This window comes from Brachypodium distachyon, chromosome 3 (genome assembly GCF_000005505.3).
Source record: "Brachypodium distachyon strain Bd21 chromosome 3, Brachypodium_distachyon_v3.0, whole genome shotgun sequence".
In the NCBI taxonomy this organism is placed as follows: domain Eukaryota; kingdom Viridiplantae; phylum Streptophyta; class Magnoliopsida; order Poales; family Poaceae; genus Brachypodium; species Brachypodium distachyon.
Window position 1 is genome coordinate 31,337,268 of NC_016133.3, and position 70,169 is coordinate 31,407,436.

At 51.2% G+C, this 70,169-nt stretch overlaps 6 protein-coding genes across 9 annotated transcripts; 2 read left to right on the forward strand and 4 right to left on the reverse strand.

Moving 5' to 3' along the window:
- The first annotated feature begins 12,176 nt into the window (after nt 1-12,176).
- Nucleotides 12,177-14,047, forward strand: LOC104584169 (translation initiation factor IF-2-like). Its single transcript, XM_010238325.1, has 3 exons — nt 12,177-12,486; nt 12,660-12,958; nt 13,970-14,047. Exons 1-3 carry the CDS (start codon nt 12,177-12,179, stop codon nt 14,045-14,047), a joined length of 687 nt encoding a protein of 228 aa, XP_010236627.1.
- A 9,539-nt stretch (nt 14,048-23,586) lies between these two features.
- On the reverse strand, nt 23,587-31,479 carry LOC100843366 (DNA ligase 1). Of its 4 annotated transcripts, none has more exons than XM_014901755.2 (18): nt 30,267-31,479; nt 30,056-30,172; nt 29,724-29,825; nt 29,522-29,635; nt 28,441-28,671; nt 28,255-28,349; nt 27,989-28,076; nt 27,693-27,824; nt 27,220-27,332; nt 26,649-26,750; nt 26,399-26,460; nt 25,747-25,818; nt 25,598-25,671; nt 25,446-25,502; nt 24,628-24,705; nt 24,466-24,543; nt 24,277-24,387; nt 23,587-24,190 (listed from the first exon to the last, which is right to left on the reverse strand). In XM_014901755.2, exons 1-17 carry the CDS (start codon nt 31,431-31,433, stop codon nt 24,313-24,315), a joined length of 2,757 nt encoding a protein of 918 aa, XP_014757241.1. In that variant the 5' UTR covers nt 31,434-31,479; the 3' UTR covers nt 23,587-24,190; nt 24,277-24,312. The 4 variants fall into 4 exon arrangements, with proteins under 4 accessions (XP_014757241.1, XP_003571920.1, XP_010234852.1 ...); XM_003571872.4 differs by having other exon boundaries at nt 23,587-24,187; nt 30,267-31,478; XM_010236550.3 differs by having other exon boundaries at nt 23,718-24,187; nt 24,303-24,387.
- A 4,371-nt stretch (nt 31,480-35,850) lies between these two features.
- On the reverse strand, nt 35,851-36,668 carry LOC100843673 (putative ripening-related protein 6). The gene has a single exon (XM_003571873.3). It carries the CDS (start codon nt 36,639-36,641, stop codon nt 36,105-36,107), a length of 537 nt encoding a protein of 178 aa, XP_003571921.1. The 5' UTR covers nt 36,642-36,668; the 3' UTR covers nt 35,851-36,104.
- A 3,448-nt stretch (nt 36,669-40,116) lies between these two features.
- On the forward strand, nt 40,117-41,054 carry LOC100843980 (putative ripening-related protein 6). The gene has a single exon (XM_003571874.2). It carries the CDS (start codon nt 40,178-40,180, stop codon nt 40,712-40,714), a length of 537 nt encoding a protein of 178 aa, XP_003571922.1. The 5' UTR covers nt 40,117-40,177; the 3' UTR covers nt 40,715-41,054.
- Nucleotides 41,055-42,231: 1,177 nt separating this feature from the next.
- LOC100844284 (putative ripening-related protein 6) lies at nt 42,232-42,660 on the reverse strand. Its single transcript, XM_003571875.1, has one exon. The coding sequence runs from the start codon at nt 42,658-42,660 to the stop codon at nt 42,232-42,234; it is 429 nt and encodes a 142-aa protein (XP_003571923.1).
- Nucleotides 42,661-48,337: 5,677 nt separating this feature from the next.
- Nucleotides 48,338-49,056, reverse strand: LOC100844586 (putative ripening-related protein 6). The gene has a single exon (XM_003571876.2). The coding sequence runs from the start codon at nt 48,990-48,992 to the stop codon at nt 48,549-48,551; it is 444 nt and encodes a 147-aa protein (XP_003571924.1). The 5' UTR covers nt 48,993-49,056; the 3' UTR covers nt 48,338-48,548.
- Between the last annotated feature and the right edge of the window lie 21,113 nt (nt 49,057-70,169).

The following is a 70,169-nucleotide window of genomic DNA, read 5'->3' on the forward strand; positions in this document are numbered from 1 at the left end:
CTGGAAGTTGTCCTTATTAAATTATGTCCTGGATGTGCAGTTGGTTTTGATACTGTGAACTATAACACTGATCAAGGTGCCTGCAATGATAATTTTTGGGAAGTTCGATTATGACATTTTTGAGAATGAGATTCTGCTCGGCCCAAGGACTCTTGAAGCTCGCCCTCGTCTTCGTGGTTATCACTAGGGGGTCCTTGTTTTGGCTGATTCGTGTATGCCCTGTCTGAAAATCTGTAATGCATTTGCGCTTTCTGTCAGAGTACTCCTTAACGTTTTCATTTCCACATAAACCCCGATTACGGGTATCTGTACGAACAGGCCTTGCTTCATCTTGTTTAATGGAGCGGGGCAAAAGGCCTTATTTTGTTCTTCCGAAAAGGGCAAAAAAAAAACTCTTGATCTTTTAAAAAAAGCAGAGACGTATAAAGCCGTAACAAATTGTTCTAAATAATGAAAGAAACATGCTGCTGGTCATGAATAATCCTAGTTATTGGGAAAGCATCGAGGAAACTATAATACCACTATTTATCGCTCTACACATACAAAAGCCAGCTAGCTAGGGAAGAAACCAACCAGGCTTAGTCGAGAATTCATTGGCCGGAGACCTGTAGATGCACTCCAGCTTGTCGTCTTTCATGTCGTAGCAGTATGTTGCAGTGGTGGGAACCTCGAACCGGCCAAGAACACAATAGATCCGAGTTCCGCTACCAGTGCCGTTGTCGCTAAAGGTGGCGTGATGTCCGTCTATGAACAGGTCGTAGTTGCCACCAATGTTATCACACGTTACTTTGCGCCACGCAATTTCGCCGTCCTCGGACCTTGACCTGACCTCAAAGACGTCTACGCCCTTCAATTCGGACGACTTAGTACCGCTGGTCCTGACAAGAATCAGCTTGCTTGGCAGCGCAACAAGATTCAAGTAATGGAATTCATCCAGGTTACGACGAGGGAAGTCCACATAGGAGGAGACTGGCGAGGTCGGTCGTGGTTGTGGCACACCGATCCGGTGGAGGAGCTTTTGTGTGTGGGCGTCAAACACATTGGTGACACCGTAGTCGCTTTCCAAGCAATACATCTTGCCTCCCGAGTAGGCGAAGTCAGCATTGTCATAGGAGGAATATGAACCTACCATCTCTGTCCAGGCCGCCGCATGTTTAGGCTGCCAGGAAACTATACGATCCCCCAGCAACCACCTGTGGCACATCATGATGATAAGGCCGTCCGTGCTTCCTGGTGGAGTGCCGGGTGGGAGATGGAGAACGAAGCGGAAGGAATCCGAGAATTTGAGGTAGGATCGGAAGAACACTGTGTATCTGCGGTGACAGATCCTGATCTTGTGCTCCGGATCAGTCCAGTTATAAAGGCCGCGGGCGCTTTGCTCGTCGGTATAATGCTTGTACCTCACATGCGTGATGTCGTCGGACCTGGCGCTGCCGCTGCCGCTGCCGTGGCGGTAGGAGTTGATCTTGGGCAGCGTGACCGTGGTTCGTGTGGCCAGGTGCGAGAGGCGGCAGGATGCGTCGCGGGCATCGACGATGACAGACCAGCCGTGCGTCAAGGGGAAGACGAACGCGTGCTCTGAACCGGCACGGGGAGGAGCGCCGCTGTCCTGAGAGGCCGGAAGCAGGAGGCGAGGCGCTTGCCCTACCGCCGCGCGCCATGTCCGGCACACGGAGCGGAACACGGTGAGTCCGGTCAAGGTGTCGCGGGATCTCTGGGCGATGGGCTCCAAAAGATCGTACGGGAGCTTCAGCCAGTCGGGTCGACGTTCGTTGTCAGCCGCCATTGGGGGTTTCTGAGACGGGGAAGAGAGGAAGTTAGTTATTCGATCCGCATGATATCCTGCCGTTATTGGGGACAGGAAAACGTGTCCCGATCCAGTACGTGAGGCGCTTGCCGTTAAAGAGATTATATCCTGCACCGCAAGAAGCAAGTATACCTTTTCCCTGACACGTGGTGGAAAGCATGTTTTTTTACAGTACCTATAAAAGCATGTTAATTGTGAGAAACCGCCACGCTTCTAAAATAATGCTCCCTCACTTACTTCTTACTCCCTCCGTTTCATAATTCTTGTCGAAATATTACATGTATCTAAACGCTTTTTAACAATATACACATCTATTTTTGAGCAAATTTGAGACAAGAATTATGGAACGGAGATAGTATTTTAGAAGGCACATTTCCAAAATCCTCGAGTGTCGATATACACTTTATTTTTCTTCCACCAACTCCTCTCATTTTCTTAAGTTTCCCCATTTTTTTTGCTAAAATAATACTCCCTCACTTACGCCTTAATTAGAAGGCAGATCTCAAACCATCTAACATAATATGTTTTCTTAAGTTTCTCAGTGGCCAAAGCATGAAACAAAAGAAAGTTAATACATGAGAATTAATTCCAAATTTTTGTTATATTCCTCCGTCCAACAAAGGATGTTTCAACTTTGACTAAATTTGAATGCATCTATACACTAAGTCATGTCTATATATATCTAAATTTTGGCAAACTTGAGACATTTTTTGTTGGACGGAGGGAGTATCTTTCTGGGTTATATGTCCACCACCTGCGATACATGAGAATCTGAACTGCCTTGTTGTGTTCTTGGTTCGGTCAGGTTGTCTGTCACGCGGGGACTCTCTAAGGGCATGTACAATAGTCTAGACAACTCCTGTCTATAGTACTCATCCAGATCATCTACAAAGAGTAGTAAAGTTAGCTTCTATGTTAGTTCCGTTTATACCCCTAAGGTACTCCCCACATCTCCAAAAATTACGCATGTGTCATACTGTAATGTATTGAGGTAGCAATATTCTATGCATCGACGGCTAGTTAGTGTCGACCGTACGTGGAGATCTGAGTCAGGTGGAGAATACATCGACGACTACTAACTCGATCCTCCTGATGGCTCAGTCGACGTACGGCGACGAAGCATCCCTACTACATCTTCTACACCAGAGACACACACCGCGGGAGACGATACTATGCTCGGGATTGGAACCTCCGGGATGCTACAGGATGATCTATGCTCCTAGCAGCCTCGGAGCTACAACATTGGAATCTGGCGACTTGTCCTCCTTGAGTTACAGGCACGATGGGTGTCTCGCCACTCGCGTTGATACATCACTAATCACACAACCCAACAATTCTCACAACAAGCCAACATCACAATTCACACAAACAATATGATATATAGAAGTAAGCTGTCAAAAGAAAAGAAAAAATGTATACAAGCCACACAACAAATGCTCACCCGTTCCAACACCGACGAAGCAACAACGCCACCAGTCCCCTAAAATAATTACTTTTCCCCATGAAATTTGTGATATTATTGTTCCACGATGTTAAGCATTCAAAATAAAGAATTTACAAAAAAAAAGATCATTCTTTTCTAAATTTTTTAATTAATTATATATTTCAATTTTAAAGGCTATCAATGGCGGGTTTTGGAGGTAAAAACCGTCACTGATAGCAATGGCCACTGATATGGAGTCATCACTGGCGGGATTTTGAGAAACCGCAATTGATGGGTGGTGTTTGGGTTTTTTGGATTTCTAGAGGCGGGGTTTTAGAACCCGCCACTAAAAGGGGTTGCCTATAGCCAGTTTTATATATACTAGTGTGTCCTCTTTCAATTACGGACACGATGGTTGCCTCGCCACTTGCGATTCACACAATAGTAAGATGTATACAAGCAAGCTGTCAAAAGGAGAGAAAAGTGTAGACAAATAACACAAAAAATGCTCACCCATTCCAACACTGACGAAGCAATAACTCCACCTGTCCCTAAACTAGAAGCATGGCTTCTGAATGTCGCTGCAGAGAACCTCTCGTCGAACTCCTCAATGTCACCCTGGCGGCAGCCTAACGGGTGTCATTGCCATTGTGAGCAGCGAGACGACAAGAGGGAGGAGGTTGTCATCCATACAGCTGCGGCGCCTGCGTGTTGATCGAGGACGATGATGCTCGGGTAGTTTGCCTTTGATCGCGCCGCACAAACAGTCCCCAGCTTCAGTTTCTTCCCCACCGCCAACTTTTCTAGCAAAGTAGAAGAGAACACGAGGGCTCCATCTCCTTGGTTCTTCTGCTTGTCCATGGCATGCGGTGAGACGAGAGCTTGACATTAGGGAGGGGGAGCAATTAAGGGCGGCGAAGGTGGTGGAGCTGCATTTTGGGGCGGGCGACGGGACTGGCTGCGGCTAATTCGTAGCATCGGCTCCGTCGAATCAAGTTGCTTGGTGAGTCGGGGACTTAGGTAGAGTGGGGGTTGTCTTAGGCCAAGCTCCGCTGGAGTGGGGCGCCAATAGTACTTGATGCTGGGCTGGACACTTAGGCCACTGAATCTCCGGATGGCACCCGTACCCGTCGACCCGACCCTCAGCCGCTACCCGTACCCATACCCGTAGACGGGTATGAAAATTTACCATATGAAAGATCGGTATGGTCGACTAGAGGGGGGTGAATAGGCGATTCTTTTTCTTTTCTTGAAAGATCCAAACACTTAATCCTAGAGTTACTAGATTCCGTAAAGAGAATGAAACCCTAGTATGAAGTGCAATAGCCGAAGCAAAGGATTGACAATGAAGTAAAACAAGTAAGTAAAGGGACAAGAATGATATCACACGGGAGCCGAAGATTTACTCCGGAGTTCCACCTTTTGAGGAGGTGTACGTCTCCGTTTGGAGAAGTGCTCTACCACAAAAGTAGAGACGCCACAAAGGCTCACTCTATTCTCCTCTCACAACACCACAAAGGCGAGGTAAGCTCCACTAATGGCTTCCTTGAAGACGAACACCGAACCTTTACGAACAAGGAGAAGGACACAAATCGACAATCAAATTGGAGGCTCCTTTCCGAATCCTCAAGCACCTCTTCACAAGATTGGAGGCCTTGAAGAGACACCTTCCGGATAGGGATCTCAAAATCCCAAGAGTAACAAAATCCACCAAGGAAAACGAGGGGAATCAACTTTTGATTTGGTGAAACCCTAAATCGAGCTCTTTTCAACCCTTCCTCAAAGTATTAGCTAGGGGGATGCACTAGGGAGAGAGATCTCGAGATTTGAAGCTTATGGAGGTGAAGAACACTTAGAAATGTCGGGGTTAGAACCGTTGGGGACGAAAAGCTCCTTTTATAGAAGTTCCCGATTTCTGCCCGTTATGTGCAATTTCTACACGGAGCGGTACTACCGCTAGTCCAAGCGTTCCGGTACCGTGCCAGTACCTCTATATGACAGTAGCGTTTTGCTACCCCATAGCGCTGGTGCGGTAACGGGACGGTACTACCGTGGCCGGTACTACCGGTCTAGGCTAACTGGTACTGCCGCTCTGGACAGAAAACAGAAAACAGGCAGAACCCTTTGGTTCACAAATAGGTTTTAGTTAATCTTCACCGGTGGAATTGAGGCTACTTGGTAGGTGTAATTTGGTGGTTGTGTGTACGTGAAATTGATTCACCCAAGCCTTCCCAAATGGACTACCTCTTTCTAGTACGGATTTCCTACGACTCAATATAAATAAAAAACCATAAATCCTTCCACGCTTTTTTTCTTCTGAGGGCAACAAACCACTTTGCTTGATTCTATATAATTTCTGAAAACACTTACCATACGATTAGTCCAGTCATTAACAACAAAACTCATTAAGGATCGAAATGGCCTTTCACCATACCCGCCACCCGTCACGGGTATGGGTAACCCGCGGGTATTTTTACCCGCCTCGCTTAGAAACAGCATAAGCGCAATTTCAACAGCATAACAGCAGAATAACAACATCGTAAACAACATCAGTAACAGCATCGTAAACAACAGCACTAACAACGGCAAAAACAAATGGTTCATGCCATCATGGGCTCATTCCACACAGGACACAGCAGCACTTTTTAGCATAGCAAACGCAAAAGAAATTATTCAATCGGCGGATTCTTCAGCATCTTAATAGCCGATCTCCAAAGCCTTCTAAATAGATGTCCATCTTGCCGGAGCGTGGTGGAGGACTCGAGGAGGCGGACTGGTGGAGACGGCGGCACGCGAGGCCGCGGGCTCGTGGAGGCGGCGGAGCGCGGGGAGGCGGGCTGGTGGAGACGGCGGCACGCGAGGCCGCGGGCTCGTGGAGGAGGCGGCGCGCGAGTATGGATGCGGGGGACGCTGGGCGTGGGGTGGTGGGCCGGTGGATGAGGCCGGAGGCAGCGCTCGGACAGGGATAGGGACGGGAGGAATGAAATTAGGGTTAGGTCTTGGAATCCGAAGTATATATACGATGAGTGGAATTAGATGTTCGATTGGGCCTGCAAGATTCAATGGGCCTCTTGCGCTCTTGTACTGAGCTAGGTGCGGGTAGACGGGCACACGGGTTCGGGTACGCCAATGCCGTACCCGTATCCGCCGGTATAAGATTTTATCATTTACATACCTGCGGGTTCATTTTTTTGGGTATCTGCTTCGCAGATTTCATGAGGTCATCAATGACAAACTGAGCGCAGTTATACCGGCAAATATTATCGACATCGGCCACCGCTCTGATGTACCGTGTAGAAATGTTGTTAGCCAACGACTGTGGCGCCAGGAATTTGGTGATAACATAAAGAATGAATGCTGCCTTGAATGATCTCTGATCATTACATGAAAGAGGGCTTGCGTGTTTTTTGGTTAATATTTCCTCAAGAAATTGCACGGTGATTTCTGAGAAATATGAAACACCAAAAATTGCACATAGTATTTCCTTATTCTGTTCTACTTCTTCTTGGGCACATAATTCAATAGATTCCCTTGCACAAGGTATACCAAAAACTGTGTTGACCTCCTCCGAGGAGAAGGGGATCAGTTTGTGTGGTTCGATTTGGATTGCAGAAATTGCAGGGTCAATTTTGGTTAGGAGCCCAGCTCCAAATTGCCTTTTCACCTTCAGCAGGGTGAGATTGAGGAAGCCACCAAAGCCCGTTTGACATACCAGTTCCCTCTTTGCGTCATCAAACTGCTTAATTATATTTACTACACACTTAGGCTGGCATCTAGAGTTAATTTTGATCTTGGTAGGCTTTTCACTTCTCATGTTTCTGATTGACCTCTCATGACGGTATTTGTGCAGCACGCGTGTTGCGCCAAGGGACAGTATACTCCTTCGAGGCGTGCAAAATTGATATGCTTGCCAATTCACAATCTGCAAAATTGGTAGGAAAATTAAAGACCATTCAATCAGCGCTGAATGCACATACAACAATATTAGTCGTGCAATGAAAAATTGATACGTCTCAAATCTGCAATCCCAGCAGTACTACCATATCAAAAACATATAATCCGCGTACCTGAGGGATTCTAACAGGAGTAACCGGTGGTGATGTCTGCACATCTTCGATGGTGGATGCTGAGGTGTGCTCAGGCAGCGCCGGCGCATCAGTGAACTCGCGGACCAAAGGTCCAATGATGGAGTAGATGGCTGTCGTCATCACGGCCGGCGGCGGCGCCCAGAGTCGGATCCATCGGGTGGAATTGCGAAATCTCATTGGCGCGGACGGCCGATGGTTCTAATCAGATCTGCCGGCGAGGAAACAGCAGCATTATGGTTTAATCCATACAATCTGCCGGCGATACGACATACGTGCAGTGCCTCTATGAAGTATAATCAGATCATATGCGTGCGTATGAGTTAACCTGGTGGATTCTCACGTGTACAGCCGATGACGATCGATTTTGTGGTGTGCTCGGACGGCGCCTCGGATGAATCATGTCAGCCGTTCCCAGATGGAATGGACGCCGTCGCCACGGTCACCGCCGGCGACTGGTGTCGATGGAGAAATTAGCAGATGGTTGTATGCTCCGGCGGCAAGGCAGCGCATGCATGAACGCCAACCCCGCTGTTAGGGTCTAAGGCCTAAAAAATAGGATTGGACACCCACTGTTTGTCCGACAAGACGGATAACGTCCCTCATGTCGGCTCATTAAATGCGCCGTGCGGCTCACTCCTTGCCCTGGCGAGACTGCACACTGGCGCCCAGCGCACGTCCACGTGGCATCGCTGCCCTGCTCGCTCGGCCCCGCCCTTACGGCGGGACCTGCGCCCGGAAACCTCTCCTCCCGGCAATTGACTTTCCGGGAGGTGCCCAAGCAGGGACCTGCACCCGGAAACCCCACTTCCCGAGAGGTGCTCAAGCGGGAATATTACCCGAAGCCCCGCTAGCCTTTCCGGGCTGGTAGCTTGCCGGGCAGCCTGCAGTTGCTGCCCGGGGTGAGATCCTCCCGGGAACTCGGCGACGCGACCCATGCGTCGTGCAACGGTGATATCCCGGGTGCCACTGGTGCGACACGATCGAATCCAAGTTTAAAAGGACCTACGAATACGCAGGTTGTTCGCGTGCATTATCTGAATGGGCTAAATTATTTATTTTCGCTAATTGGTAAAAGGCTTAACGGGTCCTCTACTTCAACCCGGTATGGCTGGCTCGGGGGTGTTTTAAGGTCCGATTAAAATCGACGTAGCGAATGGCTGGGAGTACGTACACCTAGGTGTATCATACCATTTTCCTTTGTTGGCTTCCTCAATCTCACCCTGCTGAAGGTGAACAGGCAATTTGGAGCTTGGCTCCTAACCAAAATTGACCCGGCAATTTCTGCAATCCAAATCGAACCACACAAACTGATCCCCTTCTCCTCGAAGGAGGTCAACACAGTTTTTGGTATACCTTGTGCAGGGGAAGCTATTGAATTATGTGCCCAAGAAGAAGTAGAGCAGAATAAGGAAATACTATGTGCAATTTTTGGTGTTTCAGATTTCTCGAAAATCACCGTGCAATTTCTTGAGGGAATATTAACCAAAAAACACGCAAGCCCTCTTTCATGTAATGATCAGAGATCATTCAAGGCAGCATTTATTCTTTATGTTATCACCAAATTCCTGGCGCCACATTCGTTGGCTAACAACATTTCAACACGGTACATCCGATCGGTGGCCGATGTCGATAATATTTGCCGGTATAACTGGGCTCAGTTTGTCATTGATGACCTCATGAAATCTGCGAAGCAGATGCCCAAGCGATTTCGTAGATCTTCCCAAGTATAAATTAATGGGTGCATATTATTCCTGCAGGTGTGCTATTTGTACTTTCCATATTTGTTTAATAGTTTAAATTGGACATTACACTAATTCTATGGTCTTTCAATGCAGACACTGTACCTAGATCACCTTCAGATGGTGAAGGAGACCATTCACTACAACCCTAGCCCTCGCATTGTGGCTTTTGATGATGCCCTTGTAAGCCGGATGATCGCGAGGGACATAAAAAGCAAGATAATCCCTGGGTCCCCTTTCCCCCAGTATGGGAAGCTGCAGGTAATGACTCCACAACAGAAAATGGCATGCATGACTTGTCTAGCTTTTATGTTTTACTAATTAAATTTAAAAAAAATGCAAGCTGAGGGAACGGCCTAGCATTTATTTGCGACCAGCTGAAGAGACATTTCAGAGTTACAAGAATGGGACTCCTAGTTCAGTCGGCAGACAACCACGTGTATCAACCATCTCAGAATTTGTGTTTTCCCATTTTAAATCAAATAAAATTTCAGACATCATTGGAATGAAGGTAAGAAATTAATAGTTCATCCAATACTCACTGCAAGTTTCACTCATTCGAATTATACCCTCTGCAAGTATGCTCCATTCGACTTTCATTTAACAATTATACTCCCTTAAGATATACTCCATTCAAATTATACTCCTTGAAACATATACTTCCTGAATTGTACTCCCTGTAAGATATACTCCATTCAAATTATACTCCCTGAAACATATACTACCTGAGTTATACTCCCTGTAAGATATACTCCATATAAATTATACTCCCTAAATTATAACACCTGAATGTTTACATAGCACCTGAATGTTTACTAGGTCTGTACATTGTACTCCCTAAATTATACTGCCTGAATGTTTACTAGGTCTGCAATAAAAAAAGATGGTTATACTCCATTCAAATTATACTCCCTGTGAATTAAACTCCCTGTAATTATACTACCTGAATGTTTTACTAGGTCTGCACATTGTACTCCCTAAATTATACTACCTGAATGTTTACTAGGTCTGCAATAAAAAAAAGCTGGTTATACTCCATTAAAATCATACTCCCTAAATTATACTCCATAACCAAGGCCGCCGCCGACAAAGATTAGAAGAAGCAGGCGATGAGGGCCACGCTCGCCTTCTACAGGACCGGCTACAACAGCGAGGCCCTAGCCAAGATTCGGCACGCCGTTGCCTCCAGGTTCAACGAGCACGGGGGACCCTGATCTTCCCCGCGGGCGCCGACCACCAGGAAAACGACTTCCGGGTGTTCGGGCGCTTCCTCCTCTCCAGACTGGTGTCGCCGTTCTCCTTGTTCCTCCACGCGCTGATGGAGTCGTACCAGCCGCGGGTGGCGCTGATGGAGTCGTACCAGCTGCGGGTGGCGCAGCTTCACCCCACGTCGCTCTTCCTCCTCGTCACCTTCCAATTCCTCTGCGAAGCATTCGTTGGGGTGATGCCGTCGGTGGCATTGTTCTGGCATTACTTCTACCCCCGGATCGATAACACGAATGCAATGTCATCGGGGGTGGTTTTCCGCGCCCGCGACCGGGTGAAGTCCGAGTTCATCATCCGGTCGGGGAAGAAGATCGAGAAGGAGTGGCGGGACGACTGGTGCTGGGTCCGGGTACAAGACCCCGGGGAGTTCATCCTCTCGCCCACCGAGCTGCCGCAACCCCACAGCGGCTGGCTGGACCGGTACCACCGCGATGCCGATCTCCTCCCTATCGTGGAGAAGATCAAGACTTTGCGGCTGGCGGGGCTCACCGATGTTGACGTGGCCCGCACCTTCCTCACCCGGCGCGTGGCGCCGCTCCAACTGCGCTCCCGGCCCGCGTGGATGTACATGGGTTCCGGGGACAGGACATGCCTCCATCGCGAGGGCGTGGACCGGGAGTCTCTCCAAGTGTGGGTGAAGGGGATCTCCGGCGAGGACCTCCCTGCTACGGGGTTCCCGCCGGGGGTTACCTCCCTCAACGACATCGTCGCGGGGCTCAACGACATCGTCGCCTCCTTCCCGCCCCGCAACGAGTGGGGATTAATGGATGACACCCCCACTCAGACCCCACGCGCTCTCCCGCCGGCACCTCGCGGGAAGCAGGTGCTCGAGGAGAGCGGGGATGAGTCGGAGGTTAGCTGGCCCTCCCAGCGGTCGTCGGACGACGAGGCGGGCCAGCCCGCCGTGCCCTACGTGGTCGTCCCTGTGGACGATGACGAGGAGGACAGCGACGACGCGCCCCTGATCGCGCGAAGATCAAGGGCGCACGCAGCAGCCGCGGCTACTTCCATGACGGCTGCAGCGGCATCTGTCGCCCTAGCGGCAGCTACCAGCTCTGCGGCGGCAGCCGCCCTAGGGGCGTCTGCCGGCACTTCGGCGGCAACCACACCCGTGGTGGTTGCCGGGGCCCTGGCGGTGACCACCCCGACAGCGACCGCTAGCGTCCCGGCGGCGGCTACTCCAGCAACAGCTGCCGGGGCTGCTGTGGCAGCCACACTGGGGGCGGCCCCTGATGTCACGGCGACCTCGTCGTCGGTTCCCGCGGCGCCCCGGGCCGCAGCACCCCACGGGCACCCACGGCCCCGCCCGCTCGAGGGGTCTTCCGGGGCTTCGCGCTTCGGTGCAACCCCCCGAGGGCCGATTCGCTGGCGAGTGCCAACAAGAGGGGGAGGGACGACTCCCCGCCCACCGCGCCGAGCAAGAAGGCGTGCGCGGACGCCAGCAGCGCTGCCGACCCCGCCGTCACTTGGGCCAGTGGCGCCGCCATCGCACCTGCCGGTGGCCCAACTCCAACGGAGGTGGCGCCGGCAACGGTACGGCTCCTTCCTGTCTCCTTTGCTGCATTTTCGATTGTCAGTTAATCACACAACCGTACTCTCTCTTTCCGAAGGTGGTACTTCGCCTGGGGCAAGCCTCTTGGAGGCCCCTGCCGGGACGGAGGAGGAAGAGGTGGTGGCTCCTCCCGCAAGCCCAACGGCGCTACAAGGTAACCATCCTGAGTCCCATTGTCCGCCTCCGGGCAACTTTTAACTTCCCGCTTCTCACACTTCTCGCTGCTGCAGGCCCGAGCGCACCCGCACCAGGAACAGGTGCTACTGTGGTTGACCTCGACTCCGACGTCGAGGTCACGGGGATGGCGGAGGAGCCGGAAGCGGCTCTTGCGCCAAGTCCTGCTGCGCCGGCCACGGCGGCAGCAGTGGTCACCACTGCCACTGAGATGGCACCCGGCGACACGCCAGCGGCCGGGGACGCTGCTGGCGCGGATCCTTCTTCCGCCCAACAGGGGGCGGCCCCTGCCGGCGGCGCGGCAACCTCCCCAGCCCCGCAGTCCCAGGGCATGGGTGAGGGGGAGGTTGCTGGGCAAGTGGACGACCCCCCGCCCAGCTACACGGTGGCGGTGGGGGCTTCGTCGTCGTCCGCTGCCTCCTTCAACACCGACCTCGGCACCCTTGCCGGGGTGGCTTGGAATCCCATCACCTGGGATCCGAGCGTCTTTGAGCGAGGGCACCGGTTCCTGGACGCCGTCAAGGACCAGCAACAAGCCTTCGTCACCTCCTTCAACAAGGTGAGGGAGCATCATGCAATCGCCAAGAGCCAGCTTGGCGAGCTGCGGAAGCCGTGGAGAAGGAGCGGCAGGAACTCTCCCGACTGTGGGAGGAGACGCGCCTCGCCAGGGAGGAGGCGCGCCTTGCCCAGGAAGCCCTGGAGAACGCCGACGCGCCGGTTGTGACCGAGGAGGAGCTTTACCGGCAGTTGGAGGCTCAGCGGGCCGAGCTCCAGGGAGCTCTGGACTCGATGGTGGTGGCCCAAGCGGCAACCAAGAAGGAGCACACCGAGGTAATCACCACAGCTCAGGCCCGGATCGACGAGAAGAGCGACCTGATCGCCAACTACCTCGGGGAGATCCAGGCCTACGTGTCAAGCTGGAGGTGCAGGTCAAGGCCACCGAAAGCGCGGCAGGCACGGCGGCCCGGCACGAGATCTAGCTTGGCGTCGTCAAGGACAGAGCGGCCCGGCTCGAGACCGAACTGGCCACTGTCCGGGAGGATCTCGCCAAGGCCGGCAAGGATTACGCAGCCAAGGCCACGGAGCTCGCGACGATGGAGACCCACCTCCGCAAGGCCAAGAAGGCCGCTCACGACGCCCGGCTCCACCACGGCACGCTGATCAGGCAGCGGCATCTGGAGACGGAGAAGCTGCTCAAGATCGCCCAGGCGTTGTGCGACTTGCTGCCCAGGTTCGAGCTGCAGGCCGCGGCGGTGGACGGCACGGACGTCTCGACGCTGATCCCATTCTTCTCTGACCTGGTGGGGAAGCTCGGGGTGCTCGACGTCTGGATCGCCCAGTTCGGCGCCAATGAGGTTGCCAACTGCGCTCGGGAGGTTGCCGGGACGATCCTTCCGAGGATACACCTCCGGGACCCGGAATTCCCCTTCGAGACGCTGTGGGACGCCTGGTCGGAGAACGAGGAGGAGCCCACCCACACTCAGGCGGTCCGTTTGAACAATTACATTTTCATTAGTCCATGTAATCACTCGCTGCTTAGTTAATCAAGCTCTTTAGTTCTGCTTAATGCTTGCTCCTTGTTCCCGGGGCAGCCTCGCGGGGTGGATCCCTTAGCCTTTGTGTGCTATGCTTTGTGTTGCCGGGGACTCGCGCACCTCACTCTTGACCAGACCAGGGACCCGGGACGGACCCGAAGTGCCGACCTGGGGTCAAGCAGAAGCGGCGAGCCACTCCACTTGCGGGGTAACTACTCCAGGCCATGCCCTCCCGGGACGGACCCGGAAGCTGCACGGGGAGCGTACCCCCCCCCCCCCCCCCCGCAAGCGTCCTTCTAACACCTTGGCCACACGCAAGTTCTGGGGACACCCTTGGTGAGGCAGCATTCAGTTATGTTCAGTTCTTAAAGATTTTATCGTTCAGGTTCAAGCACTTAGCTTCTCGTTCAGTCTCGTGCTCGGCACGCTTGCCGGTGATGTGTGCCTGGCACGTCTCCCTTGACAGAGCCTGCAGGAGGAATGCGGTGGAGACGCCGTGGCAGGATCGTCGCCGGCGACAAGCGCCGACAACGATGCTCCCACCGCGCCTCCTCAACAACCCTCGCCTTTGGAAAAGTCCTTGCTTTCGGGGGAACCTGTCCCGAGGGGTGCGGCGGGGGACTTCCTCGCTGCCATCGGCGAGCGCGGGTGGCGACAACGCCACGGCGTTCCCGCAGCAGCCCTCACTGCTTGGGGAAAAAATTTTCTGAGGGACGCAGCAGGGACGCTGTGGTGGGCCGGAGCGAACGACGAACGCCGGCACCGGCGTCATCACAGCGTCCTTGCGACGACCCTCGCCTCTGGAGGGGTGTGGCAGGGACACTACGACAGTGCACCCGTCGGCGCCGAGCATCGATGGCATGCACTATCATAGTGTCTCCGCGACACCCCTCGCTCCTTGCGGAGATAACCTCTGGAGGGATGTGGCAGGAGCACTGCGGCGGTGCACCCGTCAGCGCTGAGCACTGATGGAATGCACCACCACAGTGCTTCCACGGCAGCCCTCGCCCCGGAGCCACTCGCTAGAGGAGACGTGGCAAGGACATGGTGGCAGTGCACCCGCCACCGCCGAGCGCTGGTGGGATGAACCACCACCGTGTCTCTGTGACGCCCCTCGGAGTGGGCTCGGTGGGCGAATGCGGCAAGGGCGCGACGGTAGTGCACCCGTCGGCGCTGGGCACTGATGGGATGCACCACCATCGCGCCTCTGCGGCACCGCCCGCCTTCATAGCCTCTTGGCTGTGCTCTGAGCCGTTCCATGGCCAGGACACTCCTTTTATAGGCGCGGAGGGGGGGGGGCTCGCCACCACACACGCCGGGTCAACACAGCATACGTGGCGCCCTGCCCCTTGAAGTGCGGTACAGTCTTCACCACTCCGCACGCCAAGTTGCCGTGGCACACGTGGCGGCTCCCTCCTGAATCAGGGGCCTCGAAGTGCGGCGAGTCCCTCATGGTGCGGTCGCTCCGCACCACAAGGCGTTGCTACATGCCGCGACCCGTGGGCGGTCCACGGGTATTATAGTGCGCAAGATTCCACTTTTACCCTGCAAGTTAGATTCTTACCAAGCCCGAGATGCTGCAAATTTTTTTTCGAAATTCACGAAAAACTCAAAGCAACATGGAAAATCTCCTGCCTCCCAGCCCCCGGGCACGGAAGGGTCGATGCCAAACTTGGATGTGAGCACTTCATTCCCAGACGCGGCGACTGCGTGGTGCACGTTGCGGGGAGCCCGGCAACCGCACGTCCCTAATGCACGTTGCGGGAAGCCCGGCAACAGCATATCCCGTGATGCACCTTGCGGGAAGCCCGGCAACTGCATGTCGCATGCCGGAGCGATCCAGCAACGGGTTTGTGTTTTCGAGGCTCCAACAGCCCCCTGCTCACAACCAAGTATGGAAAGACACTTCTGTGCATCCAAAGCAGGAGACAGAAGAAGGAGGAACATGCAAATAAACGAGGCAATCTTAAAACTCAGGGAAAAAGCACTTATCTTTATTCACAATAACCAGTGGTTTACACACGGGAGTTGCTCGGCTACACTAGTTCGAGAGGTATGCATCGGCGGCATCACCTGAGGGTCGGGCTCCACCGCTTCATTGGTAGAACTTGCGCAAGTGCTCAATATTCCAGCTATTTTGCACCGGCAAGCCATTTTCGGTTTCCAGCCGGACACCCCCCCGTCTAGTTACCTGTACTACCCGGAAGGGCCCCTCCCATTTCGGAGTCAACTTGTTCCCGGCCTTCATTCCTTGTTTCCGGCGCAAGATAAGGTCTCCGTTCTCGAGCCCCAGGGGACGGACTCGTCTGTCGTGATAACGACGGAGTCCCTGCTGGTAGCGTACGGCTCGCACAGCAGCCCGACATCGAAGCTCTTCGATGAAGTTCAGATCATCGACCCTTTGCTCGTGTTGGCTGGAGTTGCCGTACGCACGTACTCGGGGAGATCCGTGCTTGAGCTCGAGGGGCAGCACTGCTTCTGTCCCGTAGACAAGGGCGAAAGGTGTTTCGCCCGTTGCCCAACTAGGTGTGGTCCTAATTGACCACAGCACGGGATGAAGTTCTTCAACTCAGTGTTTCCCATGGACTTTGAGCTTGTCAAAGGTTCTCGTCTTGAGCCCCCGCAGCACTTCTGCGTTGGCTCGCTCCGCCTGCCCGTTACTCCTTGGATGAGCAACGGACGCGAAGTGCAACTTGGTACCCATGTCCTCGCAGTAGGCCTGGAACACCGCGCTCGTGAATTGCGTGCCGTTCTCGGTGATGATGCCGTTAGGCACACCGAACTGGCACACAATGTTCTTGAAGAACTTGATGGCCGCCTGGGCGGTCACCTTCTGCACTGGTTCTACTTCCACCCACTTGGAGAACTTGTCGATGGCCATGAACAAATACTCATAGCCGCCGACTGCTGTTGGCAGCTTGCCGACGATGTCTAGCCCCCCCACCGCGAATGGCCACGAGGAAGGGATGACATGCAGGGCCTGCGCCGGCTGGTTGCTCTTCTTTGAGTGGAACTGGCACGCCTCGCACGTCTTCACCAGCTGCTCCGCGTCGGCCAGGACCGTGGGCCAGTAAAAACCGTGCCGAAACGCCTTGCCGGCCAGCGCCCGGGAGGCCACATGGTGGGAGCATGTGCCTCGATGTATCTCTTCCAGCAGTGCGCGCCCTTCGTCTTGTGGCACGCAGAGGAGCATGATTCCGCCTGCACGCCTACGGTAGAGGTTCCCGTCCACAACGGCGTACATTTTGGCTTTCCGCGCCACTCGCTCCGCGGCGACGTCGTCTTCCGGGAGAGTCTCCCCTTCAGGTAGCGGGCGATTTCCACCGCCCAGGGAGGGGTCTCCCTGCCAATGCATGCCACTATGTCAGTGGCATGGACCCCTGCTGTTGCGGGGTTTCCTTCGGTTGCCGGAGGGGCTTCCCCGGCAACCGGCTTGGGGGCGACTGAAGGAGCCGCTTGCTTGTGGCAGAACACCCCCGCCGAAGGCTTCCGGCGCTCTGCTGCCATCTTGGACAGCTCGTCAGCCGCGAAGTTGTCCTTCCGCTTGACGTGCTCGAATCGCAAACCCTTGAACTTGCGTTCTAGTTTGCGGACTTCCTCCACGTACGGTGCCATCTGCAGGCAGTCATAGTCCTTGTTAACCTGGTTGATCACGAGCTGGGAGTCCCCGCGAACAACCAGGCGCTTGATGTCGAGGGCGATTGCCACCCGCAACCCGGCGAGCAAACCCTCGTACTCCACCGTGTTGTTGGTGTAGTTCGGGAAATCGAGTTGGACGGCGAACCTCAACTGGTCCCCCGTCGGTGACTCGATGACGACCCCGGCGCCAGCTCCCTGGAGACCGAATGCGCCGTCGAAGTAGAGGATCCAGTGGCCTTCGTCCAGCCTGCCGGGCAGGCTGGTCTCCGGCTCCTCCTCCTCTACGCTCGTCGACGTCCACTCTGCGACAAAGTCCGCTTGATGCTCTTGGAGTTGGTGAAGTGCAGATCGAACTCTGACAGCTCCATCCTCCACTCGACCACTCTTCCGGTGGCTTCACGGTTGGTGAGGGCTCGCTCAAGGCAGAACCCCGATACCGTGATGTGGTGCGCCGAAAAGTAGTGGCGCAGCTTGCGGGATGCGAGCAGAATCCCCAGGAGGAGCTTCTGCACCTGCGGGTACCTCATTCGGGCATTGCGCAGCACCGTGCTGACGAAGTACACCGGGTGCTGCATGAGCCGCTTGCGCGGTGCTGAAGTTGCCGGCTCGGGGGTGGTCCCCGGGTCCGAGGCTGTTGCCGGAGGCCGTTCAGCCCCCTGCCCCGCAACCTCGATCCCCGGAACGTCTTCCTTCCTCTCGGCAACCAGCACCGAGCGGACCAGGTGGTCAGCCGCTGCTAGGTAGAGTAGCAGCGGCTCGCCCGGCTTGGGGGCGACGAGGACGGGCGGCGACCTCAGGTACTGCTTGAGATCCTGGAACGCCGCCTCGGCCTCAGGGGTCCAGTCAACCGGACCCTTCTTCTTCATCACCTTGAAGAAAGGCAGGGCGCGTTTGCCCAGCCGTGAGATGAAGCGGCCCAGCGCGGCAACGCAACCATTGAGGCGCTGGACATCCTTCACCTTGCGGGGAGCCTCCATCTTCTCGATAGCTTCTATCTTGCACGGGTTGGCCTATATCCCCCTGTATGAAACCAAGAAACCCAGAAGCTGGCCCGAGTCCACACCAAAGGTGCACTTTTCAGGATTTAGCTTGAGTTTGATCCTACGGAGGTTATCGAACGTCTCCCGCAGGTCATCAATCAGCGAGTCCCCGCGCTTCGATTTGATGACGATGTCGTCCATGTAGGCCTCCAAGTTCTGGCCTAGCTGGGGTCCCAAACACTCGCGCAACGCGCCCTGGAATGTTGAGCATGCGTTCTTCAACCCAAAAGGTATGCACGTATAACAATAGCAGCCAACCGGGGTGATGAACACCGTTTTCTCCTCGTCTTCGACCGCCATCTTAATTTGATGGTAGCCGGAGAAAGCATCCAAAAAGCTCAGCAGATCGCAACTAGCAGTGGAATCTACTATTTGATCAATGCGGGGTACAGGGAAATGATCCTTGGGACACGCACGGTTTATATCAGTAAAATCTACACACATGCGAAGCTTATTTCCCGCCTTGGGTCCTACTACAAGGTTAGCTAACCAAGTGGGGTACATAACTTCCCTGATAGCCCCGGCAGCCTTGAGCTTGTCCACTTCTTGCTTGATGAAATCCTTCCGCTCCTGCGCTTGCCGGCGGATCTTCTGCTTGACGGGGCGGGCGTCCGGGCGCACCGCGAGTCGATGCTCAATCACCTCCCTGGGGACTCCGGGAAGATCCGACGGCTCCCAAGCAAACACGTCGGCATTCTCCCGGAGGAAAGTGATGAGGGCGCTTTCCTATTCAGCAGTAAGGTTCACACCGACGGTGACGGTGCGTTCCTTGTTGCCGGCTTGGAGGGGCAGCTTCTTCACTTTGGCGGCCTCCTCCTAGAGCTTCTGGCCCTTGCCGGGGCACGAGCTCGAGCCTGCGCTTCCCCCGGCAAGCTCTTGCGGGGCAGTGCGGGCCTTCTTCGTTGCCGGGCTGTCGCCCGGCAAGCCTCCGTCTCCGGCCACGTCCTCGTCACCGGCGGCGGCCCTGACGACCTCGCCAACACACCAAGCTGCGTCCTTGAGATCGCACCTGACGGAGAGGACGCCATACACGGAAGGCATCTTCATTATGCCGTAGGCGCAATGGATCGCCGCCATAAACTTGATCAGCGCCGGCCGACCAAGGATCCCGTTGTAGGGCAACGGGGTGTGTGCCACGTCGAACACTATGTGCTCAGTCCGAAATGCTTCCCAGGACCCGAAGGTCACCGGCAGCGTGATGCGCCCCAGGGGGCGCACGATCCCGGGGTTTACTCCCCGGAACGGCTCGGTGGGCTTCAGCTGTTCCACCGGCAGCTGAAGTTTCTCAACCAACATGGCGGACAGGAGGTTCAGCCCCGCTCCGTTGTCCACCAGAACCTTGGTCACCGTCATGTTGCTGATGATCGGTGAGACCACGAAGGGTATGACCCCGGAACCCAGCTGCCGTGCTGGGTGATCTTCGGCGCTGAAGGTGATCGGCATGTGCGACCACCTCAGCGGCTGTTGCGGCTCCGCGTCCGGAACAAGCGCGCACACATCTCGGGTGAGGCGCTTCACCGCGGCGTGGGATGGGAGAGCGTAAGCTCCCCCATGGATGTAGGCGACGCTGCGAGGCTCCTAGAAGCCCGGTTCGTCGTCACCAGTGCAGTCGGACCCGTGCTGCTCCTTAGCATGAGCCCTGTCTCGTCCCCGGGGAAGGCGCTCTCTGCCGGCGCGGGCTTGGCCACGTCCCCCCTGGACTTCTTCCCTGCCAGCGTTGCCACCGGCAGGCTTCGGCCCCGCTCTGGGGTCGTTCGGGCAATCTCAAGAGAGGTGCCCGATGTCGCCGCAGTTGAAGCAGGCGCCGGCTGCTCGGCGCTCCTCGTGGGGCTGCTCGAGCCGCTGCTTGATGCCTTGCAGGATGCGGCAGTCCTGCGCGTCGTGGGTGGAGATGGCGTGGATGGGGCAGCGGGGCGCGTCACCCTACTTGCCGCCAGACCCGCCACTGGACGAGGCCTTCTTCGCGGGCCTCGCGGCAGCCCCCGACTCCGCAGCGAGGACTTGCTTCCCGCTGCGCTTGCGGGAACCCTTCTTCTGCGAACCCTCTCCTGGGCTCGCGGCAGCTTTAGCTGCGAGTTCGGGCGCTAGGCGCCCTTCTTCAGCCATGGCGCACTTGTGCGCCAAGGCGTACAGGTCTTGTGTCGTCCAGATCCGATGCGTGCTCAGCTTCTCACGCATCTTGGGGTCGCAGACGTTGATGGCGAAGCTGTTCACGATGGCGGCAGCCTCCGCCTCCGGGATGGAGTAGGAGAGACTGGAGAAGCGGTTGATGAAGCTCCGCAGCGTCTCTCCTGGCTTCTGCACAACGGTGTGCAGCTCCACCATGGTTGTCCCGTCTGCAGTGGCGCCGCCACGCGCCCCTCCTTGTCCTCGCCGGTCGCCGTCTCCGCTCTACACCCATCACCATCCTCCTTCTCTCCTCCCATCTCTTCTAGCGTGGACGACGTTGCGTTGTACGTGGAGAGAGAGAGAGAGAGAGAGAGAGAGGGGGGGGGGTATGGAGGGGAGGATGCAGTGCAATTCCGGGTGCGGGATGGGGAAGAAGGGGCGAGCTAGCCGTAGGAGATGTGATTTATATAAAGAGGATTCGCCAACCTGGCAATGGAAGAGCCGCTGGCTTACGCCGCCGCTGCCTGCAGGTGTTCTCGGCACTAAACGGGACCAACAACTAACCGAATTCCAGTTGTTAAATGACAGCTGGTAGCTTCTCATTGGTAAGCTTCAAGAAGACTTGTGGGCGTGGAGTGAAGAAAAGCACTGACTCTGTTCAGTAAAATCAACTTACAAAATGCAGCTAGTGAAACATCCGAGGCTTACTACCGAAATGCCGAAGAGCCATTGCTGAAAATTCAGAATCCGAAGGGAATAAAATTTGGGTCAAACTATGGAGACTCGCGGTTCCCTCAAAAGGTTAGAGAACCTTTTGGTGCAGAGTTATTCATGGTTTTATCCCAATTCAGAAAGAGTTGCATCGAAGGCATATTGAAAAGAAGGTAATTGTTTAGAGTGTGGTGCAAAAGAAAATACCCGCTCCATTCTGAAATAAGTGACGTGGATTAATCGGTATGGTCCACAAATTACTATGTCAATGTGTGGTTTATACGACATGAAATTAGTATCGCTAGATTCGTTATCAAAAGTACTTCATGATACTTGTGGTTTCATGTCCTATAAACCACACTTTAACATGGTAATTTGTTGTCAAAGCCTTGTCTCAATGAAACCTAATATGATATTTTTTTAATGACGGAGAGAGTACAATATATCATGCTCTAATAGATTGCCCCTATGCGAAAGCTTTTTGGGGTTCTTCCAAAAATCTCTATAACATCAAGCTGCCAAAATTGCCCCTATGCCTTTGATTTTGAGCCAATTCTAGCCATGCCAAAAATATTGGCAATCCTTTAAAATTTGGTGCTTGTTTGTTTGTTGTCAAAAATTTGGTTGTCCATGCCTTTCTAGCCATCCAGCTCAAAGACTTTTGGTTAAATCTATTGCCAAGTGTGGGTTCAAGAATTGTTGGTCAAATAATTGGCAAACCAAATTTTGCCATGATTCGGTAGGGCTGCATTGGGCATATATAAACCAAACAGGCCCTTGGACCCGATGGCAACGACCATAAAAAGGTTTCCACAAAGCAGAATGTGGATGCAGCCTATGATATCAATACCAAGGAACCAAACAGCAGTGATAATTAGAGATCATTACGGAAAGATATTGGCGGCATAATCTTACTCCTGATGCTTTAACCGCTGAAGCCTCTAGCTTGAAGAGATGGGGCAAAATTAATTAGGCACATGAGTATTAATCAAGCAATCATGGAATCTGATTCGCTGGAGCTTGTTTCAGTTTGGAAATCAAGAAACAACGATAACGCTTGTATTTTACCTGTTTCAAAACAGATCCAAGAGCTAGTTGAAGGATGTAACCATTTTGATATTATTCATGCGAAGAGAGATGCAGATTCAGCTGCTCAGAACATAGCCAAATTTGCATCTGCTACTGCTCTGGACTGTGCCTGGGTATATCAGGTGCCGGATTTCATCCTTCAATGTACTCGTGAACAAGCTTGTAATAGTTGTGTTAATTAATGAAGCTGACTATTTCCAGAAAAAAGTAAAAGTGCCAACACTATACCTGAACAACTGCTACTCCTGTCTAAATGAGATGAGTGAGCAAAAAATGCTAAACTGTTTTAAAATTATTGAATTTATACGTTTAATAAGGGGATAGATAGTTTACTGTGATTCTTAAGACCCAAACGATTTGGTGCTCTAGTGGTTTACCCCACTATCTCCCCTTCGAGGGTTTTTTTTTTTGAACAAATCTCCCCTTCGAGGTTGCTTGTTGCACATCTCATCTCAATGGTTATGGGACAGAATAGGCAACCATTGCTTTATGAGAGTAATCACATCTATATAGCATTCAAAACATTGGTATTTGATGGAAGAAAAAATTGAATTCAAAATCTTTGATTTGAAATTTGCCCCGTCACATCTATATAGCATTCAAAACATTGCTATTTGATGGAAGAAAAGTTGAATCCAAAATCATTGATTTCAGTTCTCCATCCAACCCTGTGGCAAGAGTGAGAGAGTTAGCTCACTTGTCTCTAATTTTGCGTCAGATAGTTCTCTTTTAGCGCAGTTTGATTATTTTGCACCTGGTACTCTTATGTTTTGCTCTGCTTAGAAAAGTCTTGCGAACTTGGCACTTAGACTATACTTCCTCCTTCCCTAATTAATTGGCGCCAACTTTTTTTTTCAAAGAAACCCCTATAAATTTCCAAAATAAACTTGTAGTACAGGTTCCATTGGAACTTTTGCAAAAAAAACCCTGTAAATTTTTAAATTAACGTGCAGTCCATGCTAAATCGAAGATGTAGACTACAGGTTTATTTCAAAAATTTACAGAGATTTTTTTGCAAAAAGATCGACACCAATTAATTAGGAACAGAGGGAGTAGAACGTATTTGTAGTGAATGTCACATTCCTTGGAGAAGTTCATGTTATTGTGTTTCATCGATTTGACATTTAAATGTTTTGGTGATATGTTTACTGACATCCCTTTGCTGAAGGTAGAGTAGAAGAGAAGTTCCCACGTTGGGTAGAAGAGAACTTTGATGCACTGCTCAAGTTATTTGCAACTGAGCAGGGAGTGTTCAAGTACCCAACCCAAACCGTACTGCTAGTTCTGCACAGGCCGGGTTAAAACCATGCCAAAACCATGGAAAACCAAAGCTCCCCAGCTCTAGCTCACAACGGTGCAACATGGGATTCCACACGGTCTGCGTCGATGGCTTCATCGTAGACTCCTAAAAAAATTCAAAATTTTTGAAATAAATTGAGTAGGTTCATAAGATATATGTCTAACATGTCACAAAGTTTCAAATCCAAATACAAAAAAGACATCCAAATGTGAGTAGGTCGCAAAAAGACAAAAACACAAAAGACAAAATTTCTGACACTTTTCATGCTTGCATTTATCTTTTTTGTTTCTCTGTGCATTCCCGCTGCAGAAGGTTTGGCGAACCCATGGAAACTGTTCAGCCTGCAGTCTTAAACCCGCTGATGAACAGCCCTACCGCTGCTTACACAAATTATCAGGGCAAATAATTCAACATAAATTTGAGGAAAAGTAGCATCAACACTTCAACATTGCTCTTGCTAACCGGAAGCTCATGTATGTACATCTTCTGAGTCGTGTTAGTGCACATTGCCGTTTGCAAGCAGACATAACTTTTCCTACAAGCACACCACTTGGATAGATTGTGTTACAGATATCACACGAGAACCAGAAAAGTGAGGACAAAAACAGCGTTCCATGTGAACTAATCTGAAGGTGTCCATCTAAAAACAAATCTGAAGATACCCAAGAGGTTTGAAATTTGAACAATGACGAAGCAAATCACTGGACATTCTGCCCTGCTAAATGTTAAGGAAAAGGACATTATTGAAATAGCATTAAAACATACACATACACTGCTGATGTTACATTATATGATTGTATTTACCTTAATGAGACATGGGTTCAACTTACAAAAATGGTGTCAGTCTCGGTCATCATCCTCATCATCTTGGTTATGCGAGTGGTTTATTTTTTGAGCACGGTACATGTCAGCAACCTGGGAATTTGGATACCAACCCGCATGAAAAATCTAAACATCGTCTGTATCATAAAAAACAAGGGACAAAAAACTTACTTGCTCAGATGTGGTTGCATGTTCTGGGTTTTTATCATCGCGGACTCGCAACAGACGTGGAAATCTTAGAGAGATACCCTAGTTTGAATTAAAACTTTAGCTTCCCCATACTCAGCACATTTCAGAAATGGAGGGATGAAGAGATCAAATAACAGTACAAACCTTATTCGGATCAACTATACCATTAGCCGCACGATGAACAGGACTTATGCTCAAATCAGCAGCTTTGACCTCCCAAACCTGATGGCCAATAAGAAATGGTCAGATTTCCGAACCCCAAGAAGTCAGAAATCAAAATAAAACTATCTTAGCCCCTTGAGCTTGAGTGCATATAGCCAACAATTTTCAGAGTCAACAAGGAATGCTAGTAAATGCTACTTTTCACCTTAATGCGAATGTTAGTATTTCCACACATGAACTGACATAGCAAGAAAGATGTTTGGAAGACTTCAAATAAAATGATGAAAAATATGATGCGGGAATAAATTTTGTTTTGTTATTGGTGCTAAAAAGATAACCAACAGACTGTCTTTGAAAGAAAAAAAAAACAGGTTCATTCCAAATGTTTCTCGTCCAGGAAAGCTGCCACTATCACTAATGATCCATATCTGTGGTAAAATTTAGGAATCCATTATGCCACAAGCACAATGGAAATAAAAGGTTTCTCACAGTCAAAACATCAAGTATAGCACAGGGCAAGCAGGTTAGGGCGACATTTGAAGGCAGATGCATGTCCTTGGTTATCTTATTACTCCTGGGGTATATTTTATCTCAATGACTAGAAGAGTACAAAGTAAGAGTCAAACATTAGTTTTGTAGAAACACATAAGCTGAGTTGAGATTTGAAAACTACCAGGACAGGCTTAGCCGCTTAGGTAATTCCAATCAAGACCCAGAATGGCAAGTGACAAAAGCAAGGAAACAGAAGGTTTATAACAAAGTAATAGTGGTAACTAGTCAAGGATTAGCATTGATGTTACCTCTGACGGTTCAAACCACACATCTGGGTCAGTTGTGTCAGCGAACCTATAGTATGCCTGCAAAATAGAAAACATAAGTATATGACAGAACTGGGCAATGTATTAAAGGAAAAGGAATAATCATGCAACAACAAGCTTAAGAAAAGTATCACCTTTGGTTTCGATATTACTTTACTTCGAAGGCTCGTAGATCGTTCTTCAAGTTGTTGTTCAGAAAACCCAGTACCTAAGATGATATAGACATACAGAATATGAATAGCCAATCCATCAATCAAGCAAATTTAGGGCTACAGAACATTACCTATATTGCAGATTGTTTGGTATTCTTCATTCTGCTCATCATAGCATGCCAAGAGGAATGATCCATATACACCTAGTAAGAACAAACAGTCAAAAAGGATCAGATAAATGCAAACAGAAACTACTGTAACCAATCTATTTTAGCATTCGGTATGCATATCTACTAATATAAAAAGGTGGTGGATATGAATTCAAGAGGATCCTAGCCATCAAACCACCTAAATCAAACAGTTCATGTTGCTCCAATGATGTTGCACATGACATCAGGACTGTTTTGGAAAGTCTCCTGTCAGTTATCAATTATTTGGAAACCTCCTAATTAGTTTTCAATTTAATCGTATAAGTTTAAACTTGATCTCATCATTTGGAAAGCCTCTATCCTAGGAAACTTTTGTGCATGAGTCCAGATGTGCATTGCACGTACACGATTATCTGCATCACTATCTCGACCAACATTAGCCATCAAACCATCTAAATAAACGTCACATGTTGTTCCACTGATTTTGCACATCATGACTAATTTGGAAAGTCCCCAAAAATTTCAATCTAATCCTACAATTTTGCAATTAGTTTCATCATTTCGAAATCCTCTAGCGTAGGAAATTTTGTGCATGAGTCAAGACATGCATTGCATGCACGTACACACCAGTTACCTGTTCGTTTTCCTCTTCCATGAAAAGCAGCAATTGGCACCAAGTCTAAAGAGTCTCCAACACTACCAAAAAAGGAATACACCATCAACAGGACATTATATCAGTATTTCTTTTACTGAAATCAAATTAATTATACCAAGAAAATTTGTTCACTTAAACACAAAAGTTTAAATAAAGCTGTCATATCACAAAAATAAATGATCACGCCATAACACAAGGGATGTACAGGTACGGCCTAAAATATGCTAACCTGTCCATGTAGTCTTTCTTCAATTTCAACCAATTGTTTGACCGCTTTGCTGGCTCATATGTAGCATCCTTATCCAATGTCTTGATAATCAACCCTTCACAACTTCAAAATCATGGAAAACTTAGCGCCAGGAATAACTTGGTAAAAACAAAAGGTGGTAGGTATTGTGTGGGTTCAAAAATCAAAACGATAGCTGCTGATAACATTCTAACACACCCACAATCCATTTAATTCCCCACACCACTTTTTATTTTGCTTCCTTCACTAGTCTTGATAGTTAGATGCTACAGCTGAATTGTTTATTTGCCACTTATTTTCACAGATTTCCAAGGTGGCTTAAAGTTTGTATTATGTCCTCTCACAGCAATCAAATAAAATAATTCTATTTGATAATAACGGAAGGCCAGGGTGAACTGAAGGAAACAATAGCATCTATTATAAGTAATTAATAGAGAGAAAATGGATTGTTGTTTGATTTGCACAGAATCAAACAAGAGGGCGCAATGATAACTAGCAGAGACATATAACAAGCTGGCTAAGGGTAAAGTGACTGCTTTAGAAAATCTAATACCTGGAGTTGACAGCTACATCAAGAAATTTTTGTATCTCCTCGAGGTCATTTGATGTAATTGCAGTTGCCAACTGAAAAATACCGGGTACTTCCTCGAAAGAGTTGTAAAGATGCTGCAAAGTATTCAATGACAAGGAATAACTAGTTAACTACATTACCTACATCTCTCAAGACAGCCAACTGAATTAGTTTTCTTAGGGGGAAACAACATAAATTTCTCTTTCATTAATTATGAGCTTCGGAGTAGACCACGCCAGTTTTCTGTAGATATACTGATATATACATGTATACTTACATTATTAGGAAATTAAATGCACCCTATTCTAAAGTGGCTCGAGTAAAACATTGTGACTAATAGATATGGTGTAAAAAAACCGCAACCATGGCCTTCCGAGAAGGTACCTACAGGATAGGATAAATAACCCACCTAGACAGCAAAATGTAATCACATATTCTTACAACTTGTACAATACCTCTCGACGAACTTTGAGTTGTTCCTGGAGAAGAGGTTTCCCATTGATGTAAAGAATATCAAAGCCAAAAGTACAGACTGACACTTTGATGTCATTTATGGTAACACCCTTGCGGGCCCTTGTGCTAAGTATCTGGAAGGAAGGAGAAATGATCTCAGAAGTCAGAACCCTACAACTGGAGGTAACAATTACATAAAAACTGGACAAAAAAACAAGGTTGTTACTAATATTATATATTATATGTGGTGGCATTATGAAAGTTTACTATGAATCTTAAACAGACAAATAATACAAACCTGAAAAGGTAAAATTTTCTTCTTTTCACGGTCATAAGCAACAATTTCGCAGTCCAACACAAATGACTTGACTGCAGGCTTTCGGAATCTGCATTAAGATCCTAAAGAATGTTAATTGTTGGGAATTATCAGTGCAACAGGAAATTAACAATAGGGGCACAGATTAGCTATACGCTCGTAAACAGCTCTCTAACCTAATAGGTGCATGCATTAGCTATAAGACAGAGCTTCAAACAATTTGTAGGTGAAAAATAGGAGGAGCATACCTAGAAACAGCATCAACAACATCAGGATACTTCCCAGTGTTCCGTTCAGCATTCCGACTATAAATCTCTACTGATCCATCCTCCATGCAATGAATCTTCATTCCAAATTGTAGTGTTACGTAAAGTTGTCATGGCCTCATGGGCACAAATATAAGAATAGCTCATATCCATGAGGGTTGGCCATACCTGGGCCCGTTCACCGTCATACTTGTACTCACAAGTGTACTCAAGTCCTTGGAACTTGTCGATGATCTCTGAAACAGATTTTGTTGCTTTTGCCAACATAGGGCCAACAGGGACACCTATGGAGAAATTGCATGTTTCTGGAAGTTTCCAGACACCGGCTTCAAGAAGAGTCGGTACAATTCTATCATAGATAGGAAGAACTGAATATGCTTGTTTAATTATTTTTGCGGCCTTCAAAGGAAAAAAGGATAGAGATATCAGAACCGATCATAACAGTCAGTATCCATGCACAGTTCTGAACATAATATGAGAACAAATACTCCCCCCGTTTCTTTTTGTAGGGCAATTTTGATTGGTTATGACAAGCCTTTTGACCAGCAGTTACATCATTCTTATGCAATTTACATGACATGAAATTTATGTTATTAGATTCGTAATAAAAAGTGCTTACTTATGATTGTGATTTTGTATTATATAAACCATGTGTTTAATAAAGTCATTGTTGATCAAAGCTTTGTCTTAGGCTCTTAGTAAATTAAAATACACCCTATATCAAGAATTGGAGATGGTATGAAAATATATTGGCCATGCATGGAACATTGATAACCCTCCCCATAAATGCTAGGATGAATACTCCGGAGAGAACAATCTCAGTTCACAACGTCAAAGGCAACTCAGGAATGTTCAGATATATAGATTCCTATTTCTCTAGTGTGAACAAGATTAAGTGGTAATTACATGGAGCCACTAGAGAAGGATTAACAGCCCGTGGTGATAGAGATATTTATCTTTCCTGTGAATACTGACCATTTCCAAGGTAGCAACATCACATTTATTATTCAAAGGCTGGTACCCTGATAGGAACAACAGGGATGAACATATTTGAATCCAGCACGTTGCTAAACGGAACTCGTAGAAGTTTTTGCGTCATGTGTTGCATTATAAGTTATAGCACACTACGGAGTAGATCAAATTAGTAAAGCTGCAATAGCATGCAGACAACGTAAAGTATTCAATACCTATCCACTCAAATAAAACAATGTAAAAGTCTAGAATTGTAAGTAAAGAAATGTGTAGCAACCTCTTCAAAGGGTGATTGAACTTTTGCTGGCGGGGATCCTTCTTCAGAATATACAGCAGCTTGCCCAAGAGCCATTTGGACAGTTTTCTCTGCCAAGCCAATACGCATCTTTGACTGCAACAAGTGACGGTTCAGGAGTTTCTGGCCAAGAACATATATGCACACTAACCAAGCGCATTTAAGTCAACATTACAATATTTACCTGAAGAAGGCGTATAATATATTGAGGTTCACAGTCTGTTGCAGCAACAAGAAGTCCTTTGATATGACTTCTTTTCTTATCTTGACTATCTTTGCCGGACTCCTGTAAAAAACAATATTCTTCCTAAATGATTTCTGAAGTGGCGAGCGTTCTGGAACCAGATCATTCACTCCCTAACCTAATCGATTACTAATCAGTGTAGGTTTACTTCTGATAATTAAGCATTCCAATACCAACCCAAAATAAATTCCAATTTCAGGTTGTGGATTATCCAGTCTCAATAAGGATAAATTTTGACTGTTTCAGTTGAGAATAATGGCAAACGATATAACCTTGGCAATTGTCCGAAAGGTATCAAGCACACGTGCTATTGTCAGTGGTTTTGGCTTGTACATCATCTTCTGTGACAACCTGCTTGCTTTCGCCACAAGCCCCAAATCTCCCAATTCCTAAAATAACGAAGATAAATAAAGCAATCAATTTATGCCTCAGATTCCATTGATGTTGCTCAGTGCACGTGCATAAATATCAAAATCTCACAACCTTGAGGTTCTTCTTGACATGCTCCTCTTTGCGACCATATGCTTCAGCAAGTGCACGAATGATTGATGCGTCCCCAATTCCAAGCTCAATCCCCTCATGGGGTGGCGCAATCCGGTTGGCTGAGAGGTATACTGTCGCAAGGAGATCTTCTGGTGTGGTGGCAATAATCGTCCGGAACACATTCGACAGGATCTCTGTAATGACAATCCGGCCAGACTCGTTGGAGATGAGATCAAGCGCCTGAGCCAGGAACAGGAAGGGCACAGGCTCAGTGGGCTTCCAATAGGCAGCAGCCATGGGATCAAATTCACTGCCTTTCTTCTTGAGCTCAAAAGTGGTATTCCTCTCCTCGGACTTGGTGGCATTTGAGGTTTTGCTCTTCTTCGGTGATGAGGGCCTCGTCTTATCTTCGGATTGGGACGCTTGGCCTTTAGCCTTGGTCGGCGATGGGGATGTCCTCTTTTGCTTCTCGTCAGACTGCGAGAGAAGGGCGTCGTCAGAGAGCTTGGCGTCAGATTTAGCCGCTAGGGTTTTCAACCTCTTTGGTGAAGGGGGCTTCTCCTCGGCCTCCAATTTAGGGGCCGCGGCTAGCTTTTTGGACCTCGTGGGCGACGGCGACCTCTTCTTCTCGGCAGGCGAGGTCTCAGCCTGGGACTTGGCCTTAGCTGGGGACAACGGGCGCTTTGACTTCGCCGGCGAAGGCGGCTTCTCCGCCACCGCCTGCTCGACAGCCGCGTCGTCGCCCTGGGCGGTGGTCTTCGCCCTGGGCTTCTTCGGGGACGGCGCCGCCCCGGAGGCGCCCGCGGCCCCCTTCTTCGCCTTCCTGGCGGCGTCCCGCGCGTTCCCCATGAGCACATCCGCCACGGAGCGCTTCCCCCCGGCGCCGCCCGAGGACGACATGGCTTCCGCTCCCGCGTTGGCCGCGGCTAGTGGCAGCACAGCCTCCGCCCTCTTCGGTCTCGCGGGCGGCTTCTTCTCGCTGGATTTGGCGACAGAGGGGGTGGCGGTGATTGAGCGGCGGCGGGGGGAGGCCGACGAGTATAGGCGGGGGCGGAGGAGGAGCGGGGGCGGGTGTGCGAGCGTGGTGGCTAGGGTTTTAGGCGAGGGGAGCGGGTGGCATCGGAGCAGGTGGAGCGGGGTGGTGGCGGTGGCTCGAAGGAGGAACATGAAGAGGGGTTTTAGCCAAGGCGGGCCTTGGTGATGGCCTGATGGGTGGGTTGGGGGACGAAGGCGCGCGAGCAGATTTTGGTTCGAGAATTGCGAAACCGGGAGCATTTGCTTGAACATTTTATTTCCGATTTCTGGATTCCCTTCCGTTCTACTACTCGATTTCGCAAAAAATTCGCAACTCGTTTGAATCAGGACTTCAGGAGTATGTGGCTATGTTCAACCAATTCTACGGAAATACTGCAGTTTATTTCTGATTTCTGGATTCCCTTCCATTATACTCGATTTCGCAAATGATTCGCTGCTCGTTTGAATCAGGACTTCAGGAGATATGTTCAACGAATTCGACGTAAGTACTGTAGTTTCCTAAGTTTGAGTTGTTGTTCCGATATACGATATCGCTGAGTAAAATTAGTTATAGCTGCTACTGTAAAGAGATGATTTAATCAGAAAAAAAAAATGTTACCCCCAAGCCCAAACAAGCTCAAATCGGGGTATAAAATGAGCTTAACGGTGACATTGGCTATTGTAGGTTTCTGGTTAAACTAGCACCGCAGTGTGTGTTGTTACGAACTAAAAAACGCTACATTAAAAGAAAATGTGTCTATTGGCTATCTTAGATTGGATGACTCATATCCTTTCCCGAAGAGAAAAATATATTTTTTTGTCCTCAACTTGTCAAAAAGTATACAAATGGTTCCTTAACTTCTTACGTATACCTTTCGTGCCTCAATTGTCGAAACCGGACAACAATTGTCATTCCCCCATATGAAGAGGTATTAGTGCTGATGTATGAATCATGAATTTGGCCTCGAAATACCACATTGGCTTAGTTTTATTTATTTATTTTCTTGAGAGAATGACATCGACTGACTGGTACTTGTAGTTAGACACACATAGCGTAGCAAAACTTTGTTCTTTTATATTTGCCGGTCAGAAGCTTGATCAAGATTTTTTATATCACTTATTATATTATGTTGCAAAATATGAGGTGAAATCCACTCTTACAGTGCAAACTATGCAAACTTCGTAGAAATCATGTTTAGAAGTTTTACAAACAAAATCTACAAAGGGTGCAAAATTTCAAATCAAAACTCACTTGCATTTGGAAGAAATTGAAAAGAGAAACTTACAAATAAATAGTGCCAAAAATGGATATTCACTATCCATGCTGAATTTTGGTTTTTCCCTTATGCTAAGCGTGACTGAATTTGGACTTGAAATTTTATACAGGTATAAAACACGTGATTTTTCTTTGAAAATTGTTTGAAATATAGTTTTCATTGGATATGCCCATATTATGTTGGTTAGTTGGGTTTGTGAACTAATCATATTCTTATTCTCTGATGATAAAAGCGTACACCTATTGCTGATCGTATATATTCTATCCTAAGCTATGCGCTGGACAAATGTAATCGTGAGATTGCTCGTAAAATTTTTTAATTCAAAGACAACTACTGTTGTTAATTAAATTGGGTAGTTAACAGGGACTGGATGGACCAGTACTATGAAACAAAGCGACGGCTCAGTAATTTTTAACTAGGAGTAACATACATGGCTTAATGATGGTCAGTTCCGTGGGCTTGAATCGCTATCAACTCCGTCGCGGGCGACCTGCTCAGTTGCTAATCGCTCCGATATTACCGCTGTTAACACTTAGCCACACCGTGAAATCCAAACAGATCGTTTTTACACCACGCACAAGTATGCCCAGAACGAGCCGTTAATTCGTCCCTTAACGAGCACACCGATCGAGAGCGTATCGTGCGTAACTACACAAAAATGAATAAACACCAAGGACCAATGATCACAAGGCAGCGGCGCACACGAAGACAGCGACTGATCCATCCATGCGCGCCTATATAAACCACTCGAACCACACACACGCTCCATAAGCAGCCACCAGCGTGCTGTGCATGCAACGCTAGCAAACGAAGCAAGAATTGCTTAATGGCGAGCCCTAAGCTTGCAGCCCTGGCCGTGCTGGTGATCCTAGTATCCTACTGCACGCGTCGGCGCACTGCGCCGGCGCCCGGCCGTCACGGAAGGTGGACGGCGGCGGCGGCAGCACGGCGGCGGTGATGACGGTGAACGGGTTCGAGCCGGGGGAGAGCGGGGGCGGGCCGGCGGAATGCGACGGGAAGTACCACGGCGACAAGGACCTGCTGGTGGCCCTGTCCTCCGGGTGGTACTCGGGCGGGCGCCGGTGCCAGCGCGCGATCCGCATCACGAGCGCGCGGACCGGCCGCAGCGTGGAGGCCCGGGTCGTGGACGAGTGCAAATTCCCGGCACGGCTGATGCAAGATGTTGAAATATAAGTGCATTGCTATTTTTTTTTTCATTGGATCGGTTTTTTGGCTGCGTTGACTAGCGCATGAAGCTTTTCATGGTATCAGAACCAAAAGGTCTCGAGTTTGAGACCCGGTTGCCGCAATTAAATTGTAGCGTACTTTTTCGATCCATGTTTAGCCGTTTAGACCTGCGGGAGCCACACGTGAAGAACCATCCACTTATACTTTAAGACAACATCGTGGACACTTCGCCCGCCGTCTGGAAGGCGCTGGGGCTCGACACCAGCGTCGGCGAGGTGCCCGTCACGTGGTCCGACGCCTGAGATCGAATTTAACCGCGCGGGAGGCCGTGGGGCGCCGGCACTCGCAGCGAGCGTGACAGCGGTCTCGATCGATCTCGTTTCACGACGACTGTTTTTACGTTGCTAGCGTAATAAACGTACGGCTTTGTTTTTACGTTGCATAATGCGATGATAATTGGGTTGGGTTTATGTATACCACGTGGCACATTAAGGTGTCTGAAGAAAAGAGTTGAATGAATCCTGCGTGTCTGTTTTTCTTTCCCTGTTTTTATACAGTTCCACTCACGTGTCTGCGTAGCTGTCGAAATGATGTCTGCTGTGATACTGTCAGTGTTAGCGAACCATGAGAAATGCTCAAAAGTGATACCCATCTTATCATGAATCAAGTACTAGCTAGTACTCCAGCTTTTGTCGACCGGGTGCGGCTTGAAACTACCCGAACTAACTAGGCTAGGCAGATCAAGATATTGATCTTTCTGCATAATTTAGTTCTCTCTCCAGCTAACGATATACGCATGGCTACTCTCAAGGTAAATCCATCACAATTCTCATACACTTCGAGCATCAGATGATGTTCACGAATCAGATGATGTTCACGAATCACGGGCTATATATTTCTGGACTAAAATGGAGATTAATTAGAGAATCAATACACTATCCTAATAATTTCAGATGATAAAGATGATGAGCAACCAAATGTCTTAATCTCTCATGTTAGTATTATTCAAACGCTATCAAAACATGGTCAGAGTTTAGATGCTTAATGACGTTGATTGGACCAAACTAATAGTCGGACAAAACAGCTTCGGCGAAGATAAAAATATTCGGGCAAAATAGTCAAATTAGATTACCATATGATACTAAAATTTCCATATAAATTGGCGTCTAAATGTATTGGGGCATCTGTTTTTTAAGTTAGCTGAGAAGAATCTTATGTGAGTCAACAACCGTGAGTGTTAATAAATTCTTTAACTTCTTTTATCACCAACGTTAATTCTGTATCCATTTGAAATTAACTAGTTGCACACTTTTCCGTTAAAAAAGGGTAGTTGCACACTTTTTCAAATCGTTTGTAACCGTGCAAACATCCTGTAGAGCATACTTCAAAACTAAAACTGCGCAATTTTCTTATGGAATGACTTTAGAGTGAATTTCACCATTTTTCTCCTCAATTGTGATTCTTTTGAAGGATTTAACATCATTTAGAAAATCTAGCTACATTTTACCCCTTAGTTGGAATCTTGACAACATTTGTAATATTTTTTTACTTGTCCACGCTGACAAGCCGGACCAAATATCAAGATGACGTGGTAACTGACTCGCCGGGCATTTCAGATGTAATAATTAAATTATGCTAAATTATGTAGTACAGAGTTCTTTAAATCGTGCTACATTTTGTCAAATTCTGACACCAGATGGCCTATATTTAACAAAATTTAGTCAAAATCCACATACTATGACAAAATAAACATAATTTGATATGACGATTTTGCGTTTGACAACATCGTGGCATGTGGTCTAGCTTGTAGTTTTGTGACACATACCAAAATGGCGTATTTTTTTCTCATATTCAAAAATACAAGGTAAAAATGACGGAACAATTTAAATAGTACAATCAATCTCACAAACTAACAACTAGGAGGTAAAAAGTGGAATTTACTCCGAACTTTATAAGTCATGGCGTCCAAGTAGCAGTAAGTTACACGATTCAGAAATAACTCCGTATGTTTAACTACCATTTCCGTGCCATTGGTCACATGATACATGACAGAGGTAGTACAACCAAATGAGTAGGACAACCAAATGACTAGCACAATGTAGGCAGAATAATAATAGAACAACTTAGTTATTCCATAACAGAACACACCAACATTGAACAGAGACTGACCACGACAGCAGGTACATCTGAGATTTGGACACCCTTGCAGGATAAATCCGCCCTACCATCCACAGACAAGATTAGTTTATTCTGCTTCTCGACCAAGGAAACCTAATCGAGATTAGCTGATTAATTAGCAACGACACTTGACGCTGACACTGACACTGACACTTGACTCGATCGATGGGTCAGACAGAACTCAGGCGTCGGACCAGGTGACGGGGGCCTCGCCGATGCTGACGTCGAGTCCCAGCGCCTTCCAGACGGCGGCGGAGGTGTCCACGATGTTGTTCTTGCACCCACGCCTGGAGTCGCACTCGTCCACGACCCTGGCCACCACGGAGCGCCCGCTGTGCTTGCTCGTGATGCGGATCCCGGCGCCGTGGCAGCGGCGCCCGCCGGCGTACCACCGCGTGGACAGCGCCACGACAAGGTCGTGGTCGCTGTGGAACTTGCCGTCGCACGCCGCTGGCCCGCCGCCGTCCTGGCCCCTCTGGAACCCGTTCGCCGTCATCACGGCAGGGGTGCCATGGCGTGCCGGCGACGGGCGGCAGCGGTGGCGCTCCCTGTGCCGCAGAATGCTCAGCACGGAGTCATCGTTGGCGTCGTGGCCGCCGCCGTCGCACCGGTCTGGCCGCTTGGCGCCGTGGTGGTGACGGGCGACGGCGCCGCCCAACGCCTGCAGCAGCAGGATGATCGCCAGCATGGCCAGGACCGCGAGCTTGCCGTTCGCCATCTCTAAGCTAGCTCCTTCTTGCTTAGCCTGGCGCTTAATTAGCGATCTGCGGCTGGCATGAGGAGTTTATATATATATAGGCGCGCGGGCTGCAGGCCAAGCACGGGGTTTGCCGATTGCCGTACCCGATCACACACATGTGCAGCGGCCTTAATTGTGTCGCTCTTGTTCATGTGTTCTACTCCTCTCCGTTTCTTTTTTTTTTGTCTTTTGCAGACGCGTGCTATTATTCCCTTCCGATGACCTCGATACAAGATGGCAATTGGCAACGATGTTTCTTTGGATCGCATGGTGTCGTTAATGTTACAACGGTAATAACTGAGACGGACAGATGGAATCAGCAATTATTACTACTGCGAGCAGGAGAAGGAAAAAAAACGCCAAGATTCAATTTGATTAATCGTGTGGGATGACCGCGTGAGCAGGAGACAAGTCTAGTTATTGGTGTGTCCGATGTGTCGTTAGTGCTTTCTATAATCATCCAAACTGAAAGCCGTGTAACTCCGGGTACAATTCAGTAGTACGAAATATTCTTGAAAAAATGAATCGTGTTCATCTTTCTTGATTCATCAAATATATGTACAAATCTGAAGTTCAAATCTAGGTGTTCATCTCCTTTTTTTAACAGTAAATACCTCCTTATTGCATGTTTTAAAAGGTTATATCATCAACCAAAATAGATGTATAATACTTGGGCGAGGGAAATCAAACCAGGAGATTGCGGGTGAAACTTTTGCTAACCTCGATACTCCACGGAATCGGCCATCAGTGCAAAGTGAACACGAACGAAGGCACATATGTTAGATCGCACAGCGGTTCGGCCCAACTACTCATACATGAGCTGATTCCTTATCGGCCCAGGTCCACAAGAGCCCACAACATATAAGGCATCGAGTCTAACTCAACCCAAAAGACCGATCCAATAGGTGAGATTTGTTCCACCTTATATGTTGTGCTCCCTCACAGTAAATTTCCGATGTGGGACTAAACCCAACATTCTCTCCCGTCACACATCGGGCTAAACGGGCTCCCCTGTCATCTGGAGATGTTAGTTTTTTTTTCCAACCATGGACCTTGATCTCCCGTTACTAAGAGATCAACCACGAGGCTCTGATACCAATTGTTAGAGCGCACAGCGGTTCGGCCCAACTTCTCATACATGAGCTGATGCCTTACCGGTCCAGGTCCACAAGAGCCCACAACATATAAAGCATCGAGCCTAACTTAACCCAAAAGACCGATCCAATAGGTGAGGTTTGCTCCACCTTATATGTTATGCTCCCCCACAGTCAATTTCCGACGTGGGACTAAACCCAACAACACACACATGCAAGTAGCAACTCAACTCAAGCAAAGCAGCCCAATGCTTGGAAAAAAAAAACTATGGCATGGAAGCTGCAGAGCCTAAGTCAGGTCTCTTCTCAGATTTTTGAAATTTGATGAATGAGAACAGAATCTGAACTGAGCCGGAACGAAACATCAATTGATTTTGTTTTGTTCAGATTTTATTCCGGTTCATGGAGATTTTTGAAATATATCTGAGAAGGGGCATCATTAGTCCCATTGTTTTCTTCCCCAATCCAGCTAGCTTGGCACATAAGTGTCCAACACCTATGCATCACGCGTGACAGAAACAAGCATACTACAATGTGCAACCCAGCCACCATCCTAAGAGGCCCAGACCAAGCGATAAATAGAAGGAAAACACCGACACAATATGCATGACGAAAAAATAGTGCAGACATCACGAGAAAAAAACTAGCCTTTTCCTTCTGGGGTACAGAAAAACATTCAGCTGCAAAAACTACGGAGAGAATTATATTTTTGTCTCTCAATTTAATCAATGGTCAATAGACTCGAATTTGCATATATTTATTTCATCGGTTCGTAAAACCGGATAGTTTTGGTCCCTTTTTCGATTCAGTTGGTATGACTTCACGTGGTGCTGTTTTCCTCGTGATGGCTGGTGTGTGCCTCACCGTGCGATGCACGTCAATGTCGGCCTAGTGTCAGTCACTCATTATGGTCACAGACACCACCACCACCACCACGCCGCACATGTCTACAGCGTAACCAACTTGGAGATCCACCCGATGGGTCATCACCGAGGGTCTCCGAGCCACATCGATTTTGCCTCTATCATCGCGCATAAGGCACCGCCATCAATGGCGGAATCGCTACGGTGTCGAACTTCAGCATGTCAGACTTGTTCTCGCTGCACTCATCAAGGAAACACAAGCCTAGGACATCGACTAGCTTCGTTGGAATCACCTAGTCACTAATCAAGACCGTATGAAAGACGACTCCTCGACGAACCGGTCGTACACAACGCCCACCTCCGAGCCACCAAACTCGAACACGAACACCAATGGAATGCACATGCCCCCGCAGGGGAGGGAAGTTGCAAGGAGGCAACGAGCGGACACGTGGAGTGTGGCGGCAGCCACGTGGTAAAGTTCATGGAAAAACATGTCACATGAAGTCAAAACCAGTCAATGCCGGTTGAATCTGAAAGAGATCAAAACTATCTCATTTTGCCAACCAAAAGACTCAATGTATCTGAGTTTACGAACCATTTCTGTCGATCAAGGGACAAAAATATACTTCTCCCTCCATCCAACAAAGAATGTCTCAACTTTGACCAAATTTAAATATATCTATACACTAAGTCATGTCTAGATAGTAGAGCTGCAAATTTTTGACCCTCAGGATACCCTTTGACCCTCCTTAGTTCAACCAAATGAATTAGTTTTTCAAAAAGTTGTGTCATTTTAAATTGTTAGTTCATTTGGTTGAACTAAGAAGGGTTAAAGGGTATCTTGAGGGTCATCATGTTTCACCTCTACTAGATACATCCAAATTTTAACAAATTTGAAACATGTTTTGTTAGATGGATGAAGTACCTCCGTTCGAAAACAAGTGACTTGAATTTGTATACATTTTAATGCAAATCCACGTCACTTGTTTCGGGACGGACGAGCACTTGCACAAACATTGGACACACCTTAGCTCCCCTCGCCTCGTGTCATAGATCCGGTCATCCTACCAGATTCCTTGTAGAGTTAATCATCCCGAATCTTGAATTTTCCCCTTAGTACAAACCTCAGCTCCACTCGCCTCGTGTCATCGATCCGGTCATCCTACCGGATTCCTCGTAGACAGTTAATCATTCCGAATCTTGGATTTCCCCTTGCTGATCGGTCGGAAGTAGTAAAACTGATACCACCTCTCTGACACTGACCCGTGCTCTGTTTCTTTCCCTCGGTTATTACCGCTGTAAATTTATCGACGTAACCAGATCCAAAAGACACGTCGCCACCATCCTATCGACCATACCGGAAGGGTATCGTGCTCATCTACAAAACAAGAGCCACAGATTCTCGGCAACTCATTGCTCGGCCGGGCCTGAAGCACTCGCGCCTATATATATAAACGAACTCCACGATCCAGCTACAACATATATCGCTCCCTAAAGCTCAGCAAGCGCGCAGGCAGGAGGCACAGGAGCTAGCTTAGCTTAGTACTACTCCGTAGTAATGGGGTCGAACGCCAAGCTCGCGGTGGTGGCCGCGCTTTTGATCCTGCTGCAGGTGTCGTGCGTCGCCGTGGCCCGGCACCACCACGGCGGCAAGAAGCAGCCCGACCCGTGCGGCCCCGACGCCGCCGCCGACTCCGCGCCCGGCACGCAGGGGCACCACAAGGAGCGCCCCCCACACTGCCCGAAGCCGGGCGCAGGCGGCGGCGGCGGCACCCCGGCCGTGATGACGGTGAACGGGTTCCAGAAGGGCCAGGACGGCGGCGGGCCGGCGGCATGCGACGGCAAGTTCCACAGCAACAAGGACATGATCGTGGCGCTGTCCACGCGCTGGTACGCCGGGGGCAAGCGGTGCCACCACACGATCCGCATCACCAGCAAGCACAACGGGCGCACCGTGGAGGCCAAGGTCGTGGACGAGTGCGACTCCAGGCACGGCTGCAAGGACAACATCGTCGACACCTCCGAAGCCGTCTGGAAGGCTCTCGGGCTCGACAGTAACATCGGCGAGGTGCCCGTCACCTGGTCCGACGCCTGAATTGATTTGAACCGTACGTCCGCCGCCGGCCAGCCAGCCGGCGAGCAGCGCGTTCCGGCGGAGCCGATGATCGCGCGGATCGACGAGACTGCTCATATATATGTCTCGATCGAGTCAAGTGTTTGCTAATCTCGATGGGTACGTACGTATAGTAGGTACACTGCTTGGTCGAGTACGTAGCTTCAGAATAAACTACTCCGTACTTCTCTATGGATAGTAGTGCAGGTTTATCTTTACTTTTGTAAGTGTCACACGTGCGTACGTGTGGTTGTCGTCGGTACCAGTCGAAATACTGGTGCTTTGTTGTGTTGTGATAAATAATCATATGCTATTCTGGATATGCTGTACTTCCCCTCGTGTTACAAAAAAGGATGTGATAATTATCAATGTCACACTGGTATGTGCATATCCTAACTAAACAAATGGATATGTATTTCTAAGTGGGCTGATAAATAATATTTTTAAATAGACTAAATAGCACATTGTGATGGTACAATTTCAAATTTTGTGCAACTTTTAGTTCTGAAGTTTGTCCAATATTCCTAAAGTTGCACACGATTTTCAAAATATGCGCCCAGTCGCCCACTCAATTTCCGTTAAACAAAATATGAACTTCCTCTTGATTGTCAACATACAAATAAGTATTCCTCAACAGTTTACAAAAAAAACATCTCACAAATTGCCAAGATGGAAATCAAATTTGAAACTATTTTCAGCCAAATATTCATTTGCTCGCTTATAATCATCCTTTGATTAAGCATCTAAAATTTGACCATACTGTTTTAGGATGTTCAGAGAAATTAAGACATTTGGTTTCTCTCATCATCTTTACCACCAGGAATTTGGAGTGTGCTGGTGAAAGACAAACTTATAAACGTTAACTTATGGTAGAGGATTGCATGATGATTGCAGTAGTACGGAGTAGTAATTCTTCATCCTAGCTAGCTATACCCCGTTAGCTGGAGAGAGAATAAGATTGTCCAGAGCGATCATTTGGTGAATCTGCATAAATTCAATGTTTTCAAGCTACGTCTTTCAAATTAAGTTACCAATTCAGTATTTCTGATGTGTTTATTATTATACTGCTCCTATAATCATTTCACACGATTTTTTGAGAACACTGAGAGACGAAGAATTGTTGTAGCTTCATAGATCTACCAGCACAGCGGTACAGCTATACGCATGCATGGAGATTGGGAGTGAATTGAAGCTATCACAAAGGATAGAGAGATCAAGGAAAACAAATCTATACGGTCCATCCAACTCAGCTGTTCATAGTAGCCCGTATAAAATCTTCTTCTTTTTGTTCGGCGACAGTAAATCGCATTTATTAATGCAGGAAATATTATTATTACACAGTTCTACCGTGATCTTTGAGGTTTCTCCTCTAGCAAACCGGGAGCTAGAGCTACGTAGCAACAGAACAGATCTACGAACCCCTCCCGGCCTGCTCCCACGGGGCCAATATACTTCGTATGTATTATTCAACGACCGATCGCCCCGCGAGGTTAATTAGTTCAGGCGTCGGACCACGTGACGGGCACCTCGCCGATGTTGGTGTCGAGCCCGAGTGCCTTCCACACGGCCGGTGACGTGTCCACGATGTTGCCCTTGCATTCGCACTCGTCCACGACCGTGGCCTCCACGGTTCGGCCGGTCTGCGCGCTCGTGATGCGGATCTTTTGGAAGCACCGGCGTCCGCCCGCGTACGACGCCGTGGGCAGGGCCACCAGCAGGTCCTTGTCGCTGTGGAACTTCCCGTCGCACTCTGCCGGCCCGCCCCCGCTCCCGCCCCGCTCGAACCCGTTCTCCGTCATCACCGCCCGCATGCCGCCGTCGCCGCCGCCGTCCACCTTCCGTGACGGCCGGAGGACGGCCGCGCAGTGCATCGACGCGTGCAGCAGGATCACCAGCACGGCCAGGGCAGCAAGCTTACCGTTCGCCATTGCCAAGTAGTAATTCGCTCCTGCCTTGCTGCTTAGTTCGCTTACTATGTATAGCTAGCTAGCGTTGCATGCACGCGCCGTGGGTGCCTAAGGGGTGTGATTTCGAGGGGGTTATATAGGCAGGCGGGCGTCGATGGATCGCTGTCTTCGTGTGCGCCGCTGCCTTGTGATCATTGGTCCTTGGTTTTTATTCATTTTTGTGTAGTTACGCACGATACTCTCTCGATCGGTGTGCTCGATAAGGGACGAATTAACGGCCAGTTTTGTGGGACACTTGCGTGGTGCAAAAACGATGTGTTTGGTTTTCATGGTGCATCTAAGTGCTCTAGCGGTAATACCAGAGCGAATAGCAACTGAGCAGGTCGCCCGCGGCGGACTTGATGGATAGCGATTACAGACAACAGAAAAAACACTATGGAATGACCGATCGAGTATGTTCCAAACCATATGCGCACGGCAAAGCTGCCGTCACACGCTAGGCCATCCTGCCCATGTGAAGTAACTTTTAACTATTTTGGAGCCCGAAACTCAGACGCCGGGATGACGAGCACCTCTTTTTTGGTTCGGTTGTAGGCTGTGGGGATCGCTCCGGCAAACACCGGCTAGCTTGGCTAAAAACACGAAGCGTTCCACGGAGATGTTTACCCAGGTTCGGGCCACTCGGAAATGTAAAACCCTACGTTATGCCCTTGATTTGTATTTTCTTGGTTTTGAATAGATTACGGGTTGCCGGGTTAGTTCCCATGGTATGCTACTTGTACTGCTGAGTGTCTAGTGATCTAGAATCCAACCCTTCTACTGCGAGCTCTTTTACAGTACCCCCTAATTAATATGGACCATCTATTTCTTTTGATCGGACGGATGATTTTAAATGGCACTCCAACACGTGTAGGATGGAGTACCGTATGAAAAATCTATGGAGTACTTTGAATTTGAGGGTAAAACGTAATTTCAATGGCAAATACTCCATACAAGGATGCTAATAATCCTCGTTAATGATTCATATAAGGTGACACAGGCGATCATATTCCGCCTGCACTGGAGGATCAGGTTTCCAACTAGTTTATGAGGCATCGATTAATCAAGCTGCGATGACCGGGGCATGGAAGGATCCCAAAGCGGATCTCTCCTTATGTGCTGGATCGAGTTCCACGCATCTCGCACCAGCACAGCGACCGGTCCGGCGAGGTGGATGCAAGAGGGTGCACCCAAAGCGTTTATGCAGGGAATATCAGCAGCGGCGGCGTGAATGAGACGACGAAGATGTGCCCGGCGGCGGCGAGCGGTTCTTCAACGAGATGTACGATTTCATCGGGATTTAGATGTAGACACGAGAGATAATAACTAAACTGCCCTTTTTAATCCAATGGTCAGATTTGAGTGGTACTCCCACCTACTCCAAAGGAGTAGCAGGGTACTGTAAAAATTCCCTCTACTGGTGGCCTTGGTCCTCATTTTATAAACAAGGGATACCACAGGTGCCACGCTATACAGCTGACACGCTAGCTACTTGCGTGTCGAGTGAACAAGAAAAGTAGCTCATCTGGAGCCACGTTGTGCCCCATGCAAATGCAAGTAAATTTCACAAAACCACTACTCTAGGGGTTAGGATTTCACGGAGTTACCACCTCAGAGGTTCGCATCAGTTTGCCACTACTCTACGGACAATAACTATCAGTTTGCCCAAATCTCACGGATTAGTGCATTTGACAGCAGAACTGACAAGTTGGACCCACGTGTAAGGTCTTTGCCATTTTCAAAAAGGACCCTGACCTTTTTCTTCTTGACCCATCGTCTTCCTTAGGGAGCAGCAGCTCCACGGGAGGCCGTGTGGGCAGGTGGCGTAGGTGCGGGGAGGCGGCGCAGGCAGGTGGCAGCCGGGCACTGGCGCGGGAGGCAGGGCATGGGCGCGGGGAGGCGGGCACGGGCGAGGGGAGGCGGCGCGGGCAGCCGGGCATGGGCGCGGAGAGGCGGCGCGGGCGCGAGCAGGGGGCACGGGCGCGGGGAGGCTGCGCGGGCGCGGGCATCCAGGCACGGGCACGGGGAGGCGGTGCGGGCACGGGCAGGGGCCTTGTCAGCACCGGCGAGGTGGCCGGAGAAGGGGAAGAAAGGAGAAAAGAAAATTAATGGAAATAACAAGGGGCTAAATGGATAAATTGGATGCCACGTAGGATCTTACAAGTGGTCTCAACTTGTCAATTCTGCTGTCAAATGCACTAATCAGCGAGATTTGGGCAAACTGATAGTTATTGTCCTTAGAGTAGTTGCAAACTGATGCAAGCCTCTGAGGTGGTAACTCCGTGAAACTCTAGCCCCTAGAGTAGTGCTTTTGTGAAATTAACTCTGCAAATGCCGATCTACTGCTTACAGTAATAAAAACGTGCACTAGGATCACCGCCGTAGGCTAACTGCAGTGGAATAGACCCACCACTTTAGGCTGCCCGTTCATTTAATGCTCTGTCTTGAATACAACCTCCTTTACACACCAGTCGGGGTCGGGGTAGTTTGCGGGGGAGAGCCCCGTTGTGGGTACGGCTCGCTGCGGCGTCCTGCTTGCGGGAGACAGGCTGCTTGTGGGGCAGCCTGCCCAAGACTTGCCAGGCATGAACCTCCCGGGCTTGTCTTGCCCGGGTAGCTCGCCCTGCGGGTAATGGCCGTCACGACCCACACATTCAGCAACAGTGGGACCCCGAGGGCCCCCGGTACGACAAACTAGTACTGCATAACACAGGTAGCAGTAAAAATGACGCACACGGTCAAATCTAAATGGGTTTGAATGTTACGCAGAAAAATGTATATTTCAAAAAATCAAGGTATGGATAAAAATAAAAGGTCAACCCATGACCCTAATCTATCTATTATATACTAAAAGCAATATCAGAGGTTCTGAGGCGAGGCATCACATTGATCCATATCATCCGAATTATTTTTTCGGTCAGATCTCATATTTAATGATTAAGATTTAATGTGTTGGATTTATCCACCTAATGGGCTAGCAACGAAACCGTTTGAGGCCTATGCAGGCCCAATCATAATTGATTAGTGTATCGTAGAAATAATTGGACTTTTTATAATTGTATCTCTGAACATAGTCATGGAGATTGCTATAAGTGTACATCGCCCATCAATCTTCCTCGGTGTGTTTTGCTCGGTACATTATAGCGATCAATAGAATTTAATCGAGCCAGGTCAAGCCAGAATGTATATGGACATCAAACAACAGATTTCTCCCGTTCTCCCGTACTTGAGTTGGTTACATGGGGTTTAAGAATACGCTCGGCTTTTAGGGGAGGGCCAGCACGTCACAACCAAAATAATACGGTAATACTGATTTGCATCGCCTGCATGCATGTATTTGAATTTGCAGTAGAGTAAAATGCACCATAAGTCTTATAACTACGCTAGGTGTGTCAACTCGATCCGAATTCTATTAACTGCATATTTGAATCCTAATTTTTTCATATTTGTTCACCGGTGGTCTTAACCGCGCCCAAGAAGGTGCTCCTTTTGTTTTTTGTTTTTTTAACCAGCCAGGTGGCGACCAGCGCGCGTTCTGGCCTCGCGCGGATCGACGAGATGGCTCACATGTGTGTCTCGGTCGAGTCAAGTGTCAGTGTGGTTGCTAATCTCGATGGGTATACATACATAGGTACACTACCTGAATATATTATTCCAAAGAACTGGAATATTACAATAGGGGGGAAAGGTAGATAGAAACTGCCCAAACACAAACTGGACTAGACTAGCTACCACCGAAGAAGCGATCTCCGACATGCACGAGAGGAGTGCCTCTGACGTCGTCGAAAAGCGAGTACCGGTTGCACAATCTCCACCCGCTTGGTCAGCGGCCAAGTGGATCCAAGCACCAACTAGTCAACGAGTGTTGTTACCCAGTGCATCTAGTCGAAGGGCGTCACACAACGAGACAACGCTGCAGATCTCAACCTTGCCGGCCGAAGAATATGCCATCACTGCGAGCTAGTCCATAAAGGCTATCGAAGGGCGTCGCGACACCGAGTCTAGACCACAAACACGAACCTTGACTGCGAGCTCAAGAGCCATGATGACCCTGAGAACTGTGCGAAGTGTAGTGTGCTGACTGTGCCGACGAAGGGCAATGGGCAGCCGAGACTTCACCAAGAACACGAAACTTACTTGCAAGCATCGACCACTGCAACTCCCAATAGGGGCCTGACCGGAAGTTATTGGGGAAGAGACGCTAGCATGCGCATCTGACTAGTAAACAACACGAACACATACATAGGAAGGAGATGCACTATGCAAGAATAGAGCTCTCGTGGACGAACTCCTATGGCGGTTCGAGCGGGGAAAACAAATCACAGCCACTGGTGGTCCAGCACCAGTGGGGGTGGAAATGGTGACAAAAGAACCACCGCCAATGGTGCTCCACCACTAGTGGTTGTGCACGTCCACAGCAACAGGTGTTCAGTGGGGATTTCCCCAGTTGTTACCGGTGCTGTTCTATGTTCAAAACAGCCACGGGTGACCCAACACCACCCGTGGCCGTTTGAACTGAAAACAGCCACTAGAGAGCGCTGAAATTATAAAATTCATAACTAATTCATAAAAAAATGGTTCTTTTTTGTAAATTCTTCACTTTTCACGCTTTATATTATGAAGCAATAATATAAGTGATTTTGGTATGAAAAACTAATTACTTTTTATTTATTTCATATATGATGATTATCTTGGTTGTAAATATTTTTTTCTACAGAACACCATGTGATATTTTTGTTCCAACATGTTAATCAATAATAATGAAGATCTTAGCAGAAAGAATCATCTTTGTTTAATTTTTCATGAATTAGATAGGAATTTTCAAGTTTCCGCGGTCTGCAGAGGGTCACCAGTGGCGGGTCGTGTCTAAACACCCGCCACTGATGTGGGGTCACCAGTGACCGGTTTCTCAGCCCGCCACTGATGTGGGGTCACGAGTGGCGGGTTTGTTAGCAAACACCCGCCACTGGTGATCCCCCTGGAGACTGCTGAAACTTGCAAAAATGATAACTAATTCAAAAAAAATCCAAATGATGTGATTCTTTTTATTCAAGTCTTCATTTCTATTTATTAACATGTTGGAACAATAATATCACATGCTCTTTCTCATAAAATATGATTTTCCATTTTTTTCAATGCAAAAATGATTTTTTTTGTGAAGCAAGTACGCTGTATATGGTATGAAATGGCACCTATACAATTTTCGCACAAACTAGAACATATTTAAGTGGTTGTGTCTGAAGGGTTTGAATTTTCTAGCTATATCGATACTTTTCCCCATATAAATGAATTTCTAGCGATTTCCTAAAAGTAATTCAAATTTGAATTAAAAGTGTGTGATAGTTTCTTCCTAAGAAATTCAAAAAATCATTTTAAGGTACCCAGATAAGAATTATGTAAGATTCATACAGGGTGTTGAAATATTTAGCACCTTGTTATGGAAAGATGTGCCGACAATTTTCACCCCATCTTGCGAAAATTCTAATAATATGAAGAAAATTTCAAAAAAGTCTACGCGGTCCATCAAACCCATGCATGGAGATTGGGAGTGAATTGAAGCTCTGAAAGGATAGAGAGATCAAGGAAAAAAAAGTCCACACGGTCCATCAAACTCAGCTTTTCATATCCCATTTTAAATCTTCTTCTTCTTTTTCGCGGCGGCAGTAAATCACATTTATTAATGTAGGAAATGTTATTATTACACAGTTCTCCCGTGATCTTTGAGGTTTCTCCTCAAGCAACCGGGAGCAAGAGCTAAGACGTAGCAACAGAACAGATCTACGAACCCCTCCCGGCCTGCTCGCACGAGGCCAATGTATTATTCAAACGACCAATCGCCGGCCGCGCGCGGTCAATTCGACCTCAGATGCTCAGACGTCGGACCATGTGACAGGCACCTCGCCGATGTTGATGTCGAGCCCGAGCGCCTGCCAGACGGCCGGCGACGTGTCCACGATGTTGTTCTTGCACCGGCCACCCCGGGAGTCGCACTCGTCAATGACCGTGGCCTCCACGCTGCGCCCAGTCTGCGCGCTCGTGATGCGGATCTTGTGGAAGCACCGGCGTCCGCCCGCGTACCACACCGTGGACAGGGCCACCAGCAGGTCCTTGTCGCTGTGGAACTTCCCGTCGCACTCCGCCGGCCCGCCCCCACTCCCGCCCCGCTCGAACCCGTTCTCCGTCATCACCGCCGGCGTGCCGCCGTCGCCGCCGCCGTCCACCTTCCGTGAGGCCCGGACGACTGCCGCGCAGTGCGCGGACGCGTGCAGCAGGATCACGAGCACGGCCAGGGCTGCAAGCTTACCGTTCGCCATTGCTTAATTAAATCGCTCCTGCTTGCTGCTTTAGTTTGATTTACTATAGCCAGCTAGTGTTGCATGCACGCGTTGTGGGTGCTAACGGGGTGTGATTTCGAGGGGTTTATATAGGCAGTCGGGTGTCGATGGATCGCTGTCTTTGTGTGCGCCGCTGCCTTGTGATTATTGGTTCTTGGATTTTATTCATTTTTGTGTAGTTACGCACGATACTCTCTCGATCGGCGGGCTCGATAAGGGACGAATTAACGGCCCGTTCTGGGGACACTTGCGTGGTGTAAAAACGATGTGTTTGGATTTCATGGTGAGTCTAAGGGCTGTAGCGGTAATACCAGAGCGAATAGCAACTGAGCAGGTCGCCCGCGGCGGAGTTGATCGATAGCGATTCTAGACAACAGAAAAAACATGATGGAATGACCGATCGAGTATGTTCCAAACCATATGCGCACGGCAATGCTGCCGTCACACGCCAGGCCATCCTGCCCCAGTTAATTAACTTTTTACTAGTACTACTGCATAACACAAGTAGCAGTCTTACAATCCACCCCATATTTCGTTTCTTTAGGGCGGCTGAAGCGATTCCAATTAGAGCAAGAGGTGGGCACACCATAGATGGTGATGCAAATGGAACATAACAAGACTGCACAGGACCGGACGGGTTACCGGCCAAGGTTTTGGTTATCTAAATGGGTTCTCTGCATCAAAATGATGTGCACAACCAAATCTAAATGGGTTTGTTAACCAAACTATGTATGTTTCAGAAAATCAGGGTATGGATAAAAATAAAGGTCAACCTATGACCCTAATCACCACTAGGATCCTAATTAAGAGAAATAGCTCCATTCACTACACTATAGTTGGCGATGCTGGTTTCATTTTGCGAGTGGATGTCTGTGCATTTTTTTGAGCATGTTTTGACCGGATCACTCTGATCCGAGTCTTATTTGTAATGTTTTGTGAGCCCTTTTCTTTCCATGTTTTCATTTTAAAGACTATGTGTTGTATTGACTTTCTGGCAATTTCTTTAACAGCCCATTTGGCAACCATCGTTTCATTTCATTTTGGTAGAAATTAAATGAAATCAATTTTTTTTATAGGATTTCATTTGGTTTAATTTGAATTTCTTGTTCAAAAACAATGTTTGTCTACCACATGGATTTGTAGAGTGAGAGGCAATTTCAGAGAAATGATGACTTATCGAGAGGAATTGGGGTTAGTTATAGCGCAATTACATGGAATTTGAAATTGAATTTCTATGGCTAATTCCGTGCCAACCAAACAAGTTCTTTTCTGAAATTTAAAATGAATTCTAAAATTCTAGACCCAAATGATGGGTGTCAAAGGAGTTGTATGGAAATCGATGGGGAGCCAATTGTTAGAAAAAACACCATAGTTGTATTTGTGAATCACATGTTGGTGCAATAAATAATTATGTTCAAAAGGAAAAAAAATGGAGAAAACTTGACCGGTAAACTGCCAGGATTTTCAAGATGCCGCAATACCGTAAATCCCGGGCCCTCCCAGAAAAAAACAGGATCTCGTGGCCAAAACCTTATTCATGACTAAGTTTTGTTACTCCCTCCGACCTGTATTACTCGTCTAAATTTGCCCAAATACGGATGTATCTATGCGTAAAAAGCGTCTAGATACATGTAATATTTTGACAAATAATTTCGGCCGTAGGGAGTAGCAGATTTGGGATGTTATTAAGGATGATTTGACTGACTTTTCTCTACTTCAGAATGGGAACACCTTGCTGCCAAAAACGGGTCCACCTAAAACAGAGGGTGCACGCATTTCAAATACAGAAGTATCAGCCAATATTAGTTAAATGTAACTTTAAAACATTTTGGTAAGATTGGTACCAATCGCATAAATGCGGTAGCGAATATTATCGTTTGCCCAACACAGACGAACTTCATGTTGGACAGACACATCCTTGAAAGAGTGGTCTAAAACCAAAATTGTCTAAAATCGCCCTTTCCATACTATTTCTAACTTCATTTGCATCCCTCATCCCGCCTACCTCTTGAACCCAAACCAGAGTGGTCTAAGATCGCGCGCTGTATACGAGCGCCCTTGAATTAGACCCCGACCGCGCACGCTTATTAGGCCTATTTACAGTCATTGGACCCTAACAAGATGTAGTACTGCACAACTTGAAAAAAAAGAAAGGACGTCCTACTGCACATTTGTCTTCAAAGTGCTGCCTCCGTCGATAATTCTTGTCTCAATTTTGTTCAAATGTGAATGTATCTATTCTTAAAAAATGTCTAAATACATGTAATATTTCGAAAAGAATTATGAAACGGAAAGAATACATGGAGCGACCCACCGAATTCTTGGCGACTTAAATAATCCTTGCACTTGGATTCACTCAATTTGAAACAGACTTCGGCTAATTTTGCCAGGCTTGGCTGAAATGAAAACGGAAAACGTGCTGCCGAATTACAGTGGTGGCCAGCCATGTCGCCATGATCTGCATGTGAATCGATCTGAAAATGAGACTATAGAGTGACTGGAGTAGCTAGCTATAATATATAAAGTTGATTTCCACTAATTGCAACTAATGTTTTCAAGTTTCACATGCAAAGTGTTCACATCATCATCGACATCATGCACATCATGAGCATGCAAAGTGTCAACATCATGTGTTGTATACTACTAGGAATTCATTTTGGTGGTCCATTCAATGATTTAATATTTTGACACTTCTGATTTTTCACTTTCACGTTGTATAAAAATAGTTCAACAAGTAGATGTTTTTCATGATATATGTCAATCTTTCTAATATCTACTGTTGTAGTAAAATAAAACCCTTATATGGGACGGGCCGTAAATCTTACGTGGCGACGACCAAGTTAACATTCCGCAAGCACGAGTCAAAGACACCTACGTGGCGCGGTCAATCCTACGTGGCAGAGGAAGACTAGTCAACGAGTCAAGCCTCTCATGCCACGGTCAAGGGGTCAAATGAGTTAGAGTGAGGGGCAAGAAAAGAGAGAGGAGAGAGCCCTTGGTCCATGTCCTACTTTTCTCACATGGTGCACACAAAAGTTATGAACCAAAAGAGCTACTTTTACCCTTTTGCCCCACTTTTCTCTCTCCCTCAAGGGTAGCCATGGTCATTTGTCATGTACCCCTAGGCTATAAATACCCTTCCATGGGGCATGTATCACTCACTCTCAACTTGAATAAACTCAAGGGGAGAGTGCTAGAGCCTCTTGCAAAGAGCTCTAGTTTCGAGATCCGGGAAGACGCGTTCGGCCCGGACTCGAAGGAGAAGGGGTTGGGTTAGAGTTTCGAGGGTATCCTAACCTCGATACTTGGAAAGACGCGTTCGGTCCAAGTACGAGGCGGCCCTGACGAACCTCTTGCTGAAAGGTGTTTTGGGAAGATCCGCTCGGCCCAAGCCCTAAGCTAACAACCCCCTCGAAGCCTTTCATAACATAGGATTAAGTCGCACCCGCAGGGTCGACCGAACCTATTCAAAAAATATCGACGTGTCAACTTGTCCAAGTGTACGGCGACCTTCGCTATAAGGCCGGCGTACACGTCCTACCTTTATCCCGTACTTGTGCCATCGAGCATTGGCACTCCTTACTCTAATTGTTGTCGAGAACAACAACAGGGGCGCCGACCGTGGGGAAACCTCGCCGCAATTGAAGATCTAATGGCCCCGACGAAGCCTACTTCATCGGGTCCCCAACTTGCCGCAAAGTCTACACGGTTGCAAACAAAGAAAGCAAGTGCCTCGGGGGCTCCCGAGGAAGAAGGAAACATCACCAATCCGGACGCCGCTGCAAGCATGGTCGCCACGACGGAAGTCGCGGTCGCCCCTTCGCTACCGGCTGTCCCGGAAGGAACCGAAGTGCTCGAAACCGTCGTAGGCGGTCCCTCGACACTCACCAACGTAGTGGCAAGGATCGGCAAGCTGCCTACGGTTGCCGCCCCCGCAGGGGATACGGAACTCAGCATGCCTCGCTCGATGGGCTTCGCGCCACCTTCCCAACGACCGGTGGTAACCCTGCCCTCGGAACCTACAAGAGGAAACAATGTGGCGTCGGGAGAATCCGCGTCAGAAAACCAAGGAGTCCCGGCCTACGACCCCTCCAACCAGGGATTACCTCCACTGGCGCTCGCCGCGATCGCCCAAGGAGCTCCTTGGTATCATCCTTATTGGGGGCTTTCGCCGCAAGGCGCTCTCCAAATCGCACACTCTCAACATCAACCTCGCTTTGCGATGGCCTCGCAAGCACCCCTTGGTTCCCCCGCCAGGGTCGAACAAGGCGGCCACCAGGTACCACCTCAAGATGCGCCTCACGGAGAACAAGACCCTAGCGTGCATGGAAATGAGCAAGTGGCAGAATCCAGAGCCCGTGCCGGCGGCGAAAAGAATTCCCGTTGACGCTCTGACCCTCCAAGAAAACGCCGAGATCATTCTCCAAGCGACCCTCTAGCGACGAAAGCGACGAGGGAGGACCTCGCCACCGGAGGAACCAAAGGAATCGGCCGACTTGCAATCCGCTCACGCGGGAGATCCAAGATGCACCTTTTCCGCCAAGGTTCAAGCCACCCACAATACGGCCGTACGACGGGGAGTCGAACCCTCTTCAATTTTTGGATGTCTACTCCACCGCCATACGGGCCGCCGGGGGAGGTCCCGTCGAGATGTGCAACCTCTTTCCGCTCGCGCTCACCGGAATGGCACAAACTTGGTTTTACAACCTGCGGAAGAACTCCGTGCACTCATGGGAACGCCTCCAAGAGGTCTTCATCGCCAACTTTCAAGGAAATTTTAAGGAACCCGTGCAGGCTCATGAGCTGTGCGCCGTGAAACAAAAGCCGGGGGAATCCCTCAGAAGCTTCTTCCATCGCTTTGCGAAGGTACGAAGTCAAATCGCCAACCCACCGTCGACCACCGTGATCGACGCATGCATGCAAGGTCTTCTCCAAGGAGAAGTAAATCGGGCCCTAAGTCGTAACCCACCAAAGACGACCGAAGAGCTTTATCGAATCTTGCAAGAATACGCCCGGGGTGAAGACGGGGACATCGCCAAGAAGGACGCGCCACGCGCCGCTCCCGAAGGAACTCCCTCGTCCGACAAACCCCCTGTGCCAACTTCGTCTTCCAAGAAGAAGAGGAGGTGGGGGAAAAAGGGCGCCGGTGACCAAGCCCGGAAAATCTTCGCCGTCGAAGGTCAAGCACTGCCCCAAAAGACTTGGCAACCCAAGAAGCCACCTCGTCCGACCGAGGGAGGAACTGGAAGGTGCCTCATCCACAACTCGGCGAGTTATAGCACCGAAGAGTGCAACACACTCATCGCGGCCCGCGAAGAGTTCCAGGCCCGAATGCAGGCTCGACGCAAGGATGAGAAGACAATCGAGGCTCCGCGCCCCGCCAATGTCCTTGTCGCCGACCCAGCACCCAAGGAAGACAACCTCCTGTTCCAGGAACCCGCACATCACATCAGAGTGATACTCGGGGGCTCCGCAACGGGACGGGGATCAAAGCGACAACGCAAGGAGTATGCTCGTGAAGTCAATGTCGTGGGAACTTTCACCCCGACACCACCACCCAAGTGGGCAAGCGTGCCAATTGCTTTCACCGAAGAAGACGCTAAGGGGATACGCTTCCCACATGACGACGCCCTCTTCGTGACGGCGATCGTCGCCAATTGTGAGCTCAAGAAGATTCTTGTGGATGGCGGAAGCTCCGCCGACATCCTATATCTGAGCACATTAAAGAAGCTGATGGAGCCACAAGGGGGATACAAGAACGGCTCGCTTCAGCCGTCCCTTTATCCCGTCACCGGTTTCGTGCCGGGGAAGTCCATTCAGCCGCTCGGACAAATTGAGCTTCTCACAACCTTTGGAGACACCACAAATCATCGAACCGAGCTCGTACGCTTCGACGTGGTGGATATGGAGGCCTCCTTCAACGCCATCCTCGGGAGGACGACGCTAAACCGTCTTTGTGCCACCATCCACCACAATTTCTTGTGCATGAAGATCCCAGGCCTGAAGGACGTGATAACGGTCCGCGACGAGCAATCTTCTGACAAGAAGACACTTTACTGCCACGAGACCAAGTGCGCCGAAAAGGGAGAATCATCCAAGAGTATCAACTTGCTTTCGAGCACTGGAGCGTCTGAAACCAATCCTCAGGAGCGCTACATCGCCAAGCCTCTCCCCGAAGGAGAGCTCAAGGAGGTACGCATCTCCCAAGATGACGCCACACGCACGCTGAAGATTGGAGCCGACCTCCCGAGTAAACTCGAGGAAGAACTTGTCAGCCTGCTCCGGAAGAATTCAGACCTCTTCGCTTGGTCACCTTCCGACTCGGGAGGAGTCCCGCGTGACGTCATGGAACATCGCCTCGCCATGAGACCTGACAAAGCTCCCGTGAAGCAGAAGCTTCGGAAACTCTCCACTGAGCGAAGCGAAGTCATCAAACAAGAAATCGCTAAACTCTCCGACGCCGGGCTTATCCAAGAAGTTTGGCATCCCGAGTGGCTAGCCAATCCTGTCTTGGTGAAAAAGGCCAACGGCAAGTGACGGATGTGTGTCGACTTCACCGACCTCAACAAGGCATGCCCCAAGGATGACTACTTGCTCCCTCGGATCGACCAACTGGTCGACTCCACGACGGGATGCGAGAGGTTGAGCTTCTTGGACGCCTATTCGGGATATCACCAAGTCCACGTGGCCAAGGAAGACGAGGAAAAGACCAGCTTCATCACTCCTGTCGGCACCTTCTGCTATCGCAGAATGCCCTTTGGATTCAGGAACACCGGCGCGACCTTCCAACGCCTCATCAGCCTCATCCTCAAAGAACAATTGGGGAGAAACGCCGAAGTATACGTGGATGACGCCGTCATCAAAAGTCAAATTGTAGGAACTCATCCCAGGGACCTGTAGGAAACCTTCGACAATCTCCGCAAGTACGGCGTAAAGCTCAATCCGAAGAAGTGCGCATTCGGAGTTCGAGGAGGAAAACTCCTGGGCTTCCTCATCTCCCAACGAGGGATCGAGGCTAACCCAGAGAAAATCCGGGCCATCGTGGAGATGGAGCCTCCTCGCTCCGTCAAAGATGTGCAGCGCCTAGCGGGAAGAATGGCAGCCTTGGGATGATTCGTCGCCCGATCAGCCGAGAAGGGTCTTCCTTTGTTCAAAGCCTTGAGAAGCCTCGACAACTTCGAGTGGACCGACGAAGCTCAAAGGGCCTTCGAAGAACTCAAGACCTATTTGTTGACCCCTCCGCTTCTCACGAGCCCAAAGTAGGGGGAGCCCTTGCTCCTGTACCTTGCCGCGACCCCGGTCGCCGTGAGCACAGCACTCGTGAAGGAGGAAGACGGGTCACAACGCCCGGTATATTACGTGAATGAAGCCTTGGGAGGAGCAAAGGGTCGATACACCCAGATCGAGAAGATCGCTTACGCCCTCCTCATGGCCTCTCGAAAGCTCCGTCATTACTTCATGGGCCACACCATCATGGTGCAAACTACTTTCCCACTCAAGGAGGTCTTCGGCAATAAGGAAGCCACCGGAAGAATCGCCAAATGGGTAACGGAATTGGCCCCTTTCTCGCTAGAACTCTTGGCGAGGACGGCCATAAAATCCCAAGTCCTGGCTGACTTTGTGGCCGAGTGGCATGCTCCACTAGCCCCGCCTGAAGAAGTCACGTCCAAAACCGAGCCCCCTGAACCACATTGGATAATGAGGTTCGATGGCTCCAAGCGCCTCGACGGCGCCGGGGCCGGAGTCATACTCATCAGCCCCGAAGGGAAAATCTTGGAGTACGCCACCCACCTGTACTTCAACGCCACCAACAATATGGCGGACTATGAGGCGCTACTTCTCGGGCTTCGACTGGCCAAGGCCATGGGGTCTGACGCCTTCTCATCCAAGGAGACTCCCAACTGGTGATAAACCAAATGGACAAGTCATATCAATGCCTTGATGAGAGGATGAAGAAATATATTGAAGAAGTTCGCAAGATGGAACGGTACTTCCTGGGCGTGGAGGCGAGACGCATTCCACGAGGAGAAAATCACTTGGCCGACAGGTTAGCCCGTACGGCCGGTTCCAAAGAACCGCTGCCACCCGGCACATTCTTTGAAGTGATTCGCACCCCATACATAAAGCAAGAAGCCGACACCCTTGACGAAGCTTCAAAGACCAGCATGGTCATCAACGCTTCACCCTCTTGGATGACACCGATTATCCGCGCCTTAAAAGGCGAGGTGGACGAAGAAGCAGAAGGCCCAAGCGCCAAAACTCTCCTCGCGAAAGCCAAGATGTACGTCCTCCTCGACGGCATCCTGTACAAGAAAGGGGCGGCCGCATTGCTTAAGTGCATGACTCCTGACCGGGGAGCCGAGCTCCTCCTGGAAATCCATTCGGCAATATGCGGCCACCATCTCGCGCCAAGAGCAACCGCGGCAAAAGTCTTACGACAAGGATTCTATTGGCCCACCATGGTGCAAGACGCAATCACCATATTGCGGAAATGCAAAGCTTACCAGAAAATGGCTAAGTCAATACATGCGCCCGTGACTTCCCTGAAGAATATCCTGATAACATGGCCATTTGCACGCTGGGGAATGGACCTTCTCGGGCCTTTCCCCGCATGCAATGGGGGCTGCAAGTACCTCGTGGTGACGATTGATTACTTCTCCAAATGGATAGAAGCAGCGCCGCTCGGCAAGATCACGTCACAGGCCGTTCAAAATTTTTTCTGGGAGAATATCATATGCCGATATGGCGTCCCGCGAGAGCTAACCGTGGACAATGGCAAACAGTTTGACTGTGCGGAATTCATCAAATTCTGCGAATGCCTTGAGATCAAACTGCACTTCGCATTCGTTGCTTACCCAAAGAGCAACAGCACCTGCGAAAGGGCAAATGGACTAATTCTCCAAGGACTCCGCCGAAGGGTAGAGAACACGGTTAGCAAAGCAAGGGGAGCATGAGACGATGAACTCGCTAGCGTGGTTTGGGGCATACGCACCTCCGTAAGCCGTTCCACGGGCCGAACACCATTCTCTTTGGTGTATGGAGTCGAAGCAGTTCTTCCCGCCGAGGTCGAGTTCCGCTCACCTCGGGTCGAAAGGCTCCAAGAAGCCACTCCAATGGCCTTCATCGAAAATGAAGAGCACCACAAAACGGCCATCGATCTTGTGAAAGAAGCTCGTGACAAAGCCCTCATGAGGCATGCCGTCTACGAGCAAAGCGCCGCACGCTTCTACAACACAAGAGTCCGGGAACGAGCCTTCTCCCAAGGAGATCTCATGCTGAAAAAGAATGTCGACCCAAAGCTCCAGCGCAAACTCGACCCTAAATGGGAAGGACCATACCGCATCACCGCAGTATTGGGAAATGGTGCATACCACCTCGAGAACATGAAAGAGCAAGATCTTGTCCATGCCTGGAACGGCGACAAGCTCCGGCGTTTCTATGCCTAAGGAGAACCTTCAAGGGCAATCCTTGCCACTCCCAAAGGAGACCATCAGCGCCCAACCGGCCTCTTCTCTACGAAACTTTGAGGGATCATTAGCGCCAACGAGGCCACGTCTACATAAGGCTTGTAAGTGCCCATCGGGCCATACCTTAAGATAAGAAAGTAAGGATCAATAAAAACAAGTTCTTGAGGAAAAATTAACAGTGACACGAGACAATCACATGACTCATCATCGTAGAAGAGCCGCTGCCCCTGTGCCGCTCGCCGAGGAATGCGAAAAGGCCTCTGTTGGCCTAAGCGTCCTCTAAAAATGTCCATGGACATAGGTCGCTACTAGCAACTTGTTCCTTGGTGGATCCTAACGTGCCTCGAGGCCATCCGCCAAGTAGAACCAAGTCTCCCGAGCGCCGAAAACTCCTTAAAACGCATTTAAGGAGAACCATAAATAAGCGAGTTATGCATGAGCATACTTACCTCGGAGAACCATGCTATCCATATGCGAGACATCACGCACGGGCCTGCATGATACTATCCAGGCTAAGACTCCATAACAATCGTGGGAAAGCATAGCTTCCTGAAGTCCGAAGAGGGAAAATTCCGCACGAAATTTCCCGAACAGCATGTCGAAGTGTCCGGATCACTACGGGCATATCGATAGCGACCCTCACAAGGGTACTAGGATCCGTGGCTCGTAACCATGGCCTAAGGCGCCAAAGCCAAGTCGTATCCCAACGATGACAGCAATTGATGGCACAAAAGTGCTATCGTAGCGAACGATCGCGAGCTGTATAAACTAAGGAAATATAGTACTTCACAAGAAGGAAATATAGTAGTCCAAAAAACACGTGTTGAGCCAAGTTAACATTTCCGATAATGTCGAATACGTGGTGAAACCTGAGAAATACATGCCAAGCTATGTTAACATTTCCGATAATGTTGACTACATAGTAAAGCATGAAACATAACAAAAAACCTGCCTTATGACCTCTACGACCAAGAGCCTAAGCATGCTAGACATGAGGCTAAGTCAAGTGGGGATATGCAGCATCGCATAAGTAAGCAGCTGAGGTACATCACCACCTCCAAGGGTGACGAGGCTCACGCCTCATCGTCACCCTCTTGAAGAGCGGGCTCAAGGCAACGCACGAAGCGTCGAGGCTGAGCGCGAAGAGGAGCACCCTGGTCCACCAGAAACTTCTTCGCCCCGTGAGACATCTCACCCTCAAGCCCGCTCATCCCGGCACCACCGTAAAGGACCGCCGCAACCGCCGACGAAACAAGTCGGGCACCCGTACTCAGGAGGCACTTCTTCACGGTAGGCTCAATGAGCTCCACCTGTGAAGTGAGCAACCTTCTCACCTCATCCACCATGCGACACGGAGGAAGATCCGGCTGGGGAACACTCCTCAGGCAAGTCATCTTCTCCCGAATCTCGGTGGCCTGGGCAAGCAAAAGCGAAACCACCTCGGGACAACGATCCGGTAGAGGACGAGCACGAGGAGGAAGCATCGGGCCGTCACCCGCTGCCGCTAACTCCACCTTGAGGGAAGCTGCCTCCGCGCGGGCATGCTCCCTATCATGGTTGGCCACCACCAAGTCCTCCTCAACTCAACGGGTCCTCGCGATCTCGTCCTTCTAGCACTCCTCAGCGAGTCGAGCCCTGGTCTCCACGGCCGCAAGCTCTGCCGAAACGCGGGAGAGCTCAGCCTCCACGGCCTCGCGCCGTACCCTCTCCGAAGCCAACTCACTCAAGGCAAGGGTAGACTTGGACATCTCCACGTCCAAAATAGCGGAAAGCGCCCCCACCTGAGTCTTGAGGGCAGGAAGGGCACCCACGGCCTCGACCAAGCTTCTGCAAAAAAGAGGAAGTTAGCACAAAGCTAACCCAAAGGGCAAAGGGAGATGCGTCGCGGAAGGTCACCAGCTCCAGTGTCACGAAAGGGTCTCTCGCTCCATCCTCGGACGTTGGAAGCACTCCATCCCTCGCCTGAGTCGGGGGCTCGCCCTCAAGAACCCTGGGCTCCGCGGCCCTTGCACCTAAAAACAAGCCAAGAAGATCATGTCAAAATCATTTTGAAAAAGAATGACATGAACAAAAGAAAAGGGCACTCACCCGAGGTAGGAGCATCCTCCTCAGGGCGCTCGCGACTAATGGAGAACACCTGGATGCCCGCACTGCTGGCTCCGGTCGACAACTCCACCACCGAGTCGCTCCGAAGCCGAAGCCCCGTCTCACGAGTGAAAGCCTCAACCTCGTGACTCGAAGGAGGAAGAACTTGCTCGAGTCCAATCTTCCCCTTCATGTGCAGGTCCAAGGTCACCCTCATGGGGGACCTCGACTCACCCACGACAGGATCCGCCGAATCCGCCGGGGCGTAGTCAAGAGAAGGAGAAGGAGTCGGGGGAGCTTTCCTCTTGCATCCACTCAACGGGCGAGGTATCTTGGGGACTGGCGCGACAGACACCTCCAGGCCCAGCACCGCCGCTCCCACCTTCGCCTTCCCACAAGAATCCCGCAGCTTGGACCCCACCACCAACATCGACGGCGTAGCCAAGCTGTCGCACCCGTGGCACCCGAGGTACCACCGCTGCGCGACGCGTGGGCCCCTCCCCCGAGTTCCCGGGAAGGTCTCATCCCGGGGAGCGCCGACGAGCTTCCCGGCAAGCTACCAGCCCGAAAAGGGCTAGCGGGGCTTCGGGGAATATTCCCGCTTGGGCACCTCCCGGGAAGCTGCTTCCCGGGAGGAGGTTCCCGGGTGCGTTGGGCCCGGGTGCTTCCCGGGTTGACTTGCGGGGACTGGGGGTTCCCGGACGCGTGCCCCCGCCTCGGGTCGTGGGGCCCACTAGACAGCGCCGCGCGGGCGCGTGGCGGGCGCGGAACGCGCGGTCCCACCAAGGCAAGGATTAAGGCGCGCAGCTCAGTAAACGAGCCGACCGACGGGTAGTTACCCGTCCGATCCAAGGAGCAGTGGTTGTCCAATCTTACCCTAGGGTCTTAGGCCCCTAGCAGCGGAGGTGGCACCCATGCATGCCACCAGCTCACCGGGGAGAGTTGCATGGCTCCCCTTTGGACACTTGTAGCCCATGCACCGTGGCACATGTGGCATCCCCTTGTGTATAAAAGGAAAACCCATGCCAACGGTTGACGGGGTTAGAGGGTTGACGGGTCAGATAGTTCGGGGATAGTGAGTTGGTCAGTTGGTTCCGGTGGACAACAAGCAGAGAATAGTAAGGAGTACTTAGACATTGAGAGGAAGCCCGGGATCTGGCCTGGCAACAACATGTAAATGCTTGATCCGCAATCGATATCAGTTCAGACAGGCAGGACGTAGGGTTTTACACCTCCGGGTGGCCCGAACCTGGTAAAGAATGGGTGTGCATTTGTTCTGGTACTAGCGCGCCCTCTTGGCACTTGGTCTCACCGGCCCCATCGGGCCTCATCGGCCGTGCCGGCGATAACCGGGTCTCCGCCCCAGACGCCCCTACCGAACCTAAAAGGGGGATGTGGCTGCACGCCCCCGGTGTCGGAGCACCGAGCGACGACATCTGGCGCGCCAGGTAGGTGGCGCGGGAGTGGACGACATCTGGTAGATCGCCGGCAGCAGAAGTTCCCATCGGCATCGGCTTCACTCTTCTTCATCGACGAGCCTTGTCACCATGCCCCCCAAGCGGGCTGGTGATTCCCGCATAGACCCGCGTGAGGCCCCAGCGGCGCACACGCGGACCGCGTTGAGTCGCGGCCCGAGGATGCCCCGTGGCAGCGGCACCTAGAGCACGCCGCGTCACGGGCGACCCCTGGAGGTTCGCATCCTGTGCACTCGGAGGCGTCCGGGGCCAGGGCGGGAAGCAGCCGTTCAGGAAACCGGTTGCCCCCCGTGCGAACCCCGGCTGAAGCCATTGTCGCCGCGCGCGTCATGATGCGGTACTAGCCGCAGCAAGGCACGCCGGCACACGAGACGTGGGGCGAGGAGTTGGAAGTGCTTCTCGCCCTGGTCGCCCAGCAGCCGCAAGGCGAGGGTGCCTCGATAGGCTCCGGCCACGGGCGGAACTCAGAGCGCGAAGGCGCACCACCCGCCTTGCAACAGGGGGAGAACCCTCTCCCTCCTTAGCGGGGCCAGGTAGACGGGGGCCCGGAGGGGTCCTCGAATTCGTCGCCCACCGTCCCGGGGGGTGATGCGCGTGGCATCTTGAATGCCCACCAACAGGAGGACCTGCGCCCGCGCTTGGAGCGCCGGCGCAGGCACGGGGTGGAGCGTCAGCGCCCACTGGAGCAAGAAGACGCTCCCCTGGGCCCAGAAGACGGCTGCACCGCGTAGACGCGCGAGCTGCGACGGGTGGTGGGCCCCCGTAAGTTCCGAGCGCCTGCGCTTGGTACGTATGACGGGACCGCTAACCCCAAAGATTTTCTCCTGACCTATACACTGGGCATGCATGGCATCGGCGCCGACGACAAGGTCAGGGCGAACTGGTTCCCGATGGTCCTGAAGGGATCAGCGTGAACCTGGTTGCTCAACCTGCCCGCCGGATCCGTCGCCACCTGGGCAGACCTGCGCGAGCAGTTCGTGAGCGCGTTCCAGGGCGGCTATAAGCGCCCGGGAACCATGGCGGAGCTGCACACCATCGTGCAAAAACCGGGAGAGACGTTGCGGGCCTTCGTCAACCGCTTCTCCAATCTCTCCTATTCTATCCCGGAGGCGGAGGCGGCCGCCATCATCAACACCTTCGCCATCAACGTCCGCGATCCCAAGATGCGTGAGAAGCTGAGCACGCATCGGATCCGAACGACGCAGGACTTGTACGCCTTGGCACACAAGTGCGCTATGGCCGAGGAGGGGCGCCTAGCGCCCGAGCTGGCAGCCCAGGCTACCGCGAGCCCTGGCGAGGGCTCGCAGAAGAAGGGTTCCCATAAGCGCAGCGGGAAACAAGTCCTCGCTGCGGACTCGGGGGCTCCTGCTGCGAGGCCCACGAAGAAGGCCTTGCCGGGGGGAGAATCTGGCGGGAAGCAGGGCGACACGCCCCGCTGCCCTATCCACAACAACTCCACCCACGACGCGCAGAGTTGCCACGTCCTGCAAGGGATCAAGCAGCGGCGGGAGCAGCGCCACGAGGAGTGCCGCGCCGCCGGCGCCTGCTTCAATTGTGGTGACATCGGGCATCTCTACCGAGATTGCCCGAACGACCCCAGAGCGGGTCCGAGGCCGGCTGGTGGTGGTGCCGGCAGGGTTGAACCCCAAGGGGGGCGCAGCCAGCCCCTCGCTGCGCGGGAACGCCCTCCTCGGGGGCGTGACAGGGCGCGCGCCGAGGAGCAGCGCGAGTCCGACTATTCCGGCGGCGACGAGCCGGGCTTCTAGGAGCCTCGTGGCGTCGCCTGCATCCATGGGGGAGCTTACGCTCTCCCATCTAACGCCGCGGTGAAGTGCCTCACCCGCGACGTGTGCGCGCTGTTGCCGGATGTGGAGCCGCAACAGCTGCTGAGGTGGTCGCACGTGCCGATCACCTTCAGCGCCGACGATCACCCGATGCGACAGTTGAGTTCCGGGGTAATACCCTTCGTCGTCTCGCCGATCATTAGCAATATGACGGTGACCAAGGTGCTGGTGGACAACGGAGCGGGGCTTAACCTCCTGTCCGCCAGGCTGGTGGAAAAGCTCCAGCTACCGATGGAGCAGCTGAAGCCCACCGAACCGTTCCGGGGGGTGAACCCCGGGATCGTGCGCCCGCTGGGACACATCACGCTGCCGGTCACCTTCGGGTCCCGGGAAGCGTTCAGGACCGAGCACATAGTGTTCGACATGGTGCATACCCCGTTGCCCTACAACGGGATCCTTGGTCGGCCGGCGCTGATCAAGTTTATGGCAGCTACGCATGGCGCCTACGGCGTGATGAAGATGCTGTCCGTCTACGGAGTCCTCTCCATCGGGTGCGATCTCAAAGACGCAGCTTGGTGCGTTGGCGAAGTCATCCGGGCCGCTACTGCAGCTGACGCCGGCGACGAAGGTGTTGTCGAGGACGACGCCTTGCCGAGTGGCGCCCCGGCAACGAAGAAGGCCCGCGCCACCCCGCAAGGGCTAGCCGGAGGAGGCGCAGGCTCGAGCTCGCGCCTCGGCAAGGGGCGGGGGCTCCGGGAGGAGGCCGCCAAAGTGAAGAAGCTGCCCCTCCAAGCCGGCGACAAGGAGCGCACCGTTACCGTCGGTGCGAACCTGAACGCCGAATAGGAACCGTCGGACCTTCCCGGAGTCCCCAGGGAGGTGAATGAGCATCGGCTCGCGGTGCGCAGAAGATCCGGCGGCAGGCACAAGAGCGGAAAGATTTCATCAAGCAAGAGGTGGGCAAGCTCAGGGCTGCCGGGGCGATCAGGGAAGTTTTGTACCCCACTTGGCTGGCCAACCCTGTAGTAGTGCCCAAAGCAGGGAATAAGCTTCGCATGTGCGTAGATTTAACCGATGTTAATCGTGCATGCCCCAAGGATCCCTTCCCTGTACCCCGTATCGACCAGATAGTTGATTCTACCGCTGGTTGTGACCTGTTGAGTTTTCTGGATGCTTTCTCCGGCTACCATCAAATCAAGATGGCGGTCGAGGATGAGGAAAAGACAGCGTTTATCACCCCGGTTGGCTGCTATTGCTATACATGCATGCCTTTCGAGTTGAAGAACGCGGGCTCCGCATTCCAGCGCGCCCTGCGAGAATGTTTGGGGCCCCAGCTAGGCTGCAACACGGAGGCCTACATGGATGACATCGTCATCAAATCGAAGCATAGGGACTCGCTGATTGATGACCTGCGGGAGACATTTGACAACCTCTGTAGGATCAAGCTCAAGCTGAACCCTGATAAGTGCACCTTCGGTGTCAACTTCGGGCAGCTTCTGGGTTTCTTGGTTTCACACCGGGGAATACAGGCCAACCCGACCAAAGTAGAAGCCATCGAGAAGATGGAGGCCCCCCGCAAGGTGAAAGATGTCCAGCGCCTCAACGGCTGCGTTGCCGCACTGGGACGCTTTATCTCCAGGCTGGGCGAGCGTACCCTGCCTTTCTTCCGGGTAATGAAGAAGAAGGGTCCAGTCGACTGGACTGCCGAGGCCGAGGCGGCGCTCCAAGAACTCAAGCGATACCTGAGGTCACCACCCATCCTCGTCGCCCCCAAGTTGGGCGAGCCGTTGCTACTCTACTTAGCGGCGACTGACCAGGTGGTCAGCTCGGTGCTGGTTGCCGAGAGGGAGGAAGACGTCCCAGGGACTGGGGCTGCGGGGCATGGGGCTGAGCGGCCCCCGGCAACCACCTCGAACCCGAGGACCGACCCCGAGCCGGTAACCCCGGCGCCGCGGAAGCGGTTGGTGCAGCGCCCGGTATACTTCGTTAGTACGGTGCTGCGCGACGCGCGAGCAAGATACCCGCAAGTACAGAAGCTCCTTCTGGGGATTCTCCTTGCGTCCCGCAAGCTGCGCCACTACTTTCAGGCGCACCGCGTCACGGTGGTGTCCGGTATCTGCCTCGAGCGGACCCTCACCAACCGTGAAGCCACCGGAAGGGTGGCCGAATGGAGGATGGAGCTGTCGGAGTTTGACCTCCACTTCGCCAACTCCAAAAGCATCAAGAGCACGGTCCTGGCGGACTTCGTCGCAGAGTGGACGTCCACGGGCGTAGAAGAAAGTGAGTCGGAGACCGGCCTTCCTGGCAAGCTGGACGAGGGCCACTGGGTCCTCTACTTCGATGGTGCGTTCAGTCTCCAGGGAGCGGGGGCCGGGGTCGTCATCGAGTCACCCACGGGGGACCAGCTGCGGTTCGTCGTCCAACTCGACTTCGCTAACTCCACCAACAACACGGTGGAGTACGAAGGCCTGCTTACTGGGCTGCAGGCAGCGGTCGCCCTCGACATTAAGCGCCTGGTTGTTCGCGGTGATTCCCAGCTTGTGATCTACCAGGTGAACAAGGACTACGATTGCCCTCAAATGGCGCCGTACGTGGAAGAGGTCTGCAAGCTGGAACGGAAGTTCAAGGGTTTGCGCTTCGAACACGTCAAGCGGAAGGACAACTTCGCCGCTGACGAGCTGGCCAAGATGGCAGCAGAGCACCGGAAGCCTCCGGCGGGGGTGTTCTGTCAGAAGCAACTGGCTCCTTCAGTCGCCTCCCAGCCGGCTGGACGGGACGCCCCTTCGGCAACCGAAGGAACCCCTGCAGCATCAGGGGTCCATGCCGCTGATATGGTGGCATGCGTTGGCAGGGAAATACCTCCCTGGGCGGAAGAGATCGCCCGCTATTTGAAAGGGGAGGCTCTCCCAGAGGATGACGTCGCCGCGGAGCGCGTAGCGCGGCAAGTCAAGATGTACACTGTGATAGACGGCAGCATCTACCGTAGGCGTGCGAATGGTGTCAAACTCATCTGCGTGCCGCAGGAAGAAGGGTGTGCACTGTTGGAGGACATACATCAAGGCACATGTTCGCACCATGTGGCCTCCCGGGCTCTAGCCGGCAAGGTGTTACGGCATGGCTTCTACTGGCCCACGGCCCTGGGCTACACAGAGCGGCTGGTGAGGACGTGCGAAACATGCCAGTTCCACTCAAAGAAGAGCAACCAACCAGCCCAGGCCCTGCATGCCATCCCGTCCTCATGGCCGTTCGCGGTCTGGGGACTGGACATCGTCGGCAAACTATCAAGGGCGGTTGGCGGTTACGAATACTTGTTTGTGGCCATCGACAAGTTCTCCAAATGGGTGGAGGTGGAACCAATGCGCAAGGTGACCGCCCAGGCGGCCATCAAGTTCTTTAAGGGCATTGTGTGCCGGGTTGGTGTTCCTAACAGCATCATCACCGACAACGGCACGCAATTCACGAGCGCAGCGTTTCGCGCCTACTGCGAAGACATGGACACTAAGCTGCGCTTCGCGTCCGTCGCTCACCCGAGGAGCCACGGACAGGCGGAGCGAGCCAACGCAGAGGTTCTGCGGGGGCTCAAGACGAGAACCTTTGACAAGCTCAAAGGCCACGGGAAGCACTGGATCGAAGAACTCCAGCCCGTGCTGTGGTCCATCCGGACCACACCTAGTCGGGCAACGGGCGAAACTCCTTTCGCCCTTGTCTACGGGGCAGAAGCGGTGCTGCCCCTCGAGCTCAAGTACAGATCTCCCCGAGTACGCGCGTACGGCGACACCAGCCAACACGAGCAAAGGGTCGATGATCTAAACTTCATCGAAGAGCTTCGATGCCGGGCTGCTGTGCGAGCCGCGCGCTACCAGCAGGGACTCCGTCGTTATCACGACAGACGAGTCCGTCCCCGGGGGCTCAAGAACGGAGACCTTGTCCTACGCCGGATACAAGGAACGAAGGCCGGGAACAAGTTGACTCCGAAATGGGAGGGCCCCTTCCGGGTAGTCCAGGTGACCAGGCCGGGGGTTGTCCGCCTAGAAACCGAAGACGGCTTGCCGATGCCCAATAGCTGGAATATTGAACACTTGCGCAAGTTCTACCCGTGAAGTGGCGGAGCCCGACCCTCAGGTGATGCCTCCGATGCATACCTCTCGAACTAGTGTAACCGGGCAGCCCCCGTGTGTAAACCGCTAGTTAATTGTGAATAAAGATAAGTATTTCACCCCTGAGCTTTGGTTTTGCCTTGTTCATTCGCATGTTTTCCCCCTCTTGCCTCCTGCTTTAAGTGCACAAAGATGTCTTTCCATACTTGGTTGTGACCAAGGGGCTGCCGTGGCCCTGAAACGAAAACCCGTTGCCGGATCGTTCCGGCACGGGCCATGCCGTTGGCGCGTTTCCCGCAACGTGCATCACTGGGCATGCCGTTGCCGGGCTTCCTGCCACGTGCATCACTGGTCGTGCCGTTGGCGGGCTTCCCGCAACGTGCATCACTAGGCGTGTAGTTGCTCGGCCTCCCGCAGCATGCACCGCGCAGTCGCTGCGCCTGGGAAAGGAAATGCTCGCATCCAAGTTTGGCATCGACCCTTTTGTGCCGGGGGCTGGGAAGCAGGAGAGATTTATCTGATTTACCTGTGTTACTTGTTTTCGTAAGTTTTGAAATTTTTTGCAGCACCTCAGATCTGGTAAGAGTCTAACCTGCAGGAAAGGGAGGAATCTTGTACATTGTGGAGCCCGTGAGCTGCCCACGGGTCGCACCATAAACCGGTGCCTTGTGGTGAGGGAGGACCGCAACACAAGGGGTTCACCACACTCCGAGGCTTCTGAGTTGATGGCTTGCCGCCACGTGTGTCGCGGTTACCTGGTAAGCATGGCGGCGGAAACTGCGCCGCGTTCGAGGGAAAGGCGCCGCGGTGCCGCGCGGATCCGTCGCGCGCGGTGGCAAGCCTCCCTCCCGCGTCTATAAAAGGCGCGCCCCAACTATGGAATGGCTCAGAGCGAAGCCGGGTTCGGGGCCGTGAAGGCAGATGGTGCATCACCCCATCGAGCCTACCCCGAGGGGCACCACAGAGGCAAGATGGTAGTGCATGCCATCGGCGTCCCGCGCCGACGGGTGCACTGCCGTCCGTGCCTTGTGCGGCGGGTGCACTATCATAGAGACTCGGCCACATTCCCTTTGAGAGAGCCTTTTTCGGGCGCGGGTCGTTGCGAGGACGCTGTGATGGCGCCGGTGCCGGCGCTCGTCGCTCGTTCCGGCCCATCACCGCGTCCTTGCCGCGGCCCTCGAGCAGTTTAGCTCCCGAGTAACAAGGGTCGTCGCCTCCCTTGGAATGAGTTCCCTAGAGAAAATCCAGGTCTCCCCAGTTGCGGGGGCTGTCACTGGGAGGCTATAACTTCCTCGCCACCCGTGCCCGCCGTTCGGGGTGTGGCGAAGCCGGCGGCGAGGACGTTATAGCCGTTTCGCGGCTGCTCCCGGGGCGGAGTCCTCCTAAGCCAGGGTTCGTCCCTGAAAGCCAGGGTCCGCCCCTGAGGGCGAGGGTTGCCGCGTGAGCGTGGTGGTAGCATCGTCGGCGGCGGTTGCCGCCGGCAGCGATCCTGCCCCCGCGTTCCTGCCGCATCCCTCCGAGATCGTTTCCCTTGAACAGGTACCCCAGATGGTTTCCTACCGAGGCAGTGTCCCGTCTGCACTCTACCGCAGAGCATCGCGAAACATTGGACCGAACGGAAAAGCTAAGTATCTGAACATGAACGCTGAATTCGCTAAGAGCTGAACGAAACTAAGCACTGTCCCGCTGGGTGCGGCCCCGGATCCTGCACGTAGCCGGAGTGTTAAAAGGGACGCTTGCGGGGGGAGTGCGCTCCCCGTGTGGCTCCCGGGTCCGCCCCGGGAGGACACGGCTTGGAGTGGTTACCCCGCAAGCGGAGTGGCTCCCCGCTACCACTTGGCCCCAGGTCGGCACTACGGGTCCGCCCCGGGTCCCTGGTCTGGTCAAGGGTGAGGCGTGCGCGAGTCCCCCCGCAACACAAGGCAAGACACGCAAAGGCTAAGGAAACCACCCCGCGAAGCGGCCTCGGGAATAAAGGACAAAAATTGAGCAAACTAACAAGCTTGATTGACTAAGTGTCGAATGGTTACATGGACTAATCAAAAGGTCATTGTCCAAACGGCGCTAAGCGCCATATTTGCAGGAAAAGCAAACAAGAAGGAGGTACCGTTGAAGCAACGAGTATAGCGGGGGGCTGCGGCGACTAGCTGTCGCCGTCTTCGGCCGGGGGGTCGACGGGGGGATCAGGCTCCGGCTTCATCTGCATCCGCTTGACGACCTCGTCAACGAACTCGCGCACTGCTTGGGT

Bases quoted from the DNA above. Each gene is read 5' to 3' on its own strand.
- LOC104584169 (XM_010238325.1), top strand. From the start codon at position 12,177: ATGGCGGAGGAGCCGGAAGCGGCTCTTGCGCCAAGTCCTGCTGCGCCG. The intron at 12,487-12,659 runs GCACCCTTGCCG...GAGCTGCGGAAG, and splicing joins CTCCTTCAACACCGACCTCG to CCGTGGAGAAGGAGCGGCAG. The intron at 12,959-13,969 runs GTGTCAAGCTGG...TTTATCGTTCAG, and splicing joins TCGGGGAGATCCAGGCCTAC to GTTCAAGCACTTAGCTTCTC.
- LOC100843366 (XM_014901755.2), bottom strand. From the start codon at position 31,433: ATGTTCCTCCTTCGAGCCACCGCCACCACCCCGCTCCACCTGCTCCGA. The intron at 28,077-28,254 runs GTATGCTCCTCC...ATCTTAATGCAG, and splicing joins GTTGTTGATGCTGTTTCTAG to ATTCCGAAAGCCTGCAGTCA. The intron at 27,333-27,692 runs GTATTGTACAAG...AATACTTTGCAG, and splicing joins AACTCAAAGTTCGTCGAGAG to CATCTTTACAACTCTTTCGA.
- LOC100843673 (XM_003571873.3), bottom strand. From the start codon at position 36,641: ATGGCGAACGGCAAGCTCGCGGTCCTGGCCATGCTGGCGATCATCCTG.
- LOC100843980 (XM_003571874.2), top strand. From the start codon at position 40,178: ATGGGGTCGAACGCCAAGCTCGCGGTGGTGGCCGCGCTTTTGATCCTG.
- LOC100844284 (XM_003571875.1), bottom strand. From the start codon at position 42,660: ATGGCGAACGGTAAGCTTGCTGCCCTGGCCGTGCTGGTGATCCTGCTG.
- LOC100844586 (XM_003571876.2), bottom strand. From the start codon at position 48,992: ATGGCGAACGGTAAGCTTGCAGCCCTGGCCGTGCTCGTGATCCTGCTG.